This window comes from Crocodylus siamensis, chromosome 2 (assembly GCF_052110815.1).
Source record: "Crocodylus siamensis isolate JL-2025a chromosome 2, ASM5211081v1, whole genome shotgun sequence".
Classification (NCBI taxonomy): domain Eukaryota; kingdom Metazoa; phylum Chordata; order Crocodylia; family Crocodylidae; genus Crocodylus; species Crocodylus siamensis.
The window spans coordinates 295,013,666-295,085,754 of record NC_143396.1 but is presented as its reverse complement, the minus strand read 5'-3'; the positions used below and the strand labels follow the sequence as shown (position 1 = coordinate 295,085,754).

Below are 72,089 nucleotides of genomic sequence, written 5' to 3'. Positions count from 1 at the left end.
TCGGGGGGAAGAGATCGTGTGGGCTGGATACAGAGGCTGCCTTGGCAGGGACTGTCTCTCAGTCAGGCTTCAGGGCCTATTGATCTCCTCCCTTGCCCGGCGTTCTGTGTTGCGTATTGCCAACGTACTGCGGTTTTGTATTCCGGTTCTCGACTTACCTTTGCTCTGATTTTTGGCTACGATTTTGGATCATCCTTCTGGACTCTTTGTAACTCGGTTTCAGATCATCGACCTCAGATTTCTTCATCGGTTACGACTTGGCTCACATCCACTGACCTGACGTCTCCGTTGCATCACCTCCTGGCTTTCGACCTCGGCTTTCTCCCCTGACCACTCGATTGTCCATCACCTTGGACTGGCGTCACGGCGTTCTGTTACAGTTTTGTTCATTTGTGTTTCCCATTTGATGAGCTGTTGACCAACGCTGGGACCTATCCGACAGGCTTGTCTTGTCGGTGAACCTCGTGAGCCAACAGACTGCTTTGTTATTTGTTGTTGTAATCATCACTGTAACTGAAGAATATCTCACCTGCGCTCTACTAAGCGTAAGTTCAATAAAAAACTCCCCTTGTTTATACCCGCTGCGAGTCTCCTCCTCTGAACTCCACGCCAATAATCCCACCTGTCCATATCTGATTGCCACCCCAGCCCACTGTGACCTTGGGGCCCAATTCATTCTGTTCGGTTTACCCCGACAGAAGGGACCTCTGTAGGTCACACGTATGTCAACTGCCTGCTCAAGGCAGGAGCATCCCTTCCCAAACCATCCCATACAAACACTGGTTTAGCCTATTCCTAAACCTGCACAATGCACTACGCTACTGTCGGGAACACCAAAACTGAAAGAATCGGGCCCCAAGGTCACGGTGGGCCGGGGTGGCGATTGGATCACGGAACAGGTGGGATTAGCGGCGGCAGAGTCTGAGCGGCACTGGAAGCGTATTGGTTAGAATTCAGATAGGTTTATTTACTCACACTTTGAAGTGGAGGCACAGTTCTTTCTTCAGTTGCAGTTAACGAATGCGAACACCAAACAACGGAGGGGTCTGTTGGCCCACGGGGTTCTCAAGTGAGCCCTTGCTTTCTAGCCGGAGCTCGGTGCGGCTGCCCAGCTTGGTAGTCGCAGGGCTGGTCAACACCTCATTTCAGTGGAGTAAACGAACAAACAAAACTGTAACACGACGGGTAGAACGGGGTCTTGACACCACTCCAGTAAGGACAACGAAGAGAAGTGGTGGTATCTGAAGCCGAGGTCAGAAGCCGAGAAGTAGTCAAAGCCAGCGGGGATGATCCGGGTCGTGGTCGATGGTCAATGCCAAGATAGGTCAGAAGCCAGGAAATCAAAACCGCAATACACCAGCAACAAGAGACACGAACCGCCGAGCGAGGGAGGAGATCAATAGGCCCCAAAGCCTGGCTGAGAGACACTCCCTGGAGCACCAGCCTCTCTCTCCAGCTAGCGCTCTCCCCCCGAGGGAGCGGCTCACTGAACTTTATCTGAATTTGGCGGCCAATCAGAACGCTCTCCGCAGAGAAATTTCTAGTCTGATTACCTCATGTCGGGTTCTGACTGAGCATGCTCCCAGTCAGGAGCTGGCACAGCCCGAGCGTGCGCCTGTGGGGAAAGTGGGTCAGCAATGACTGACAGCCCGCAGGCCCCCGGGGCACGGGCTGCGTGAGCCTGGGAGCTCCCCACTCACAGAGTCGAACCGCGCGTGTCGGTCCAGCTCTTCTGTGCTGGCAGCATACATTTAAGATTTTTCCATGACAGCTACGAGGCACATGGTCGAAAAACATCCTGAACACCCTCACCTGCTGCAGGTGAAATAGGGGCACAAAGCACTGTGCATGTTCTGCTACTGCAAGGCCGTTAAATACACCGAGAGATCCAAGTAAGAAGAAGAAAGTCAATACCCCCCACCTCCTCCTCTCCCACCTCCCCAGTCTGCACCAGTCTGACTGTGGGATGAGTCCTTCCTGACCCCCCAGTATGGCATCTGGTCTGACTCTGAGCAGAGGGGCAAGACCAAGGGCGGATCCAGGATTTCCCAGAGGCGGGTGTGGGAGCAGAAACCCGCACTGCAGGGGTGGCTCATCCCCCCCTCACTGGTGCAGGGAACCGTTTCCTAAAGCAGGTGAACCCCCCCCCTCCATCCCTTCCCCTTCATGTTCAGAGGCATGTCCTCTCTGACTCAGACTCGCAGCCTGCTCCAATCCAAGAAGTGGGGTGCAGCCATGCCACTGCACCCCGTCTGGATCCGGTCTGAGCAAGACCCTCTAGCCACGAACCGCTGCGTTTGAGTCCAAGCACTGGCATGGCCCAGCCTGGGTTGCAGCCAACACCTAATGCCTCTGAGGAAGGTGAAAAAAAGAGCTGTGAGACCTGTAACAACAACAGGGGAAAAATTGTCCTCCTCTTCTGAGGTGACACCCAGCAAAGCCCAGAAAACTCTGGGGAACATCAAACACCCTCCGTCATGCTCTGCACCCTGGGGACAGCAAGAAGGACCCACACATCAGACCTTCTGCCTAGAGAGATAGTACTGCCCTGCCAGTAACCCCCTCCACAATTTATTCCAGCTGCTTTAATCATGTCTATGGGGAGGCTCCCAATGGTTTCTCTTTACAGAGCTCTCCAGACATCGCTGCTCCTAGTTCACCCCTGGCCAGGGGCTGCCCAAATTCATCTTGAACCCCTCCAGCGAAGGACAGACCACAGCTTTGCTAGCCAGTCTGTCCCACTGCTGCTCTTGTAGCAGTGAAAAGCTTTTCCTGTTATCCAATTTGAACCCATTTTCCTGCAACTTCAAACCCTTGCTGCTCTCGACAGAGACAGACAAAAAAAGGTATCCTCCATCTTCATGGCAGGCGTCCAGGTATTGGAAGACTACTATTGTGTCCCCTCTTAAATGACGTCTAGCCAACTGAACAAGCCTGGCTCCTTCAGCCCCTCCTCATATGACTTACCTTCCTCTCTACACTCTTCATCACCTTTGTCATTTGCCTCTGGACCCTGTCCAACTTCTCCATGCCCCTTTTAAGATGTAGAGAGCAGAACTGCACATAATATCCAGACGGGGCCTAACCAGTGCTGGGCAAAGTGGCACTATTACCCCCACATATCTTGCACCTAATCATAGTCATAGACAATGAGGGTTGGAAGGGAGCTCAGGAGGTCACATCCAGCCTAACGCCCTGCTCGAAGCAGGACCAGCCCCAGCTATATCATCTCAGCCAGGGCTTTGTCTACCCGAGTCCTAAGTACCTACAAGAATGGAGTCTCCACCACCTCTCTGGGCAACCTGTTTCAGTGCTTCACCACCCTCCTTGTGAGAAAGTTTTTCCTAATATCAAGCCTCAACTTCCCTTGCTGCAGCTTCAGCCCATTGCTCCTTGTCCTGCCATCTGCCCCCACTAAGATCAGTCCAGCACCATCCTCTTTGCAGACTCAGTGAGCCCATTTCCTTCATCCTCCCTTCCCCGGTCCTGTCCCCAGCCCCACGACCATTTTCATTGCCATCTCTCCAATATGTCCACATCCTTTCTGTAGGGGGGGCCCACAGCTGGACACAGGACTCCAGATGTGGCCTCCCCAGTGCTAAATAGAGGGGAACAATCACTGCCCTCCATCTGCTGATAACACTCCTCTCAATGCAGCCCAGGATGCCGGCTGCCTTCTTGGCACCAAGGGTGCACTGCTGGCTCATATTCAGCTTATTGCCCACTGTCACCCCCAGGTCCTTTTCTGCAGTCAGCCCCCAGCCTGTACCGGTGCATGGGGTTGTTCCAACCAAAGTGCAGGACTTTGCACTTATACTTATTGAACCTCATAAATCTTTTTGCTGCCATCCTCCAATTTGCCGAGGTCTCTCTGAATCCTAGCCCTACTCTAATGCTCCTATTGATGCAGCCCAAAACTGCATAGGCCTTTTGTGCAGAGCCACATCATACTGCAGACTCACATCGAGTCCGTGATATGCCAAGGAGGGAAGGAACGCTCTACCAGCTCAGTCCACTTTGTGTCTGAGCAATGCACCCCTGATTTTTTCCTGGAGGCTGAACATCAGTTCTGTATACCTAGGACTAGCCGAGGGAGGTAGGGCCCTTCTGGGCAGAAGAGAGAGGCAGGAACGCCACTTGACTCTTCCAGGCTTGCACGGTGGCCTCATCTGTTTAGAAATTACACCTTGGCAATAACAAATGGGCTGTGTACACCGCCTGCCCTTTCCACAGGCCAGGGCACAGCTTCACAACGACCAGGCGGAAAATATGGCATTCACCTTGTTGGATTTGGAGACAAGGGGCTTGGACAGCAAGGTCCAAGATGGGGAGTGCTGATCCCCACGTGTTCACCATTAGCATCTCTCACGTCCAGTAGAGAACTGGACCAGGGTCGGATGGTACGATGATGGGTCTGCCACAGAGGCAACAGTTTGATGGCTGTTCCAGCAAGTATGCCAACTCGTGCAACAAGTGCGGCACCAGGTAGGTCAGCATCAGTGTGCTCTTCGGAGCAAATATTAGCACAGGGTAATGGACATAAGGGCCAATACAATATTCAAAGTCAGTTCGAGCAGAAACTCAGCAATAGAAGTGTCCCCAGTGTGGCTTTTGAGAGTGAGAGTGGGTCTTAAGGAAGGTTATGGTTACTAACCACAGTGAAAAGATTACCTAAACCAAATCATCTGCTTACGGAGCTGAATAAAGAAGCAGGGAAATAAATAATATGTCAGGCACAGAGGTTTGTTCACGGATTGGCAAACATGCACCTAGCTTGACTGCAATTAGCAATAAAGCACATGCTCTTCCCCGATCAGTGGAGTATAAAATGTGTGCTTAGGAATTATTTGAATGGCCAGTGATTGATTTTTGGTTTTCTGCACCGCTGGGTAGTGAGTGATCTAAATCTTACCTTTTATTAACCTGTCTCTCCAGCACCCGCTTAATGAAGCAGGGGGATTGAAGTGAGCAACGAAAACAGAAGACTCAGTCACTCGCGGTGCGGCAGCTACAGGATCTTATAGAAAGGTCAGCTTATTTCAAGCTACACTAGTTGACGAAGCTCAGTGCGATTAGAAGGAAAAATGAGGAAGCATTCTGCTGTATAGATTGGATGCTGAAGCTCATTATGGCACGGAAGGTTAATGGCAGGCCACTTGACAAGAGAGGATTTAGATGCAATTATTAAATGATATTTAAATTGTTCTAGGCGCATAACAATTACTATTTGTTTTGAGGGTTATGACAGCTAGAGAGTGATCTTCCTACAACTGAACTCTTTATTCTCCTTGCAGTTACTTGTGGGAACCAATAGAAAAGAAAAGCTATTGAAACAAGGCAAGTGATTTGTATTTCATTAGAAACAAGGAAGTTCGACGATAAATGAGATTAAGGGGCTTCAGTGAGTTTTACTAGCCACATATATAAACTCATAATTAGTCTAACTCCATCACTCTTCCATGTCATCATAATTCCATGTACTGGAAAGTGCTTCGTAATTATCTAATAGGGAAAATATTACAGGATAAAACAAATAGGTGGCTTGATTTAAATAAAAAAATGATAAGGGAAGGCTCTAATATGGAAGACAGATAAAATAGGTAATTAACATTTGGCTACTTCATTGTTTTACACATGCATGGTAAATGCCCATGGTGAAATTGTGTTTATGAGTTATTAGTCATACTGCTATCTTGGGACCCATAACATAAAGAGATCTAAATTTATGATGCCAAAACAATGCGCCCTGTTCTTCAGCGCAGCCACTGATCTGCCTATCATAAGACACCTAGTTCTTAGAGACATCTATTTTAACTGCTTCTTTTAATCTAGATTATTTCCTCCATTTCTTTGACAAAGATGCTCTTTCCAAACAATTTAAAAGAGCTTTCAGAGAGGATAGAAAAACTCCTGTAGATTTGCTTAACAAACAGTCATTTAAATAGTTTTTGGTCATTTCTATGCAAAGTGGAACAGCAATCAAAGCTAAACGACTATCACTACCTGACAATCTCAGGGTTTTTTTTCCCCTGAAGTGCCCCAAAAGACCATTTTTTCTTACACCCCTGGAAATCACAAGGTGTTCTGGGAATTGTAGTTATAGACCAGCCATGGACTTCACTGCTGCTGGGGAAAGAAATGAGCCAGTCATGACACGGGGTCCTGCAGGGTGGCCATCATCTCCCCAAGGCCCCCTTCCCATGCCAAGTTGGCCCAAAGGGCACCCTCGATTCTCACCCACCATATATTTGATGAAAAATATATATTAAGGAGGTAGCCTTTACCTCTTCTTCTTTACCTCAATATCCCCTGCTGCAACTTGCTTCTTGTTTTGCCATTCTTGGTTTGATCAAGTCGTGTCTAACCCCTTGATAATGTAGGCCAGTGATTGTGGGTTTCCCTGAACACATGCTGTGCCTCCTATCTCCCGAAGATCATCGCCCAACTCCAAGAACAGCCTGATTACAGGGCAAGTTCAATTAGGCCCCTTCCTCTGGCCCGGAACCGAGTGCCAAAAAATTTGGCTTAACCCTGTCTCCCTGAAATACCACCGAAATTTGGGCCATCGGCTTGTATGGCAAGGAGCGGATCTGGCCCACTGCTGCGCTCGCACCTCCGCTGAGTACCACCGCCCCTTGGCTCGCCAGGCACAAACACAGACCCCGCTGAGCCCGTGTGCTGTCGCATTAACCTTGGCAGCTCGTCAAATAATCACCATCCTCATTAAAACACTCAGTCCTGAGATGGCAGGTGACAGGGAAAGGCAACTGCTGCTTTGCAGAAGCCTCCGCACTCCCTCCAGAGCCTTATTTTATTACTGGTGACGCCAAGAGGCAGATGATGGTCCCTCACTCTTCCTCGAAAACAAGCAGGAGAAAAAGGCTTGTCGGGCCACCAGTTTGCTCCCTTCCCTCTGAAACTCTCCCAGGCCGCTTCACATAAATCATGAAACCAGGTGCTCAAGAGCTTTGTGCATTATCCAAAGCCCACCAAAGTTATATTAGTGTTTCTACGGGCTGTGGATCAGATGCTAACACCACGGCCTCGTTATGCATGACACCCATGTCTCTTCTCTCCTTTTCGTTTGAGTGAGCGCTGTCACTTTAGCCTTCATTTCTTCCTCCCTGTGGCACTCATTGCATCATGTGGTCTCACCATATTACATCAATGGGATCACAGAATAAAATGGAGCAAAGTATCCAAGCTCGTGTTTGCTCGGCAGCTCTAAAGGGCTCTGCTAATTTCAAGGTCCTGAGAGAATCAGCTCTGCCGCGCTGTAATTACTTTTCCTTTTATCTGTACCTATCAAGTTTGTTATGCTTTTACTGACTAGCAAAATTTGGACTTTCCAATTACAAAGTGTTTCAATGCTTTTTAAAGAGAAGAAAAACATAAATCTCAGGGGTTGCAGTGGTGAATAAGTCCTGCGTGCGCGTGCTGGCCTGCAAAACTAATCTGTGCGGAGCTGCAGTCGAACATCTCGACCAAATTTCCAACACTGCACATGCTTGATTCATAAACAGGGAAATGGGGAAAGTGAGCCAAACAATCACTGGCCTGGTAGCGTGACCCAAGGAATATGCAAGGCTTTGGTACAAATTTGGAAGAAAACAATAATTAAGACTTGGAAGCAAATAGAAAAACAGGATAAAATATAAGATGGCTTTATCAAAGATAAGATTCTGGTGGGCTAACCCTGTATCTTTCTTTGATAATTTAACTGATTTTTGAGAGAAAGGGAACACAGTAGATCTAATCAACCTGGACTTCAGTAAACCATTTGATACCATTTAAATGATATACACTATATATAACATAAAAGTGTTTGCGAGAGTAGCGCACCTCTCCAGACACCTCCTGTCTCTTCCCTTATACTTGGATTTTAGGCTCTTTTGGGTCCAGACTTTACTTTCATCCTGCCTGGGTGAGGCCCAGCACACTAGGACTGGGCCCTGGGTTGGGATTTCCATGGGCTAGCACAGCAAAAATAATTATGAATAATGACTGAGATATCACCACATCTGTTTCCAAAGAACTGCTGTTTTGCTCATCTCCCAAAGCCAAAATCCAGGCAGCTGCTCAGAGGCAGATTTTTTTTTTGTCCTGAGCACCTAGATCTAAGTCCTTTCCCCCAGATATTTTAGGGAAAAGAAGTACCACATTTTTAGATATAAAATACTCATAGAAAGAGAGGGCTGGCAGGGACCTCAGGACAGCACATCTAGTCTGACCCCTCTTGCTCAGGGCAGGATCACCCCTCACTAAACCTTCCCAATCAAATGCTTGTCTAACCTGCTCTTACAAACATCCTATGACGGAGAGTCCACGTATTTAGCTACCAAGCTGCAGTCCATTTCCCTTCAACGGGGATGCAGCTATTTAGTTCGTGAGCGGCAGTCCTCTGTGCAATTTCCTCAGGTATCATTTCCACAGGTTCACATCACCCAGGGCATCAAGGAGCAATGCTATTAGCAATGGGCTAGCCCTCTCCACATGCCATCCATACCCACAGGGGTTTGCATGCACACTGCTAAAAAACAAGAGGCTACTCAGAATCGATTCCTCCCCCGTTTTTTAAGAAATGCCCCCTTCTTTTTTTTGCGTGCTTCAATGCATCAGGAAACAGTCAACCTTTGAGTGGTCTTCAACACGCAGAGGACATCACGGTCTACCTACCCTTCACTCGATGTGACCGTGTGACTACCGACGTGGCCCAGTGCATGGGCAGGATCAGACTGTGGAGGAACAGCTAACTGAGGCTGCAGCACAGGAACAGAGAGGGGATGCTGCCAGGAAGACGAATGCCCTTCTGGAGAGTTAGCAGCCACTTTGCCATCTCCTGTCATTGCAGCTCACACATATACTACGTCAACTCAGCCAGGAGCTCAGAGGCTCCGAGATGCCCCATTCAAACTGCTTTTAGGCTAGCAACAGCAATGCAGCAGACGTAGGCAGAAAGCCTCTCCATGCTTAGAAAACCCCAGCTCCAGCTGCTGCAGAGCATGGCAGCAAACCTTTGCAGCAATACAGGCTATTTCATGCACATCAATCCGGTCCTCCCCTCTCCACACAGGCTCCTGTGGATCTCCAAATCAGGTTCAAGATGCCAGGGGCGCCTGAAATGTCTGCAGTTAAGGTCATGGTCAATGCCTGTGCTCCAGATGTCTCAGCAGGGCTTGCTGCAGCGAGGGTAGATACTGCAGCAAGGGTAAAACCCGCAGGACTCCCAGGAACTGATGAGCATCGCAGCCCGCGACGCTTCAGCAAGTCACGTTGTCTAATGCATATACACCGTGCTACATGTCTAGGACACCGCAGCATCCCCCAAACCAGGCACTCAGCGCCACAGGTTTCTCCCCTGGGGAGAGGAGAGAACAAACAGGTGATAGATGTTCAGCATATTGCTTCATGCATTGCAGAAGGTGCTCAGTTACTATGGTGATGTGCAGGATAAGCACCGATTTAGACTCCAGTAAATGACATTTCAGAGCAAAGTTGTTCAGAAAGTTACAGTCTGTTCCCCCCCACCCCCATCACTTCCATCCTTTCTCTCCCCTTCTGTTTGGCAGAAAAAAAGGCAAAATGAAAAAAACAGAAACGGGGGTGCCCCAAATCTAAAAGCACATTGTACCGGCTTCCAGAAACCAAAGCACAGCTTGAGACCAATAGAAACTGTTCTGTTTCGTTCAGTATGCTGACATGAAACTAACTTTCTGTGTTACGTCTTGAAGTTACTGCCGAATAAAAGGAGTCTCAAGCTCTGGGGGTCATGCTGCCAGCTCTGACACTGGATTTCCTACCTGAAGCAGGGCAAGAGTTGGAGAGGAGCTGCAAGCAGAGGCAGTGAGCAGCGAGGACGGAGAAATCAGCTGGATGTGGTTTTGGGACTGCAGCGAGCATCGCAGATCTAGCACAGGTTTGGACCCCACCAGCCACCTGCCCACCTGCATCCGCTGGGCCCGGTGGATGCAAAAGCAACTTCCACTGGACTCAGTGAATGGGGATAGCAGAGTTCAGGGAAGGGAGGAGCCGTGATGCACCAACACCCACCTCTCCAGGAAGGACGGTGTGTCCAAGTGAAGTTGCACGTTTCCACTTCGGTCCTTTCTGATGCTGCCATCCCACCAGGTAGCCAGCAGACTCCTCTCCCGCTGCAGCGCAGGAGAGCACAGTTTGCCCTCGCCAGTCTTCGCCTCTTCCTCCCAGCGCTACCAATACTGTGATGGTAGCAGCACCATCAGCCTTGGGAAGGAGAGAGGACCTTGCTATATGAATAGTGAGGCCTCTCAGCAGTCAGATTCAGCCCAGACAAGCTCAGCCCCGTAGCCACCAAAGGGAAAGCAGGGGGTGAAAAAAAGCTGGGACTAAAATAAACTATAAACCCTGGGATGGCACACTGCCCCAGGAGCAAAACTACACGCTCTCATTATGCATTCCAGATGAGGAGAGCAAAAGGAAAATTAAGTGTCTGAAAATTAGGTTGTTTTTTTGACTTATTGCTCCTGCAGCTTGCCAAAGGCTTATACTTAGTGAAGCATCCTGCTATCAGAGGAGAGAAATATGAATTATAACATCACCGATAGATGCACGTTACTTTTGTAGCAGAGATAAAGGTGAAAGAATGAAATGAGGTTATTAGCCTGTATCTGCACGGACACCAAGGGCCAGACACTGTGGTTTTCAGAAGGCAGATTTGGCTGGGCTACAAAATTCAAAATACCTCAGAGAAATGGGACGGGGGGACATGGAAACCAACAGCGCTGTCTGGTCACATCTTGATACAAAAGACATCGCTATGCAACCCCGCCGAACACTTCTAGTAGGAAACCTGCTGATCACAGCTTGCACATGGGGATGGAGGATGAGACCCTGAATTTGGGGCATGAGAGAGAGAGGCTGCATTTCATTGGAGAAGGATTTGGCAAACCTATGGTTTTTATACTACTATAGACCTGGCAAAAGAAGTTGCTGTCTCCTGCCTGGCTTCAATTATCACTCAGACTTTCTCAACCCCATTACGACCGCTGTGCACATTTTTACTGCCATAGGTGGAGGCCAAGCCCTTGGGAGCAGCTCTGTGCCCAGGCCCAGGGGCATTCAGGAGAAGGATGCATTGAAGGATGAGAATCAAGATGTTGGCCAAAAACAGCCAGCCCAAAGGAAACATCACTTGCTTTTCACTTTGACTGGTTATTCTCATTCACCGCAAAGACCTTGCACATCTTTGAAGCAGACATGGATGGATGAACTGTCCGAATTATGGGGTCACCTTCCATTTGCACTTTAATTTTCCTACATCCCCTTTCAATTGCCAATGCACTTCTCTAAATGCAATCAATGTTCCTTCAAAGACAGAGAGAAATGGGAAAATATGTGCTTCTGGGCTTTTTTAAAATTATGACTTTTCTGTATCTACCTATCCCTCTGTGTCCTATAGTGTGTAGTCTACAGGAAGCAGAAAAGGAAAATGAACATTGAGCGCTTCATTGACTAAGCCATCCCAGTAAAGAGTCCTTTTCCAGTCAGGTCTGCAATGACCCCTGCTAATGCTACCAAGACAGCTAAGAAAGAATCTGTCCCTATGATGTAAATACATAGGTTTGGGGTTTTTTTAAAGTGACTTAAAAGAAGGATACAGGACATTTAATGTGTCAGGAGTCTTTGCATAGCAGAAGTCTGAGAGGAGGAAGCCTTTATCTAAATCCCTCTGCACTGAACTTGTTAAGTGCGGTGCTGCACCTCCTTCTGACTGCAACGCAACACTTTCCAACATGAAAATTAATCCAAAAAAATAATAAATAATACCCCCCCCAACAGTCTTGTGAGATCACTCCAAGCTCTGCTGCGAGCAGGACCCCTGAGGACTGGGCTAGCAGAGGTGTACCGAGATTTCAGATTCATAAGCCTCTGCTCCGAGGCCGAGGCAATCTGCTCTGTGCCTGCATGAATCCATCGCTCTTAGCATAAGCTACTTTGCCATTCCCGGGTTACAAAAACTTAATTTTGCAAAACTTAATTTTGGTCTCAAGAGAAAGAGACTTGTGGCAGGAAACATGATTCCTCTTTCTGGCGGTGAGAAAGGCCTGGGTATAAATCAGAGCGGGGCCCCTTTTGAGGGAATCAAGTGAAACACTCACCATGGTGGGCTGCAGCCAGCAATGCCTCTCCTTGGGGTTAGCCTGCGTGCCCCCGGGGCGGGCACAGCCCCCATGGTCTGTGTTTGCACAGACTCGTACAGCAAGACCCCGATCAATGACACAGTCCCTGCACTGTGTGCATTGCTGCATGCACTGATGCTGCGTGCATTGATGCTGCGTGCATCAGTGACACAGTCCCTCCACTGTGTGCATTGCTGTGTGCATTGCTCGCTGCTGGACCAAGGCTGGGTCTCTTAGGACAACTAATGGGCTATCATATAATTCCCCCTTACCTTCTGCTTTAACCATTATAACCCAAATGCACATGCAGAGTTGCTGTCGTGACTGATAGATGGCTAAACAGGGCCCTCTCCTGGTCTCCCATGCCTCACCCACACGTGCACACACTTCTGCAAGGCTACCCAGCTCAAAGCATCTTGTTTGTCTTCCAGGTATACATGCATGCCTATTTGCTACCAGCACCTGGGCTATGGCTGGCCAGGCAGGTTATTCATTTTCCATCCAACAAAAAGGAGCAACCCACAGCACTGAAATCCTGTTGTATTATACAATACATCTGCTATAAAGGTAATAAATCAGCCCTACAGAAGAATGGCAGTTAGCTAATAAGGCTTACAGGCCCAGTTTTATACCCTCTGTTTCCAGGTGAGTCAAACTCTTCTTCAGTCCAAAGTATCACAGAAATTACCTTAACAAGGGCTCAAAGATAAGCCAAATTGGCCTTTAGGCAATAAGGTACTACTCTTAGTTTCATAGTTGGTAGGGTTGGAAGGGACCTGAGTAGATCAAGTCCGACCCCCTGCCATGGCAGCAAAGAGTACTGGGGTCAAATGGCCCCAGCAAGGTGATTGTCTAGCCTTGTCTTCAAGCCCCCCGGGGTAGGGGCCAGCACCACTTCTCTTGGAAGTTGGTCCCAGACCCTAGCCGCCCTGACCGTGAAGTCGCCTCCTGATATCTAACCTAAACCTGCCCTCTGCCAGCTTGTGACCGTTCTTCCTGGTCACTCCTGGCCATGCTCGGGGGGACAGGGACTCCCCCAGTGCCTGCTGGTCCCCCCTGACTAGTTTGTAACAGGTCACGAGATCCCCCTCAGCCTTCTCTTGTGGAGGCTGAACAGGTTCAGGTCCCATCGCCTCTCCTCATAGGGCCTGCCCTGCTGCCCCCCGACCATGTGAGTGGCCTCCTCTGGACCCTCTCCATGCTGTCCACATCCCTCCTGAAGTGCAGCCCCCAGACCTGGACGCACTCCTCCAGCTGCGACCTGACCAGTGCCGCATAGAGGGGGAGGATCACCTCCCTGGACCTGCTCAAGATGCATTTGTGGATGCAGGACAAGGTGCGGGTGGCCTCCCTGACAAGGTGCGGGTGGCCTCCCTGACGCATCCCCACACTGCCGGCCCATGGTCATCTTGGAGTCAATGATGACTCCAAGATCCTTTTCCGCCTCCGTGCTGACAAGAGGGGAGTTCCCCAGCCTGTAGGTATGGTGCCGGTTGTTCCTCCCCAGGTGCAGCACCTTGCACTTGTCTGTGTTGAATCCCATCCTATTCTCTTCCGCCCACCCCTGTAACCTGTCTAGGTCTGATTGTAGCCTGTTGCATCCTTCCAGTGTGCCCACGTCCCCCCACATCTTAGTGTCATCAGCAAATTTGAACAGGTGCTTTTTACCCCCTCGTCCAAATCACTGATGAAGATGTTGAACAGTGCGGGCCCGAGGACCGAGCCCTGGGGGACCCCACTGCCCACGTCCCTCCGGGTCGAACATGCCCCGTCCACCACCGCTCTCTGGGTGCGGCCCTCCCGCCAGTCGGCGACACGTCTGACTGTGTGGGTGTCTACACCACAGCCCCCAGTTTCTTAATGAGAACGGGGTGAGAGACAGTGTCAAAAGCCTCCTGAAAGTCCAGGAAGATGATGTCCACTGCTACCCTGCATCTAATGATCTGGTGATCTGATCGTAAAAGGCCACCAGGTTGGTCTGACAGGACCTGCCACTGATGAACCCATGTTGGTTGACCCTAAGCATGATCTCCCTCCATGGTCCCCCGTTGACATGTGCCAGGATAATTCTCTCAAAAAGCTTGCCCAGGATCGAGGTAAGACTGACTGACCTATAGTTCCCCAGGTCCTCCTTCCTTCCTTTTTTGAAGATGGGAACCATGTTGGCCTCTTCCAGCCCTCTGGCCCCACAGCAGAGCACCACGAGTGCTCGTACAGCCATGCCGGGGTCCCGCAACGACTGCAGCCAATTCCCTCAGCGCTCGGGGGTGGAGATCGTCCGGACCCGCTGATTTGAACATGTCCAGTCCCTCCAGACGTTCCCTGACTAGGTCCTCATTGACCCTTGGCCTGGGTGCACCTCCCCTGGGGCCTGAGGGGGGCCCAGTGGGGGGCTGATCCAGTCCCTGCTCAGGAAAATGGAGGCAAAGAAGTTGTTAAATAGGTTTTTGTGTTTTTTTTAAAAAGGAAACAAGGAAGGAAGGAAACAAGGGAGGAATGATATAAAAATAAATTATGTTGATATATATTCAGACTTCTTTCAAAAGAAAAAAGAAAGAGTCAGCATCATATTAACTGTTGTACATAATTCCCTCCTGCCAGACATCACACAAGCCACAAAACGTACTGTCCATCAAGGAGGAATAGCACTTTGGAAGAGGAGTGGTCCTTACCGTAAGGCTTTTGTATGACTTTTTCCCCCACCAAGAAGGGCTTTTAAGGCTGTGACCATGCCACATGTTCATACATTTATGAATTGGCCAGTATGAGGGGCCGAGACCCCGGAGAGGCTTTCCAGGCAGCACGTGCTCCCCTGCAGTATAGCCGGTCGACTCGAGCATGATGAGGCCGGGTAATCATTCCAGTCAAAGTCATCCAGCTGATCAAAATGCGCTCTGAGCTCTCAGGAAAATGAGACAGAGCCACCTGAAATGCAGGCAGGAGCAGCAGGGGGGCCATGCATCTGCAGCCCAGAGTTTGGAGTTGTCTCCAAGAGTGCTGAATTTTGAAGGATCAAACACATTGGCAGTGATTAACAAAGTGGCTGAGCATCAGGCTGCAAGCAAGCTGCTTTTTCTTAAAAGGCAAAGCGAGAGGAGATCGAAACAGCCCGGCGTCGTTCTCTATGTTAAGATGCTCCTGCTTGCTATGTTGATGGCTTTGATGTGTGGGAAAAAACACTACAGCAGTCATTTAAGTGCTTATTTCCCGCTCCCTCTGCAAGGGCTTGGTGCACTTGCAAGAGATGGGAACAAACAGCCGAGCTGGGTGTGCAATGAATGCCTCCACCCTGCAAATGCCATGGCTATTCTCTTGCCTCTCCTGGAAGGCAGCTCCTGGCCTTGCAAAGCAGCGCACACATGTCTGACGGCCCCAGGAGCCGGGTTGTGTCGAGGATGGATGTGGAGGATGCGGCGCCATCCTCAGAGAGCCATGGACCATGCTCTGCCTGCCTCCAAGGTCTGCTCTTCAGGTCTCAGTCTCCTGCTGTGACTTAGCTACACTTCAAGAGGCAAGTCTTGTGGAGCTGTTAGACACGCGCAGATACAGACAGGCCTGGCGCCGAGCTCCTGAACGCGTTATTTCTCCTTATTTAAAAGACTGAGTGCAGAAGAAGGCAGTTCTTCAAAATGTGCTTGCTAGACAGCATGCTGCTAAGAGTACAAAACCCACTATGATTATCTCTAGATGCATGCTTCAAGTTAATACTTTATGGTGCTCAATAAAACGAAGGTATTAAAAAACACCAACTGGGCTCTCGTTGGGAAAAAATAAAATAATGAAACAACAACAGGGCTCTCGTTTGGAAAGCTAAATAAATAACTGGGCTCTCGATTGAAAACTGAAGCATACTTTGAGGCAATATAAATCCTGCTGTTTGCTCCCTCTCCACTTGGGAGGAGAACCAGATACCCCCTGGGTCCTAGGGCAACAAAGAGGGACACTGAGGCCCTGGCCGTGGTGCCTCTCGCTAGCTCAGCCTTCACATGGCTTACAGGCACAGAGTCATTACCTGCCATTCAAAACATAGCGACAGCTCTTAAAAACATCTCCCAGTCATCTAGGACAGGAAGTCAATGCCAGAGCCAGGGACATCACAGCAGAGACTGGGAAGGCAAAATATTTAGTTAGCTAAATATACTATACCGAAGACCCATGAGAGGTCTGTCTTGCATGACACCATGGGCTCTGCCATGGTAAAAGTCACAGGATACAGGTCTCAGCCAAGAGATCATGCACGGACGTGGGGAGCCTGGTGCTTCGGCTCTTTGGGGTAATATTTCTCTTTGTCGACCCTGATATGAGGAGGGAGCCTGTGATATTTTTCTCTCTCTCACCTGAATACATGCAATTGAGACCTCCTGTCTCATGCATGCTCTTGTCCTCTCTCTGCTAGCATCCCTTAATGAATATAGAGAGAAAGGTACAAAATGCTAGCAGAAGACTGACAGGAAATCTGCCTGGCACATCAAATACGGTCTTCCTTAGCAAGTGTGCTATTAGGAATGCTCTGTGTGTGTTATTTATGAGTCTACCCCTCTCTGCTCTCTCTCTCTGTGTATGTGTGTGTGTGTATACATATATATATATACACACACACAATATAAAATCTGTACATTTTAAAAATGCAAAACTCTAAAATGCAGGCAGAGGAGTCTGTCACTTCCAATGTGCGGTGTGCTCTGAAAAGGCAATTATCTGTCTGATTTCCAACGATCACCTCACTCGGCGAATGCTTTGTGCTTAGTTGCATTGTCCCTGCGGGTTATTCTCTGTGGTCTGTCTGGTTAAGAAACAGAAGAAAACTTTGGGCACAAGGAGAAGGCTGGACAAACCTCTACGTGTGCTGGAAGCTGTATGAGCCGAGTTTCCAAGTGCCCCAGGACTCTGGAAATGCTCTGTCCTCTCAGCTTGTGAGGATCCTGACCTGGGCCCAGCTCAGGGAGCGATGTTTGCCGAGGAGCCCCTTCCCGGTGCCCTTTTCTGGACTCTGGAGCAGGAGCTTCAGGCGCGATGCATGATGCCGAATACTGCAAACAAAACTTCTCCTCTATGCACCGTGCTGCCTAGGGAGCCTCAGCTCTGCATGAAGCACTTTGCTTCTCCTACGGTGCTGGCACCTCAGACTGGGATCCAGCAAACTCAGCGTGCTGAGCAGGGATCGTCTCTGCTCCCCGGCTGGAAACGCCGTGGAGCTGAGATGTCAGGGCTTCGCCGAACCCCAGAGAGTTTGAAACCAGCTGGAGCTGCCTCTTGCACTTGGGGTCCACCGCCATGCACTCCCCCCTGGAGTGGGACACCTAAGCCAGCCCTGTCCACTGCCAACCCTGATACTCTTACCCAGCACGTAGAGCAGGGTGTAGGTGTCCAAAACCAAAGCCCATCCCAGCATCTCCATGTGGCTACAGGCCACGGCACATAGTCAAGTGGTAGATCAGTCATGTCATTTTATAGAGGAATATAACAGCCTGCGGATGGGAGTTTCAGAGAGCTGCAGGCTACATTTCCAAATGCTACTGAAGTTTGATGGGAGATGATGTCTAGCACCTTTGGAAACATCAGCCTAAAAGTTTAAGAAAATCTGAGCATGTAGGAAGCCGTGCTGCTCCATAGACATCCACTCTATGTCCATTTTCCCAACATCATCTCAGTCATCAGAGGTTGTGAGTGAGCTTCCAGCTGGATGTCCTGCAGATTTCTCTTCAGAGCTACTGGGGGCATAGGAGGTACAGCTCATCCTCCTGGGGTGAGGGAAAGTTTTCAAATCCTTTCTCTGTCCACCAGAAACATCCCCAGGAGCTCCCTTGGAAAGGCCATGCATGATGCTTTCCTCAAACTGTACAGACGGTGCAGCAGCCCAGCTAACACTGATCCCTGGAGCTGCTCCTTTTCTCCCCTGCAAACCCTGTCAGAGGAATCGCAGAGGTGCGGCATTTCCAGTCTTTGGGCAGATACAAGAAATAAATGTACAAATGTGCAAGTGCAGCCTTTGGACTCCTGAAGAAAGGGGTGTTTGAAGATTGCAACATCAGATCTGAGACCAAACTCGTGGTTTATCCAGCATTTGTGACCTTCACCTTGCTGTATGGAGCTGAGACATGGATCATGTACAGCAGACATCTACAGTTGTTGGAGAAGTACCATCAACACCGTCTGTCAAAGATCCTCCGAATCTAGTGGGAGGACAGATGCACCAACGTAAGCATCCTGCAAGCAAACACCACAAGCATTAAGGCAATGATCATCCAGCATCAACTTCATTGGGCCAGCCATGTCATCTGGATGTCCAACTCCAGACTCCCAAAGCGAGTTTTATTCTCCCAGCTCAACCAAGGGGAGGGCAGAGAAAGCACTTCAGGAACATCCTCAAGGACAACTTTAAAATATGCAACATCAATGTCAACTCATGGGAAACTATTGCCTGGGACTGCCCCAAATGGAGGACGAGTCTGCTGCAGGGATCTCGGTACTTTGAAACCTCATGACAACAACAGGAAACGGAAAAGCAGGAGTGGCAGAAACAGCATGTCGCGGACTGAATCGAGACTCCAGCACCACCCACCCTGCGTGGAAAGACATATCCAAGCTGCAATAGAGTGCGTCAATCCCAGACAGGCTTCATCAGCCACCTTTGAATGCACGGATAAAGCAATCATGGAAAACAATCATCCTCAACTGCAAGGGATCGTGGAAGAGAAAATAAATGATGAAGAGAAGACAGGAAATTAAGCAGTATCTCGTCCTCGGGTGGACTGGACTTATGCCATCGAATAATGAACTGCACAGGTCTCCTCTACAATACGCCCTGCATTATGAACCTCATGGTGCTAGGTTGGTTGGTCACCGGTTTAGATTCAGTCCCAGTTTACAGATGCTATCAGTCTCATCCCTTCCTTACTCAGGTGGCATCTACATACTACACACCCTTTCTCTACTTAGACAGCAGCTCTCAAGCTTTTTAGACTCAAGTCCCCTGTCCTCGGAAAATGCCAGTTCACAATCCTCACTCCTTTTTGTTTTTGCAACACAATTATTTCATTGCAAAGAATTCAGAAAGACCACAACTGCTCTGAAAGTTTTTAATATTATGAATTCCTACGTGAATTCTCTGTATTTACCTTGTGCATCTCATTTGCATGCCTAACAGTGTGTTGCACCCAGTGGCCTTGAAGGGATCTCAAGGCACCACAGCCCACCCTGGTTGAGAATCGCTCACCTAGATTCCCATATGTTGCGGTTTTATCTCAATGCTCTCACCAGACCTGAAAGATTGGGGGATCTCCAGGGCCCGGAAGTTGTATGTCAAGAAATACCCAGAACTTGCAATGATTTTATCCAAACCTCTCGAGCCTGCAAAATTTAGCTGGAGATTTGTTGAGAACGGCCTTGCTCTTGATTGACACAGCCCTTCCGATCTGGAGAAGTTGGTGTGAATCACACTGTTTAATTGCAAACGCAGATAAAACCCAGCATCACTTCCAAAGCCAAATGCACGGCGCTTCCTGATACCAGCTGAGGATCTGCTCCACAAATTTTAAACCCTCAGGATGCAGCAGATTGGGGGTAGGGGTGGGAGGGTGTCTAAACAGGTAGTGGGAGGGTTTGCAAACTGCTTCTTTAAAGCTCTGTCAGGGGGGTGCCATGTAGGAGCATTACAGGGAGAAGCCCTGCTCTGGAGGAGTGAGCGTCAGGGATGATGATCCTTGTCGTGTCCCGATGGACTTCCCTAACAACTGCAAGACAAAGTACAACTCCGTGGGGTTTTATGTCCGATAACGGGGACATAGTGCAAACCTGCCCCCTTGGGCACATGGGATATGTTTATTCCACCTAGGAAGGGGTTGTCACGTGCTAGCGCTGCAGCTGACAAGGGGAGCATGTTGGGACAGAGCATTAGATACTCCACGCAGCGGAGAAGCTCTCCCCCTGCAATGCCAAATATGATGCTTTCCAGGCCTTGCCATCAGCACTGGGGGCATAAACGACAGCTTTTCTCTGCTTTGCTTTGCCTTGTTCCATCCATCTCGCTTGGCTCACAAACGCACTTATGGCTTTCAAACCCGAAATGAAGCACTTGCTTTTCATCATATGGATCAGCCTTCCTACGGCTTCTTTTTTCTTTTTTAATCCAGCCTCACATCACTTCATGCTCCTGGTTCACCTTGAACATCAGAGGACAAGCAGACAATGTGCTTCGCAAGCATGTCTAACCCTTGGCCCCCTCTTCTGCATAAATTCATCCGCCTGCCCCTTCGGACACAGCTGTGCTTCTGCGCCGCACCTGGACACGCACCGTGGGGGAGGCACAGTGCTACCTAGGCCATTTTCTTTCTGGGCAAGATTGAGCTTTGCTGGAGTCTGGGAGATGCTGCAAGATTTTGGAGACCAGGTCTCTTCTGAGGGAATGTCACTGGGATTTTAGCTCCAGGAAATTTTCCCATTAAATATGTTCAGAAAAGTCATGCCAAAGATGCCTCATATCAAGCAGTAACGATTCATCACTCTTTTCTATATCACTAAATGCTCTAGATTATTTTTAGTGAAAGAAAGCTCATTACACCAGGATATATACAAACATATTATTCAACAACAAATTAATTCACTATACTCATCATTCAATTATACTCAGAATTAAAGACTCAAAAGGAAATCTTCAAACATCAGCCTCTTTAGTCTAATGCAGGAAGCGCATTTCCTTCCTGCTGAACATAACAGCTCTTCTCCTTTTACAAAGCCGCATACATATACCAGGTACAGGCTCCTTATATTGACCGCGAAGAGGAGACTGGATGGGAAAGTGCATCTCGTTTCCTGTTTGAGATGATTGAAGAGATGCGTGGGGATTAGAAAGTGGGACTGCCACCTATGGCAACCTATGCTGTAGCAATGGGCCTGGGTGACTGAGGAAGGGGTTTAGTAGTTGAAGCGACAAGAGCCTGTCGTGCCACATCCAGCCTTCATAAACTCACCTTGTTCTTGGTCATCTTCCTTTCTTGCCTTCCAGGAACATAAGGCTGCATCAGCTTTCTCCGAAAAGGCAGAACATTGTCTCCGCCCTGGAAATGAGAAGCCCCAGGAAACATCCTCAGCTATTAGGGAAGTAATTACATTTTTCTTAATATAGATAACACTGTAAGGAATCATAATTAAAGTAAACCCTCCAACTCCTGGGTGTCAGGAGACTCGGCTTCCTGAGACCATGTGCTAATGAAACAGCACTGAGACTTGGAGGGGAGAAGAGCCTCCGAGCTGGAGCTGCCGAGGAGTTAAACAACAAGGCACATAAAATAAGCCACTCCAGTATTATTCCACATTGCACGTGTCCTTTTCCTATTGACTGTCAAGCCGTGTGACTTTTGTCTATTAGAGATGCTTTGGGATTGAAATGAAGACATGCATTATCCGAAGAAGTCAAGTTTAATTGCCTTTGATCCTAAACCTTGCATTTAGGACAGCCGTGATTTTACCGGCGATGCCAGATACAGCGGTGGAAGTGCCAATCGGTCTCTTTAGGATGAGCAAGGGTTTGGGGGAGAAGGAGAGAGAAGGACACGGGAGATAAAAGGAGCATGTTCCTTCGTTATAATCTATGGGTGATGATAAAAATATAAAATAAAATCCCTCTTGCATTCCCTGCGATCACAGGCCCCAAGTCCACAAGACACATGAAGAGGCTGTTTCTCTATGCCACAGTCATTGCCAAATAAATATTTTAGTTAGGCATTCATAATCTGTGGGGGTTTTGCCTTCCCCTGGAGCAGGGGGAAGGGTATGGTCCTCTTCCTCGCTTCTCTCGAGTATATTTAACAACTACATCTTGTCCACGCAGAGGCAGGATACTGCCAGCGCCCCCGTCCCCTCGTCCCTCTGCCTTACCCGCAGCCAGGTAAGCTGTGTCAGGCACTGTGCCTGGGAGCTGGGCACGAGGGCTTGTTCCCAAAGAGTTTCTGAACAGGTTAGACAGGCTCTTGTCTAGGAGGATTTAGATAAGGATGAGCCTGCCTTGAGCAGGGAGTTGGACTTGATGCGGCCTCCTGAGGTCTACGCCAGCCCTGCCTTTCTAACACATTATTGCAGATCCCCACACCATTTTGACAAAATCAGTCTGAGCTACATCCTCAACAGCATGGGCAGATCCCATCCTCTTGATCCCCTTCCTGCAGCTCTTCTGAGACAGTTTATCCTTGAGAAGATTCGTAACCTCACTTTGGATCGAACGATCCCCTGCGAGAGCCCTGCCAGATCTCCCCACTGCTTGTGAAGCCCTGAATGCAGGGAGGGGAGCAATTACTGATCGCTAGATCAGGAGTGTGAGCCCGTTGGTAAAGAAAGAGTTATGCAAGCGAGGCTGGCACAAAAACAAATGGGAATGAACTAGTCACAAAAGGATTTAGGCTGGAAATGGGAAGGTTTCTACCCATCCAAGCAGCGGGGTTCTGGAGTAGGTGTGGGTTTGATCAGTCTATTAATGGAGTTACAGCTGGGACCGGGATGAATGATTCAAGATGCTTTTTGGAGACTGATCTCCCTATATACTTGTACGTGTTTTGGGGCAGGGACCACCTTGCTGTTCTGTCCTTGTTCAGCAGCTAGCACTGAACCTGGTTAACAACAATTCGTTCAATACCCAAGCACACTAATTGCTGTTTTATTGGGAGGAAGAATTGTTTCATTAAAACCTTCCCACTGTGATTCTTGTTAGCATGACGTTACAGTACTGTTGCATTCACCAGTTAGTCACAGATTTATATCTGCCTCTAGCAATGGGTTGTGCAAAGTTTCAAGAGCGTGCACAACACTTTGCATCCAGGCACCTGCCTATAGTTAGCGCCTCTGAAATGGTTTAAACGGCGGGTGGGAAAACACAGTAATGCTTTCAAGTTGAGGAAAAGAGATTTCACTGTGAATTTGTTTCGTTCACACTTTCATTACCACGCGGTTAGTGATTTTCCACATTAGGGAACAAAATCGACTCATCTTAATCACCCGTGCTTTTTCAGCTAAGCTACTTGTGTGCATAAGATGAGCAAGATGTGGCCATGTCTTTTCCATCTCGTCTTACGGTGCTGTGAAAATAACTCTGAGAAAGCCATTGCTTTGAGCTCGTGTGAATGGACTGCCCTTGTGATGCCTCCGTCCAGCTGTGATTACAGCCCGCCTCTGGACGATGGCTCTGTTTCTTCGTGCTTCTGTTTTACCACCTGCACAAAAGAATATTTATCCACATCACAGGCAGCTTGAGATTAGATGAGTACATGCTCACATGCCTTTTGAGATCGTCCAGTGGGAAAAATGGTAAGAGGTCAACGAACAGAAATATGGACACCTTGCGGGGTGGGAGTAGAACCGGCTGGGCATTTTCTATTTATATATGTATCCTCCAGTAATTCCAGCTTGCGAAACCCATGGGGAGGTGCTGATTTTGCCAGGTTTGGGGGGGAGATGGGGTGTTTGTTTGTTTTCTAATTTTCTGTTAGAAAAAATCAAATCAAAACATTTCCATTTTTCAAACTGATACCAAATGGAAACAGGATCTCCTGACTTTCTCCTTTCCCACTGGCATTCATTTCATTTCAGCAAGGACACATTTCATTATATTGGCATGCCCTTCTTTATCTCTTATATAGTCATATCTAGTAGTTTAGTGTGCTATAGCAATGTTTCTGCAGTTTCAATTGAAGCAGTGTTTCCATCAGTCCTTTTTAAATAAGGTTTTTCAGAATTTGTTCCATGAAACATTTGGAAATGTAGATTTTTTTTTGTCCCAGTTCAGGATAAAGCCAAATTAGGAACCTCAGAGTTCCTCTTCAGACCAGAAGGCCATTTTCAGCCAAATGCCCATTGATATTTTATTTTTGTGGTGCCTCTTTCACTCATCTTCTTCTCAAAGTTAGCAATCTCAGTTGTTTCACCCTCTCCTTCTTAGAGCTATTTCAGGTCTAGACTATTGCTATGAATATGACAGCCTCTGCTGCCTGCACTCCCTTAGGAAGGCCCACTTTCAGACTCTCAAGAAAACCAAACTTTGAGGTTGAGGTATCCCCTCTGGGAACCATGGCTGGCAATACAGACAAGGGTTTTAATATATCTGCTGTGCCCAGTTGTAATGGACAATCCTGACATGTTGTAGATTTGTAAAGGTAAAGAACCCTAAAATACCTTAATTATGAAATACTGATGGGCATTAACCATTACATTTTACCCCTCTGCCAATAGCTTATGCTCGCCAAAAGCATGCATTCAGACAGCAGGCAGTCAGGCCCTTGGTGGTGCAAGTGGAGAATATCTAGATGGGTCCAGGTGAGGAAAGGTAGTGCAAGAGTGATGTTGTAGAAAATGGTCCAGAAATTATGCAAAAATCAAGGATTTCTTAGGGTGATGTATTTTATTGGGCCAACGGTGTAGTTGGGAGAGAGTTAGAGAAGGTTTTAAATGAAGATTTTCTTCTTCTGGTTGGACCAGAACAAGCCAAAGCAGCATAGTAAGACAAAGGGAGGTCAGCTGTTCTGGAAATGTATGTGTCTGCCTATTAATATTGGCAGGGCTTTCATCAGTTGGGTGGCTTTAAGCTAATGCCACAAGAGAGATTCAGCCACACCAGGAAGGTCCAGTCTCTGCCATTGTGAGAGACAAGATGCTGAGCTGGGGGGACCCATGGTCTGACCCATGTTCTTATTCCAGGATAGGAAGGAGAGACGTATGATAGATCAAAACCAAGGTTATTAATAGCCTTTGGTTGGGAACCTTACACCCACCCCTAAGAATTATTACTTCACTAAAGGTACTGCAGAGAAAGACCTGGGGGCTCTGGGGTGTCGAGAAGGGGCCGGGCAGCTGGCTGAGCCAAGCTCACGGTCTCCTCGGTCACGATGGGTTGGCCAGGTGGGGGCAAATTGGATGCGAACAGGTTGGGATTAGCGGCGGTTGAGTTGGGGTGGCACAAAAGCTTGATGGTTGTAAATAAGCAGATTTATTGACTTACGCTTTGGTGGCGCAGGTACAGATGCTTCTTCTTGTTACAGTTATACAACAAACAGGGGGGTCTGTCCACTCACGAGGTTCGGCAACCAAGCCCTTGCTTTCTACCCCTGGGACTTGCCCAGGGATAGATGTGACTGCCTGACGCCTAGTCCCAGAGTTGGGAAACAGCTCATGAAAAGAGATAACGAACAAGCAAAACTGTAACTAAACACGGAGAAAGGTTGTGGTCCAGTGGGTAGCCGAAGTCAGTAGCTGGTTGAGAGATAGCGGGAGTCCGATGAGGTAATCCAAAGTCGTAACCAGGTCGAGCGGGCCGGAGGTCGAATGCCAATAGGTCGAAATGGAGAAACGGTATCGATGCGAAGCGAGAGGCAAGTGAGGAGGAGACCGGTAGGCCTAAGGGCCTAGCTAAGAGACAGCACTGTGACGAGCAGGCACCATCTCTAGCCACGCGGGCTGTCTCTGAGACAGTCTCTGGCAAGCCGGTCTCTGTCACAGAGTTCCCCGGTCTCCCCCCCAGGGAGGGGCTCAACAACTTTTAAAGCAGTCCTGTGGCCAATCAGGCTGCTTGACTGAGTGAATTTTCCAGAAAGGTGACCTCATGCCAGTTAGTCTCTGAGCATGCCCAGCTGCAAGCTCTGTGAGGCAACTGAGTCTGCGCCAGAGAAAAACTAGGTCAGGCCTGAGTGACAGGCCGACAGGTCGTGAAAAGGGCACTTGCAAGGCCCGTCGCCATGGCGCATGCCTGGCACCTTCTGTCTTGGCAGCACACACAGAGCAAATTTCTCTGACATGGGGGTTATGGTGGACCATATGCTGAATAGGAACAAAGAATTGCCAAAAAAAGCCAAGAACACCCTGGTTGCATTAACAGGAGCGTCACTTCCAAATCAAGGGAAATGATGCTTCACCTCTCTTCAGCTCTGGTGAGACCTCACCTGGAGTCCTGCGTCCAGTTTTGTGCCCTGCATTCAAAAAGGAGGTGGACAGTTTAGAAAAAGTCCAGCGCAGGGACACAAAAATGATCAGGGGCCTGGGATACAAAATTTATGAGGGAAAGGTGAAAGAGTGAGGGTTAGTTAGACTAGAGGAGAATGACTGAGGGCAGGGAGTGGGATTTGATAACAGTCTTCAAATACTTGAAGGACAATCACAGAGAGGATGGAGATAGGCTTTTCTCTGTGGCTGTAGGGGACAGGGCTAGGAATGAGGGTCTCAAGCTGTAGTGTGGCAGAAAGCCACCTTGGTTTCTCCCCAAAATCTCTGCCCTGTCACAGTGTGACAAAATCTCTGTGCTGTGACCATTTGAGTCGGGTGGGCTCAGCAGAGGGGACCGCACCCTTGCCCTGTCTCTTTAGGGAACTTGAGCTGGCTGCAGTCCTGAGGGGGGGGGAACCTGCTCCCTCTGCCTACGGGACTGGTACCCGGGTGAGGGGCATCAACCTGGTGGGCTGGGATCTGCCCGGTAACAGGTGATGTATTTCAAATTGGTTGGCTGACAGCCAACCGGGGGTGGCCTCCACCAGACCAGGTGAATGAGGTCACGGGGGCTATATAAGTTAGGACGGGCGAGGAGGCGGCCTCTTCGGCCATGAGGTGAGGCTGGAGCCATGGGGGGGGACTCAGAAGAGCATAAACATCTGAAAGGGCCCTCTCCCCCAAAAACTCATGACCCAGGAACAGCCGGATGCTACAAAGGATCTCACCAGCCCCCGGATGAAGTGTGTGAGTACGCTACTCGAGATCTGATAGATCTCTAGCTGGCAGTAACCCAGATGCGGGATCAAAAGGCTACCTCAGCCACACTGTTTGCTCTTTAGGATTTCTAGGATATTGCTCAATCTTGTACCCTATTTTCACCCTCCCCCTGTAACCAATAAAGCCTTCCTTTGTGACTGGTGAGGGAGACTTAATGAGGGGTGGGTCTAAATTATGCCTAAGAGACCCCTTAGGTCTGCGGACTAAGGGAGACTGTACTTTTTGCCCCCAGACTTGGGGAAGTGCCCCAAGTGCCTGTACTGGGTCGAGTACCTGTAGGACATTAGGCCTGTGTTTCCCTGAGGACACAGGGCCGGGAGTGAGTCCATTCTTGGGGTGGTGGCAGTGACGTTAGCCCCAGGCTAGCGTATGTGCTCGAGGAAGGGGTCAGGCCGGACATAAGGTGCCCCTAGGGAGGCATTCGGAGCCTGGCACGTGGTTGGGCACAGGGAGGTGGGCGGCTCAACACAGGAGCGCTCCCTACTGGCCCACCACAGTAGCAGGGGAAATTTAGGTTGGAGATTAGGAGGAAATTTCTGACTCTGGGGGTGGTCAAGCATTGGAATAGGCACCTAGAGAAGTGGGGGAATCCAACTTTCAGTTTCGCTGTTGGCTTGGTGATTGGCCGCTGGGGGACTTCACCCCCAGTCAGCAACTGGCCATCGGTGATCAGGTCCCCCCCCAAACTCAGAAGGCACCAGTCACCCATGCCTCACAAGGTCCCTTTCAGCCCCATTTTAACCCTATAATACTAAAATATGATACTGCTGGTTGAGCTCTGCATGGCATTCAGGGGAGAAGAAAGCCCCCTGTGCTCTGGCACTGGGAGGGGCTCCTGGCCATAGTACCGGTAATAAAAGGGTGGCTCAGTAACACCAGAAATAGTTACAGAAATAAACTTCCCCTAGTCTATCATTCCATTCTGAACAGATGCACCTTCTCCATTAAATATAAGATAATATATGGACAAAGAGTAATTGCAAAACGGTAATTTAATCAGAAGAATGTTCTAACATCGTAAACTGGAAGAATGATGGCCCTTTCTACAATATAATTCATTGTTTCTGCTGCTTTAGATCATATGCATATCTGCTTAGTGGTTTTGTGGGATTCAATTTATACTATCAAATGAAACAACTGAGCACTCTGGTGAAATATGCCTTTACATAATAGGCAGCATTTGAAAGCACATTCCTCTGCGTCGCTGATCTTTCATAAACCATCAGTCACTTTTTTTTTTGCAAATCACTGCCAAATGTCTCCTCTCCACTGGTTCTCTTCCATGTGCTGTTAAGAGCCTCCCTCTCACCAAGATGCTTACTTTGGTGCTATTATGCATCACCTCCCTCCATTCCAGTTTCATTGAACCTGCACTACCCTATAGCACCTAAAGTACAATTTTGATGGTTTCCCCTGCCATAGCTACCTAGCTGCCAATGCCAGCTGTCTCTAAAACAAAACTTCTCCAAGACTTTCAGGCTGATACCAAGTCCATGTGTGGCTTTCCATGATTGCCCTTTTTCAGATTTTAAACACCAGGGCTAGGTCCAGACAGCTGAATCTAAGTTCTGCAGTTTTCTAGAAGTGACATAATTTAAATCCCTGCAAGTTTCATCCAAATCAGCCCAAAACAACAAAGTTATAGATATTTCATTGAGTCCCATTATATCCTATGGATAAATTTCTGAATCACCGAATCTTTTCCGAAACTTTTCCAAATCGATTCGGAAGCTCCGAATCAATTCAGAAAGCCTAACGCTTCTAGCAATTTGATTTGGATTCAGATTCAGCCTCTGAATCTCCCAGATCATCTCTGAATCTGAATCATGATCCAAAGCTTTGCACAGCCCTAGTGTAGACTGGTTTTGCATGCCAAATGTCTGGTTCTGTTACAGGTATAGACCAACTTCTGATCACTTCTACCAGTAAAAGTGTAATGTCTGTACCTGGCCCAGGTGGGCATGAATACTTTCCCTAATGGGGAAACCCAAAGCTACCCTGAGCCAGAGATGTCTAGGGTTCATTGAGAAGTCCATGAGACAATATGGCCTTTGAACCCTACCATTCAAGGTTCTCTCTGTGGCAATGCACACTCGAGTTTTCACTTTTAAACATGCAGGGCATTGCTGACCCTATAGAAACCAAGGGCTTAGTGGTATCAGGTATGTCATTCTTTAGTAAGTTATTTTCCCTCTATATTCACTCCCCAAATGTTTACTTTTCATTTTGTCTTTTTTGATACCCAGTTGTTGCTCTTCTTTTTTTTTTTTTTTTTGCCCAATAAAGTTAAGTACCACATACTGTGCTGGATAGGAGCAGCAGTCCATCATGTCCATTAGCTTGGATGACAACAAAAAGCAATATGTGCTTTAGAGGAAGGTACCCTGACTGCAGGGAGCTCTCATCCTAGCATTAATATCTTGACATGGCATTGTATCCTAAACAGGAGAGTGTATAAGTCTCCCATAGATCTTGTTCATACATAATTTTTTACTATTGATATTCTTGTTTGTCCATTCAGCTTCTCTACATCACCTTCTGTCATTTTTGTATACTTAGTCATTACATAATGAATGGGCATCTCAGTTAAAAAAAAGAATGTTATTGCTATTGAATCACCCAATTATCTGAATTAAATATCAATTACTGCATTAATTAGTGCTGTTACTTCACAGCTTCTCACAAAGTTAAAGCAGAAGGCTACATAAGCATTTAACAAATCACTCTCATTGAGTGAAATGGTCAGTTAAGGCAAGTCACCGCTGGTCCCCTGACTCCAGCAGAAGCACACCAGGTCAGATGAGCTGAGGGTCTCACCCAGCATGAGCACTGGAGTTCCTGGTGCACAAAGCAGTGCTTTTCACAAGTAAGAAGTGCAGACGGGGGGCAGAGGAAGAGTTGGCCACAGAACCACAGAAGCCACAATCAGCTTCGGCTGCAATGACAGCAGGTGGAAGAAGACACTGATAAACAGGGACAAACCAAATGCCGGCAGCCTAGCCCAGGCAGCCCTTCACAAGTGGGGCAAGGAAAGGACCAGCTTTCCCTTGGAAGGCAGATAGCTGGCTGAGAGAATGGATGATGTCTCTTGAGGTTTCATGGCAACTTTGTGTCAGGCTGGTGGAGGAGAGGGTGCCCAAGTCCTATCTCTTCTAGGCTAGGGAGAAGGCCTACAGCTTGCTCTTACCTCTTGGTGGGCTGTGGGGAATGAGGAAGGGGTGTATTATTTTCTATGCCCTGAGTTCATATTTCCTACTAACTCCTGATACAGTCAAGCAAAGGAGGCTGGAAGGAACAGGGGCAGATTAAGATTCACTTGGGCCCTGGGTCCAGGCTCCCCCCACCTCCCCTTACCCCCCATGGCCCGGGCTCCCCCGACCCACACCCTGCCCCACAGTTGGAGCCAGGGACGTGGAGCCACTGCCCACCAGACACATGTGGTGTGGACCAAGCTCTGGGGATGGCCCATTGCCCTACCACAGGTCAGTTCAGCTGCAGCAGCACCCAGCAAATGGTGCCCAGCAGCCACGGTCAACCATATTATGCACACCCAGCCCAACCGCCGGTTTTGTCCATGCCAAGGTGGGGCCCCTGGACCCAGGACCATGCATTAATCTGCCTATGGAAAGGAAGCACACAGGAAATGAAACTATGTCAAGGATCAAGGACTGTCCCTGTGAACACCCACAGTCCTTAATGGGTGTGGGGGGATGCAAACTGGCTAGTGCCAAATATGCCTAAGCTGACTGAGTCTTCTCACCCCACTAAGGTAGTGTGGCATAGGGTAAGAAGGGAGTTGGTTGCCCGTAGGAAGCCAAGAGAGTCCCATTAGTGCTGAGAGATGTAAGGAGATGCAAGAAGAGCATGCAGGTACTGTGATTCCTCCAAAGATGGAGGTTGCTGGACTGAGGTCAAACATGCATCTTGCCTTTTGGTCCAGGGTTGCCAACCCTCCAGGATTGCCCTGGAGTCTCCAGGAATTAGATATAAATCTCCAGGAGACTGTTGAGAATCACCTGGGAGATAAATGCTAGCATATTCATTAAAATAAATATTAAATGTTGAATCCAATTTATACAGTAGTACGCTGGGTTTTTAAAAAGTAATAGTAATGTGCATTTGCCTTCCTGACAAAATCTACGCACTGTAATCCATAACCAATACATGCAAGTATGTAGGCATGTTTGTGTTACATCACAGGCACATTGGCATTTTGGAAACCTCCCAGAATAAATTCAAAATGTTGACCTGCTGAGGTCAAAAGTGCATCTTGCCTTTTGGCCATGGGACAGCATCCTATGATGAGGTAAGACCAGCATGCCCCAAACTTAAAGGCAGTTGCAATCTGAGTCCAGGACAGGTTTGCAAACTGTCTCTCTTAGATCTCCTTTTGGGCTGCATTTGAGGTCCAGAGCAAAAAAAAATAACAAATTCCTGTAAGAATTCATTAGGTCATGAATGATTTCATCTGCAAGTGCCAGTGCATTGAAAACAAAACTATTTAGTGGAAAAGGGTAAGCTTTTATGATTAAGCATTAAAAAAAAATTGGGGTGTCAAGGTATCAATTTTGACATCTTAGAAACTTGAAAAAAAACCAGTTTTCTGTTCAGAAAGCCTTTTGAAATGTAATTGTCACAATCAAAAAACAATCTTTTTAACAATTTTTTTTCAATTGACTCCAGCTGAAATAGTTCAGATTTTTCTTACACAAAACTTCTAGAGTCTTATTTTTTTTTAACAAAATATAGGACAAGACTTTTTTTCAGAACTTCAACGTTTTCCTAGAACGGAAAATAATTTCCAACCCAACTCTAGTGCTCACAGGATTTTGCCTTGTAGTGACAGAACTTGCTGAGACATCTCTCCTGCGATGTCCACTCTTCTGGATGGCAACTCCACCCTCATCCATCCACTCCACCAGTATGAGCTTCTTAGCCCAGTCCCAGTCTCACCTTGGCCCATTTCTACTTTCAGTCAGGGTCTGCAATATTCAAATGACATCTCAGTTCTATGAGGTTACCATTCGTTATAAATGACATGCAACTATCCCTTCTGTGACTCCTCTGTGCAATGTTATGAGCTGACTGAAAATGGGAATTTCCAACTCCCTCCTCCACAAAAAGAATTAAAAATAAAATAAAAAATAAAATAAAAAACCTGGCATTGAAGCATTAATTTTTATCATTATTCTTACACACACACACAAAAAGCTAGATAGACTTTATCAACCATGACATTCAAAAAAATGTTATTGAGAAATGTCACAATATTTAGTTTCTGGCTGGCTCAACATTAAAAGATATTTGCTTCAAACTCTGTAGTGACTCACTTTGCAGTTTTAGTTTGCAGATCCTGCCAGACCCTAGGCCAACTACATTTCCCATGATACAATGTGGTTTCCATTCTGGTTGAGCCAGGGCAGGGCATCTCTGTAAAAAAATACACACACACATTGGTCTGGGCTGTGAGGCAGTTGGACACTGGCGGCTCCTCCAGAGGCATGTGCCAGGGAGCTGGGGGGGGCACGTGGCCCCGCCCAGTCTGCTTGGGACAAGGGCGGGCTGCAGCTGCAGGCTGTGATCAGCCTCTGTTCCCTGCCTTGCTGCCACTGCTTTGACAGTGGTGTGGCACCATGTGCCTCATGGCCCAGCCTGCCCAGAGGCAGGACTCACATGGTGTTGTGCTGCACTGCTGTCCAAGCAATGGCAACAAATCAGAGAGCAGAGACTGATCTCAGCCTGCAACAGCAGCCCGCTCTTGCCCCTGGGCACAGAACAGGGAGCCACGTGCCCCCCCGCTTGGCTCCCCGATGCCTCACCTCTGGAGGAGTTGCCGAGCTCCAATTGTCCCATGAATGGGAAACCAGCCCAGCCGGGCCAGATCATGGGGCAATCAGAACCCAGAGGGTCATCCAGGAGCATGAAACAGGGAAGCCATGTCAGGGGAAATGTGCTTCCTCTCCCTCAGGTCCCCTGTGGTGCACACAGCATTGGGAGCCACCCACCCACACCCCTAGAGGAGCCACCAGGATTCAATTGCCCCACAACCCAGCCCAGCCTGAACAAAGCCCATTCCCCCCCACCCCCCTGCCAGGAACAGCCTGGTGTAGCTCCAGCTCCACTACCCCGCTTCATGCTCCTTCCCCCAGTGGCAGTGGTGGGTCACTGCCACCCGCTCTCCCCTTCCTGCTGGTTCATGTTGGGGCAGGGGGTGCAGGAGGGCATGGCATGGTACAGCAGCTCCCTCGCCCCAACCACCTCCGCCCCCAGCCCTGAACCCTGGTGCAAAGTTGTGCCTGCGCCTGCCAGGGCCAGCCAATCACCACCCGCCCTCTTGGTGGCACATGCACTGTTGGCCTCAGAGCATTACGGACAGACAGATAGATGGACTTAGGCTTTTATTATATTAGATATATACAGAGAGATTGAGTGCAAGGATAGTCAATTCTACCCACCGCTCCTTTTGGGAGGCTTTATAGTTTCATAGTTTCTAGGGTCGGAAGGGACCTGAGTAGATTTCATAGATTTCATAGACATCAGGGCTGGAAGGGACCTCCGGAGATCATCGAGTCCAGCCCCCTGCCCAAAGGGCAGGAAGTCAGCTGGGCTCATAGGATCCCAGCAAGATAAGCATCCAATCTACTCTTGAAGGTGTTCAATGTAGGTGCTTGAACCACCTCCGCTGGCAGACTGTTCCAGACCTTGGGGGCTCGAACAGGAAAGAAATTCTTCCTTATGTCCAGCCTGAAACGGTCTTGCAGGAGTTTGTGACCGTTCGACCTCGTCATCCCTTGGGGCGCTCTGATGAACAGACGTTCCCCCAGATCCTGGTGGTCACCCCTGAGAAACTTATAAGTGGCCATCAGATCACCCCTGAGCCTGCGCTTTTCCAGGCTAAAGAGTCCCGTGGCTCTCAGCCTATCATTGTAAGATCTGTTTTCCTGACCTCTGATCATGCGCGTGGCTCTCCTCTGGACTCTCTCAAGCTTCTCCACATCCTTTTTGAATTGTGGAGCCCAAAACTGGACGCAGTACTCCAGCTGCGGCCTCACCGAGGCCGAGTACAAGGGGAGAATGACGTCCGGGATTTGCTCGAGAAGCATCTATGGATGCACGCCAGCGTTTTGGTCGCTTTACTAGCCGCAGCATCGCATTGCAGGCTCATGTTCATCTTGTGGTCAATGATGACCCCCAAGTCTTTCTTCTGTAGTGCTAGCCAATGTAGCACTGCCGAGCCTATAAGGATGCTGCAGGTTTTTCCTCCCAAGGTGGAGAACCTTGCATTTTTCGGTGTTAAACACCATGAGGTTCTCGTCTGCCCGTTTGCTGAGCTTGTCCAGGTCAGCCTGGATCACCCGCCTATCTTCTGGCGTGGATGCTTTGCCCCAAAGTTTGGTGTCATCGGTGAACTTGGCCAGTCCACACCTGACTCCAATGTCCACATCGTTAATGAAGATGTTGAACAGGATGGGTCCCAGGACAGAGCCTTGAGGGACCCCACTGGTCACAGGGCACCACGATGAGTGACTGCCATCAATCACAACCCTCTGGGTCCGACCACGGAGCCAGTTTCCCAGCCAGCGGATCGTGGTGGAGCCAAGGCCACAACTGGGCAGTTTGGCCAAGAGGTGATCATGGGATACCAGATCAAAAGCTTTTTTGAAGTCAAGATATATGACATGAATCTCTTCTCCCTTGTCCAGGTGATAGGTCACCTGGTCATAGAAGGAAATGAGATTGGTCAAACAAGACCTACCCGCCACAAACCCGTGCTGGCTATCCCTCAGGATGTTAGCCTGGGCCAGTTAGGCTCCATTTCCTGAGACCTCAAGATCCATTATGACACCATAGGGCCCTCGGGGCCCTAATGTTGGAAGATATCTTCACCACGCAGGACCAGAGAGGGGGACCCAGGTGCCATCTCTCCTTGCTTCAGCATATATTTAACATGGCTTGGAATATGCAGTTTATTTTCCCACTCTTACCCCTTTTCTTGAATCTCTTCTTCCTTCCTCACATTATTTATTGTCTTCCTTTTCTGAGTTATAAAAAGTGCCTGAATTATCCGAACAATACTGCTGTGAGCCCTTGACAGAAAGGGCCACTAAAAGCAATGTCTTAAAACATCCCAATGCTGGCTTAAGTTTTCCAGGTATTGCTGTGGCTGATAGAAAGACAGGAAAAGCACTTGTTCTTTCCCGTTATTTCCTCTCTTTTTGTACACTTTACCTTGCCTTGTGTTCAGGATCACACCTCAGCAAACAGTCCCAGCCCATCTCCACTTGTCCTTTGCACGAAAAGGACAATTAACAGCTTAGATCAAAGAGTACATTTCCCCTCCATACTAAAGGAATAAGAAGTACTGTTACAATTCAAATCTTCATTTCATTCATTTTTGATGTCTTTAGAACAAGGTTTAATGGTGATGTTGACATGGAATTTAATAGGCCAAAGTCCCTGTAATTCCTCTAGTCCCTTTTCAGATGTTTAGGATTGCATGGTGACAGTGTTCCTGGACCATATTTTATTTACTATTTTCTATTAAAAAAGGGGAAACAAAATTATTTACAAAAAAAGCTAAGGGTTTCTGGGTTAGATTTTGGAGAAGCCACATTTTCTGCCACAGGGGTGGGAACTTCCTGACCCATTATAGCACCTGCCATTTCACTTAAATTAAACATCCCTGCAGCCACTGGATCAGATTTTCCAACAGTCTTTACTTCATACTCTCTTTCTCATATACCACATCCCTCCTGTTGTGTCCTGCCACAAGAGCCCCCAGTAGTAGGCCACTGCACAGGAAGGAATAGCTGAGATAGCCATAAAATTGTCCTTATCAGCTGCCTCAGCCTCAGCACTACATGTTTCCCATACGGGGCAAATTTGTGACCTTAACTGTGTGTCTGTGCTGGTGCTCCTGCTGCTGCCAGCTGAAATGATCAAAAGGGAGCTGCCTCACACAATTTCAGCCTAAGCAGAAGCAGAGCATGCAAGTGCCAAGAAACTGAGCTAATTGGTCAAAATCCCTTTAAAACACCCTAACCAAAGAGAATCACCAGGAGATGAAAGCAGCTATTCTGTAGCACTGTCTTCTTGGAGATCCATCCAGAAAAGGAAAGACAAAGAAGGAAAATGTGTTAGCCTTACCTGGACAGCATAATTATTCATTACAGGGAGAGTGCAATGCTTTGTGCTGTAGCCATAGCGCACAGCTTGTTAGGGCAGGAGCTGAAAAGAAGAAATCCATATGAAGAAGAGCACTGGTCTTCAAAGGTCTGCCCTCTTCATCACCATCTCTGGGATTCCCATACTTGCTCAGCTGCCTTCCAGTTTCCTCCTACAATAATGGGGAGGGAGGCTGGGAGGAGGGGATGGGAAGGGCAGGGAGATTTGTTCTCTGCATTTCTCCACTGTAGGACTACATGCTGAATGTAAGCTTTTAATAAAATGCATTTTTAATGAAAAAAGCAATATCAGTGACTTTCCCCAAAGAACGTAATAACCACAAATATTAAAAATCTAGCGCTATAAATTACATCTTAACTAGACAAAACACTTAAATAGTGCAGCAAAATGTACTGAAACCCCCGCGGGGAAAGCGGTATTTCATAGCAACGGAAAAGCGGTGATGCCATCTTTTGATGATCTCTCACTGCTGTCATGCACACTTCTCTCATGGGGATGTGCAAACAGTCTCGGACTGATCCTCTGCCAAAAATGAACCTCAAAGCTGAGGTTTTTCAATCTTCTAGGGAAGGTTTAGAGAAGTTCCTCCACTCCAGCTGTGCGTCAAACTCGGGGAGTCAGCTTTGGAGTACAGGCCCCCGGCTGTATTTCAGTGGGACCACATGCATGATGCTCACCCTTCCAGTCAAGGGCAGCAAATCCCTGGCTGTATCCCCTCGCTCCTCAGGAGGAAGAGATTAGCCTGCTGGCCTTGTTGGCATCAAGAAGAGCTAATGGTCCCGGGAATACAAGGACTGCTTGATCACGCATGGTTCATCCCCATAAACTACTGGGCAGGGCTGGGCATAGTCTAGCTGTTGCATTTTTCCCTTGTTGGCCAACTGGAATCACCTACTGTTCTTGCTAAGACATGTGAGTGTATCAGGTTGAATCAGGGATGGCAATGTATTACCAAGCCGACTGGGAGCCTTTCCCCCTACACTAATTCTCATACGACTAGTCAATCTTGTGAGCTCATGGTTAGATGCACACCATATGCACGCAACCAAAGCTCATGGTTAGACACACACCAAACTGAGCCCTGGTAATGCTGGGTCTACCTCTGGTTTTGCAGCTGCCTCCAAATGCCAGGGGCTTTCACCACGTCAGCCAAAGCGCCAGTAGGAAAGTGACGGTGCATGCAATAAAGCACAGCAGAGGAGAGGCCTCATCCCCAAACTCACCAGAGCCAGAAGGATCCAGCTCTGGATTCACCTTTTGGGTGCCTTTGCACTCACTCGATTGGTGCTCAGAGAGTGGCTCAGCAGGATGCTACACACCGTTCAATGCCCCCAGTACCAGCCCAAAGAGGAGCCCTGTTTTCCTCTCCCAAGCCCTAAACTCTGGCACCCGGTTACAATCCCATCAGGTTAGCTCTCATGAATGCAGGGACTGTAGCAACTGGTATTTGGCTTTGGTTGAAAAAGAAGATGTTTTCTTTAATAACCTGGAAATATTTTTTTTTCCCCATGCCAACAGGAAGACCCAAAATGGGGGAGCAGGGAGATGCATTTCTCCATCTCCCATTAGAAGCTAGCTTCTTCTGGAAACACAGTTTCATCACCTACCAAGCCCCTCTTCATGCTAACAAGTTTTGATTCACACACTGGGACTCTACATAATTTGCATTAGTTCAAATGAAAGAGCTGCATTTAGCACCACATTCTCAATCCAACCTCATGAAAGTCAGAGATGCTGATGAGAGTGAAGGAGAAATTAACTGTAGAAAAGGAGCTATTTAACTTAGAGAGGTGAAGTACAAAGCAGGGGAAGGGCACCCGAAGAATGGAAGTGTTGTCTCTGTTCCTTGAAAGTCCTCAGCATGGCAAATTCTAAAAATAGCACGCTAGCAAAAAGGAGAGAGATTAATGGTTATTGTTTCATATGAATGGGTAATCAGGAAGGAAGTAGCTCAAGCCCACTATCTAAATTTAATTTAAGTATATACAAATCTATGCCTAATGATTCACTGGCACATATATTGCATGATTAAATAAGAGACTGGATGTCAAGAAAGAAATATTTACTGAATTTCACCATAACACCACGGGCAACAGGAGTGACTAACACCCCACTAGTAACAAAGGACGATTATTCTCCTGCATTATTGCCAAGTGCATTACTGCTATGTACAACAATAAATCCCCAGCACAAATGTTTTGCAGTCACAGGTTGGTGCGTTGCACATGGATCCGCACAGCAGACTTGTGGCTGTATCCGCTGGGATTCACAGGGACCCAACTGCAAGAGCAAGGGCTACTCTTGACACGTACAGGAGGAGTAATATGGCACATATCAATCCCTCTTTGTGTCCCTCCTTCACACCCTTTGCCAATGCCACTTAACTCCTGCCTGCGTAATTTGGCTCCTGGTAGATGCTGTCCGCAGCCAAAAGTGCAGCTTCAGCTCTCCAAGGATTCCTCTTAACATGAGCACACACATCAGCTCAGGCTAACCCTACCCCTGATGCTCTAAAACCAATGAAAAATGCACTGAACTCCATGAGACACCCTGAATTAGGCCATGCTTCCCTCTTGCAAGCAACAAGACCATGCTTAAAACAGGGGAACTGTATTAGTGTGAATGCAAAAAAGGACCATGGCTTTACTTGGGGGCACACCACAGCAATAAAGCAATATATCTATGTGTTTTGGGTACACACTATGCAAGAGTGGGACCTTTCTGGGGGGCCATGGCCTCTTCCTTGGTCTCTAGATAATATTTTAACCACCTCTGCAGCAGCAGGACGTTGGCTGTGGTGGTCCCCCTGCTTGACCTGTGGCAAGTTTGGGTTTGATGTCTTGTGATGCGTCAGGGTTCTCTGTGTGGTTTTGCTACGAGGTTGGACAATGGTTTTGTCGGTCTGGGTTGGTTTGGACAGAGCTGATCCAGCCTCAGGCAGGGGCTGGACCATATATGATCTCTGGAGGTCCCTTCCAGCCCCACGGCTCTAGGATTTTGTGTGTAGTGAATGAAACCACTCTCAGCATCTCTGAAGCAGAATTGTTTGGCAAGCACTATTATTGGGCCAACTTTATAGTTGCAGAAATGCCTTTCCTCACTGGTCTAAGAAAGGATGTTTTGTGCCTGGAAGATCACCTAACAGCTCTCCCAGCTATACAACTAGTCCAATAAAACATACTACTGAACAAACTATTGTTACAACAGCAGTACAGCACTATGGCAAGATACTGACCTGGGACTTACAGCCATGCAGAAGACAAATCATATGGATCTTCAGGAAAAGTAGCCCATAGACAGCATGTCTATCCTGGAGAAGACAGTCCAATCTTGATCCATCATGGATACACCAGCACTATTCGGTATCTTTGGCAGTGGTCTTCCCCAGTTCCCCACTGCCGGTGTGAATGCCAAGCAAATGCATCCCCTCGCCCCTGTCCTCTTGTGCCCACCTCACCTCATTCAGTTCATTGTGATCAGTAGTTGGTAAGATCCCAGATACCTGAAATGCAGCACACAGGTCCATCTCCATCTCCTTGAGCATCCTGAATTGCTGCACAATTTTGACCACGTCTCCACAGCCTCTCATCTGCCCCCCTGAGGCAGGAAGGAGAGGAGAGGAGAGGAGTGAGCATATGCCCCAAAGAGAGGATGCACAAGTACGCACATCCAGTCGCACTCTGAGGCTGGATCCAGACACGCAGGTACGTGTGGTTTCTGGTGTTGCAAACCTCTTTGTAGCACCACAAACCGCATGAGTTGTACATTAATCAGTGTGCGGTGCTGCTAATTTGCAGCACTGGGGCAAAATTTCCCAGTAGCAAAAAAAATCATAATAAAAATGGTGCAAACCACATCAAAGTGGTGAGCGCTGGGACAAATGCACAGATGGAGTAGACAACCCTGAGCACCATCTCTGTATGCTGTGGACCCCACATGCTGAAGCACCCTGTACCCTGGCTGGCTGGGGTTCAGGGTGCCTCAAGAAGGGGGAGCAGGCATCCCTGGGCTGGCTGCCACCGTGTTTCCATGTGCCCCAGTGCAGGGGCTCCAATGCAGAGCCCCCAACACTGAGGCACCCTGCACCCAGCTAGCTGCTCCCTGCCTGGCTGGGGTGCAGGGTGCCTCGAGATGGGGGCGCAGGCTTCCTTATCTCAAGGCATACTGTGCCCCAGCCCGCTGCTCCATGGCTGGTTGGGGTGAAGTGTGCATCAGCTGCAGCAGCTTCATATGCCTCAACACGGGGGCTCTGCAATGCACCCCCAGTACTGAGGCATACAGCGACAGGGGAGCAGTCAGCTCTGGGCTGCCTTCTCCCCCATCTCCATGTGCCACTCCCCAGCTGGCCAGGGCACAAGGGATGGCTAGCCTCTGCTGAGACACCCTGTGCCCCATCCAGCCCCCCCCAGCCTGTGGAGCAGCGGGACAATGTGTCTTGCTGCAAAGCACTCAGGCAGAGGCATGCACTGAGACACAAAGTAGTGGCACAAATTTGTGCTGCTACTATTTGAGCTGCTGTAAAGCATGCCCCTGCTTGTGCTGGTGCATGGGCTACTCGACCCCATTCGAGCAGAGTAGATTAGCACTGGACTCCACGTGGGCTAATGCAGCAGTTCTGCTTCAGGGCCTGAATCCAGTTCATTCGGAGCTAGCTCAGGTATATTTACACATGCTGCATCGTGCTATGAAGGCAAACCTAGAGAAACCAGAACATGGGCAGTTCTGGTTACCATAACACTGTAAATAGCTTCTAAAGTGTCTGTGCTTTCTGAGTCCCAAAATACTCACAGAATCACAGACAATGAGGGTTGGAGGGCATCTCAGGAGGTCACATCTAGCCCAACCACCTGCTCCAAGCAGGACCCAGCCCCAACTACATCAACCCAGCCAAGGCTTCGTCTACTTGGATCTTAAAAAGCTCCAAGGATGAAGACTCCACCACCTCTCTGGGGAGCCTGCTCCAGTGCTTCACCAGCCCCCTCGTGTGAAAGTTTTTCATAATATAAAACTTAAATTTCCCTTGCTGCAACATCAGCCCATTGCTCCTTGTCCTATCATCTGCCCCACACTGAGACCAGTCCAGCTCCATCCTCTTTGCAGGCCCCGGCAGGGTGGTGAAGGCTGCTATTCAATCCCCTTTCAATCTGCTCTTCTTCAGACTCAATAATCAGGCATAATCAGGTTTTTCTGATATGGAAATTAAGAAAGTTAAAACATTTTACATTTTCAAAAGATGGGAGAAAATGGGCAGTATTGATGTGACATTCCCTCCTTGCCCACTTTTACAACCATTTGTACAGATGATGGGAGAGCTACCAAAATTTGGAAGACCTGGGGACACATTTTCCAAAATTGCTTCGCGAGGAGTTGTCTGTTTGCCCCCTGCGCTTCCCCAAATGCCCATCTGTGTCCACAAGGCTCACTATCACGTCAAAATCGGCCAGTTTTATTGCCCAGCAAATGAATTCCTTGGGCCCAACCTTGTGCTATATTCTTTGCCCAGAATTACGCAAAGAAGAGAATTTGGGATGTTGAAATATTTCCAGTTACAGGCCCCATGTCAGGTTTTATTTTATTTCATGGTTTATAAGGCCCTCACCTGCCTCTCTTTAGCTCAGTTCCTCAGGGTTTCTCATACCAGAAGAAAAATTGCTTTGTGTTTGTGATGAGTGAGGATGGGCAGGAAGACACTTGCAATGCCCATGCCGGTATCTGGATGCCTGTGTCGCATTGGCTTTCGTACCCAGTGGGCTGTCAAGGTCTCCATCCCTACCAGGGATTTCATTCTAGCTTTGCCTAGTCTGCCTTTGTGCATTGTACTTCTTTAACAAGCACGAACTTCAGCGTGGCACACAGGACCCATCGGGATTTTGGATGGGAATCAAGATGTTCTGATTGCTTGCAAATACGGGAGATGGGGATCAATGGCCTGGAAGGCCCCTTCCAGTTGTACGCCCCTACAAGAGATGGAGAATAATTTCCAAAGCTGCATGAGCAGCCCACCCCCTGCCAGTGCTTCTCCTACTCAGGTGATGTTATTAGTATTTCAGCAACGGGAGCACTTAACACATTGACAGATGAGGAGATTATTTTTTGCTGCCTCCTGAGTGACTTGAGAGAGGGCGCAAGGATTATGAATATCCCTAGTGTATATAGGAAATGCACTAAAATATACCCGGGCTAAGACAGGTGTCTGAAGAAAGAAGCAGACGGTGGTCTTGTCATTCCAATTCAACATCTGCATAAAAAGCAAACAAGCCCTTTTTGACAGCTGTTCTTCCTTGTAACGTGGATCTCTGATTATTACCTTCATGTGTAATACCCGATCTCGTCCCAGAGCCCAGGCTGTCATCCCGCTCCCTGCTTTGATCCTCCCCTTTATATGCTTGTATGCATCTTCCGATGTCCAAGGTCTTCAGACTGGCAGACGGATCACTTGGAGGGTGGAAGTCTTGTGGCTGTTCGGTTTTGTCTAGTTTTCGCATTTTCCTGAGCTTAAATTCTGCAATTTTTAATTCTTTTTTATCAGTAAAAATACTTTCCTAAGACACCTCTTGGCATCATGGAGTTGGTTCCCCTGACACTTTCTTTAGATAGTTCATGATTATGTAGACAGGATTCATGGAGCAGCACTGCGTGCGGATGTAAATTGTCCCGTCTTTCTGTTTTGCTCCAGCCTTTTGTCTCATCTGGCTCAGAAAGCTTTGGAGCATGGAGCGTGCGGGGCTCTGACTCTAACAGCCATATGGAGGAGCTTATGCTAATGTGACAAGCGCTGTGTGCAGCTCTTTCTTGTCAATACTTCACTGCTATAATATAATTTGTGAGCGCAGCCTTTGTGGAGCTACCGGAGTGTGGGCACAAGGTTACGCAGAGGACTTGAGACCTGGATTACTTGGAGGAGAAAACCTAGCCGTAACGAGCTCTCCCTAGAGTCGCACATTGTGTAAAATAAATGCATTGTCTGCTCTGACTATTTGCATAGCACAAGTCATAGACACTACCCCACTGGGTCCACGGCAGGGTTTTGTCTGCAGCAGCCAGGTCTTGACTGACCAACTCTCCTCTCTCTGCCGGTACCGAGTGGTGAATCAAGGGTGTGCTGGCACTGCCAAGTCCAGGATTTATCAGGGGTGGGAGGTATGTATGGAAAGGTAGCCACTCTCACTTCCCCTGCCCCACAGAGTAGTTGTGACGTGGAAGAGGTGCCAATATGGGAGCTTGCTACAGGCGAAAACTGACCATGCTTGGCTTTGACAGGTCTTCCCAGCAACATCCAACATAACCAAATAGTTGGTCTAGTGTAACAGCAAGTCTGCAAAAGCTTTAGTCAAAAGGCTCACGGCATTCACTGGATGTGCTTCAAAGCCGCAATGTGAATCGCATGAATGAGATGTGAATGGGATGCGTTTCGGAAGCCACACGGATAAAATCCAAATCATGAATCATTCATATTAGCAAGTCTTGGTCTAAGACTTCTGTGCACTGACCAGCCTGTCTTCAAAAGTTCATATTAACTGAGTCTAAATTGTGCATTTTCCTTCCAAAAGCTTGTCAGCTCAGACGATAAGGAAGCAATCTCTTGTTCTGCCATCGCGTGCTCTCCCCAAACCAATTCTAGGCAATCTAAAACAGGGATGGTGGAGGAAAGAGAGGCAGGAAAGACGTCTGTCCATCTGGTATGTTGATATGTGCTACACGACAGACACTTGGGAGAAGTTTGCTTTCCGCAGCGACCGGCTGCCATTTACTCATCCCTGTCCCTTACTTCCCTTGTCATTTGAGTAGCAAGCACCCATTTTGAAACCATTTTCAGACCCTTCTGTTCTCCAACTTTATAGGACTGAAGCCACTTGCTGTTTAAGGAAGAAATATTATTCCTACTGCTTTTGGTGCTGTATGCAGGTAGTATGTGCCAAGTCTCTTCTGGTCCCAGTTACTACATCAATGATCAAGCACTCCTTCATGCACCATTGCAGAAAATGCTATGCAATCTAAACCATGCTTTTTACAGGAGAAAACTGCACAAATCTCTCCTGAGAAAAAGGCAGTAGCTCCCAGATATTCTTGACAAGGCTGAAGGGAAGCACCTGCAGCTCGTGGATCCTATCACAGATGTCAGTAAGTGGTGGGACCAGGGAGGTGTGGACTAATGGGGATGGGTAACCTGGACCATCGGTAGGCATCCGTCACCTGGGCTGGGCATCTCCACTACACGGTGGGTCCTTGCAGCTTCACCGAGGCAGAGCAAGGGTCTCTCTGTGTTGAGCAGCTGACGGGCTGAGTACTAATCATGGGAACTAGAACTAGGAAAAGTGGGAATAAACATCCAGAGGACAGATGGGATCTGGCTACCTAAAGGTGGGGTAAGTATCCACTCTTGGAAGGGAGGTGGCTGAGAAACCGGTTACCATCAAAACGAGGGCCGGGTGAGTAAAAACCACCACCACTCTCTTGCATCGCGTCCAGTGAGGCACAGAAACAGAACAAAAACGACACTAGAGAAAGGTAAATGATGAGAAACAAGGCTCATAAAAACATGCAAAAAAGCACCTTTTCCTACAGTGAGTAACATACACAGAGAATTACGTCCCAGATGGGTCAGCTGTACCCTAGCGGTATCCTCTCCCTCCCTCCCGCCGCCCCGGGAATTTTCAGCCAAAAACCCCTTCTTCTCCCAGACTGCAGTCCTTAAAAAGAAGGATGGAGACCAAAAACAATTGTTCCATTAGGGAAATCTGATATCTTTTATTAGACCAACACAAATAAAAGGTGTTAACTCTAATAAAAGATATCAGATTCCCCAAAGAACCTTGTCTGCCTGTGTCCTTAGACCGACACGGCTACAACCGACACCCCTGTATTGGTTCGTTATGAACTTTCACTCATTTGCATTCATTCTCTAGACGCCGCGTGTCTGAAGCAATGAACCTCAGTGCTCTTGACCCAAGTCTCTTCTGAAGTCACCTGTCCCCAGGTGTTGGTGCAGTAGAAGGCAGCATTAATACTCACTGCCTGACTCTTCACCATGTACTAAACTTCAAAAAAACTACTTTTGCAAAGTAGTTTTACCTTTGCAAAGGCCAGTCCCTCCACTGAAGTTTATCTGTTGGCTTCTCAAAAAAAAAAACCCACCCGCACAACCAGATGGCAAGGGTATTACGATGCTCAGAAAAACCAAAGGAGACCAGTTGGAGTCTGTCCGGCTTGTCAGGACAGTAAGGCGCTGGTTAGAAGCCCCTCTTCCATGCAACGACGGTGGGTGAGTTTCCTTGCATCTGCAATGGTCAATGATCAGATGGCTCCCACACGGGTGTTTCCTCTAGTTTTCATTTAAATGATTTGTGAAGGCTGCTCTATGCTTAGGTTACTCCAGGTTTCCTAGCCAAGCTGTGTGCACGTGGGCACCAGACCTCTTAAAGTCAGCATCCTCCTCCATGCACACACACTGCTCCTGTCCTTCTAATGGGAAAAGACTCCTTCCCGGATCAGCAGGCACCGCTCCACCTTCCTTCCTGCTGGACTCCCAGATGTCCCAGCCTTGCTGGAGTCTGCCCGTTGTACAGCAGATGTTAAAAGCCCGTGTCTGAAGCTGTACTGTACATTTACTGTTCCTCCAGCCATTACTCGTTGGCATTTCTTTTAAGAGCTTGTCTTCAGGTCCCACTTGAAGTAAGGCCGCCTGCATTGCGGTCTTCCAACCTGTGCAGTGTAATGAAGCCCTGACTTCTCCATTTGTAACCACTGCGTGGGGAGACTCCTTTCCTCCAGTCAACCAGCCCCAGAGCCCTTTGCTGTAAAGAGGAGATTTAGGGTTGAAAATATTCCTGTGCTCTATCTTCAGGTACCATTTGGGCCTTACTTGTACTCCTAATGTCGTGTATGAGATTAAAGCCACAAGAAAAAGCATCCTTTCAGCTGTTCCATCTGAATAGTGATAGTCCATGGAGCCCTCTCCATCACATCCTCACGAGGCCCAATTTAAGCGCATTTCTACAGGTACAAGAAAGCTCCAAGTCCTTTCCCCTCATGCTGGGAAAGCATCCTTTTTCTGAACATCAAATGAATTTCAAATGACTGCCACATTTTAGTACGCACAGGAACATTCATAACAGGTTGGATTTCTCCTGCATTTTAAGACTAAAGGGCCCTGATCAATTGGTATTCATATTTCTAGCAAAGCATTTCCTCTGTAAGACAGCAAACAGCGATATGTACCTGTCACTCTGCAAACTACATGGGGAATTGCATGCTGAAGCACCAGCAAGCCTGTGAACCCAAGACATTTGCCTTTATACAGAACATGGCACTCACTACCTGACCTGAATTGAAAAAACATTTCATTATTGATTTGTTAAGCATTGACAGTGTCTTCAAAGCTTTGCAAAGCTCAGATGAATGCATGGCCTCTATTTCATGAAACTCACAATCTAAATAAATGACCTGGAAGCTTACAACTAACAACAGGTATCACATGGCTACCAGACACCCGGCAAAGCTGCTGCTGCATTGTATTACAGCAAGGAAAAAAACTACTATGCCAGCAATTGAAGAGCCTCATATTCTGAGCACGTACGGATGTACCTGGAGCCAGCACACGAAGCCTGTTTGGTTGACAAAGGCGCCTGGCAGGATGTAGGAAGGAGGGATCATCATTATGTTGTGCTTCCATATGATAAAACATTTCTGATTAAACTCCAAAACGTGGACCAAATGGGTCAGTGGCTTCTGATGGAAAAGCTCCCTTGCAGTTGACACAACACACAATACTCCAGTGCACCTGCATGCTCCTTCCCCTACCAGCATACAGCTTTTTAGCGTGCCATCGCACATATGTTTATGGGAAGGCAGACTGTTTGCACCCTGGACTTAAAGCCTCTGCGTCAGCACTGTATCAAATCCATGCGGGCTAGGGAGCTATTCGTTATTTGTATGTGTCCAATGTACGCCATCTCCACAATACCAGTGCCAGAAAAAGAAGACAACATCTATAGGGGTGCTCAAAGACTAAAGCATGCTCCCAGCATACTTGGGAGTGTCTTCAGAAGGAAACTTGACTTTCCGGGAACGTGTAAAGAAAACAGCAGTATAGGTCAGATCCTGAAACAACTTGGGGAGCTGCAGACCTCAGCTCTTGCCCCGGTAGCAGAGTACTGTGCATCTGTCTGGCAAAGATCGTCACATGCACATCTTGCTGACACTCAGCTGCACGCAACCGTGCATATCATAACTCTGCTCAAGTCCCCTCCCCGGCTTCCCACCCTTGCGCATCTCACTCCCCCGCGCATCCGGCAACTGATGATGACCCGAAAGTTGGTCAAAACCGTTCGTGCTGCACCTTACCTACCACACCACAGTGACCAATGTAATCCACCCAAGGGCCTTCCTTCGTGACGCCCCTTATGGAGCAACCTCCCTGACCAGGGTCTATTTGCAGATGCCGGCCGGATCAAGGAATGGGAATCACGGGGAGTCACAAACGAGTGCTTTGTGACAAACCCCACTTGTTAACATGCTGGCTTTGAACTATCATGGTGGGAGCGGTCCCTGCTAAACAGGTTTAGGACAAGCCAAAGCCCATCTCTATTTCTGGGGCCTCAGTGCTCACCCATCGTGCACTTGTGGAGAGATACAAACAATGCTGTGCATCACATCACAAAATTAAGAGGCGGATTAACAACTTTGATCTCACCTAACGATGAGGCTATTCCTTGGCTTTGTGGATTTGCATTCGCTAAATAAAATTAAAAAAACAAGGGAAGCACTCCCACTGTAATGCTTCGTAACATGGCGGCAGTACCACCACCTTCTCCTCTTCCTCGTCTTGGCTGCAACACTTCACCCTCAGAAAGAGTTCATGGCTGTGAATCCTGGTGCAAAGACCTCCCCGCTACAGCCTGTTTTTACGGGCTTCATGCTCTGAAAGGGCTATGTTTGAAGCCAAATGCTTCTCCTCACCATTTCCTGCAGTGTCTTTGATGGCACAAGGCCACGTGGGTCCCATTCCTGGACACCCACTCTCCCTGTGCTGCGTATGAGCCTGGGTGCCCAATTTGAAGGATGCAACAAGACACCTAGGAGCTGGGTGCAGCCACTCCAAGATGAGGAGTCTAAACCTAAGCCTCTCTTCTAATTACGCCCTTTATCACAAGGAGGAATTACCTGGCTACGTCACTCTGCTTGGTGCCCCTTCCCAATCCCTTGTTATTATCCTCTGACCTCCCTTCTTTCCCTATTTAATTTTTTGTTTGTCCCAAGGAATCTGTTGATGTGCCCGTAGTGGCCTCCCTTGTGAAGAGAGGTTTATAGTTTCTTAGTGGGTATTGGCCGACATCCTCCTTTTGGGTGTGGGTCCAGTTAGGCCTGTACATTGGAGGAGATGCACGAGATGCAAAAGGAAGCAGACCCCAATCGAAGCGGCGAGGCTGCTGAGCTCCCGTGAGTGGCTCCCGGTGTGGCTCTTTGGTATAGCTCCCACCTTGGCCTGGCAGAGGGCTTTTTACCACGTCTCTGGGCAGCCACCGTCTCTTGTCAGGTTTGGCACTGTGCTCCCTGTCCCCCTCGCTAACCCTTGGTCCTGCTCTGCGCAGGCTCTCATCCTCCTCAACAATAATTACAAAAGCAATGGAAACCAGGCAAGAATTTCTATCTGCTTCTTAGCTCTGCTGCGTCTGCTTCTCTCCCAGAGGCCTGTGGAAGGATATTGTCATACCCAGACTCTTGCCTATGTCTATCCCAACCCTGCAGTTGGTCCAATAATAGAAATCACCCACAAACTCACCTGCCTCTAGCATACTGCTTACATATTCAGCAACTATAAAAACTACTATATTCACCACTATAAAAACCAGGGCCATCCTGGAAGACCTAGAGGGAATCCACACCAACCCTCAGCGCCTGCTCCAGTCATCCCCCCGCCCGGCCCGGTCGTGTCAGTAGCAAGGAGAGCGTCCTTGCCAGTGAGTCCCACTTCTGGCCACTATCCAGCTTTGCACAGAAGCAAATAAATCCCTGCCCTCTCCTCACATCAACCCAACAGAGCCCCGCAGGCTCTTACCTCCCCTCTTCTGACCTGGCTCCTGGTAGGTGGGATGGCATGCATCCAGACCCCGTGGCTGGACAAGCACCGAGTCGCTCGCCGCTAGGCATCGCTGAGACGCTGCCAGCACGTTCCGCCTTGGCGGAAGGCAATGCACAGATAGTTTGGCTTCAGCCCTGGAGAAGGCGGCATCTCCTTCAAGATGATAAGGATCTGGAGAGGGTCACCTGGTGCCAGTGGTGGAAGGAATTTAAGGAACACCTGCAGAGCCCCCCGGGCAATTTGGGATGCGGGCCGCCTCTCAAGCAGGCCCCTATTCCACATGGACCGAACCTGGGAAGGAGGCAGGGACACCACACCGAGGGAGCCCCTCTCCCCCAGGAGACACAGACGGAGAGCTCAAGTACAGCCAGGGGATGAGGGGACGGCCTTGGTGGGGAGTTTTCCGCCCCCCACCAGGGTCTGGGGGGTGCCCAGGAGGGGTGCAGACGTGCAGAAGGCACCCAACACTACCACTGGATGTGGGGGCAGGGGACTGTTAGGTAAGAGCAGGGAGTGTCCCTGCCACTGTCTGTGGTAGCAGGGAGACACTTACCAGACTGCGGGCCGGTCCCTGGTGCCCACACTTGAGGAGAGTAAGGGACCATGCTAGACCTACCATGCTTTCCCACAGTGATGAGCCAAGATGCACGGGCATTGCAAGTCCATCATGAAGCCATCATAACCCCCCACATCTGGCGGCATCTATCAGGTCTGTACTCCGTAACGTATACAGAAACTGGGACCCAGGTCTCCCCCCACCCCGAGCTGAATGCCTCAGTCATGGGCTATGGGGCCATGCTCCCTCCTTGGGCTCAAAGACCCTTTAGAGATCCCAGAACAGCTTCGAAAGGATGGGTTAGCGAGGGGGACAGGGAGCACAGTGCCAAACCTGACAAGAGATGGTGGCTTCCCAGAGACGTGGTAAAAAGCCCTTTGTCAGGCCAAGGTGGGAGCTATACCAAAGAGCCACACCGGGAGCCACTCACGGGAGCTCAGCAGCCTCGCCGCTTCGATTGGGGTCTGCTTCCTTTTGCATCTCGTGCATCTCCTCCAATGTACAGGCCTAACTGGACCCACACCCATCCCCAAAATAGCCCACACCCGTGGGTCTTCGGTATGAGGAATCAATGCTCTACATTAAGCTGGAGGCACTGGGCCTGCTTTACTCCCATTTGAATTTGCCCTGGAAATTAGTATTAGAGCCAGGGTGTGTCTGAGAGCACTTCTCTAATTCCCTTACACTAATGCTACCTGATACACTAGTAACATAACAAGTGAGAAATCAGATTTGTATACAGGTCCACATCACGCACCTCCAACACCCTGCTCCCCCCTTCCTCAAGGTGCACCGAGAGCACCCATGCTCCAAGTTCGACCCATGCCCTAGTAAATCAGAGCTATGGTGAACTCTCCCCATCCTCCACAATCACTCTGCATCCAGAGCAAACAGCCAAACAAAAGACATCCTCATGATATGATCCTGCAAATCAGCACACTAATGCTCTCATCAGGCCAGCAGGAAAGCAAGCCCCAGAGCTGGGTGGGGTGCTCCACTGAGATCTGATTTAAAAGATGCTAACATTAATTTTATAATTGGGGAGGGAGGGAAAGAAAGAGAATATCTCTCCTCGTCTTCACGGAGCAGGAGTAGCAATCTGCAGAGGACTTTGCTCTTAAGGGAGTACTGCTGAGGCTGGGAGACCTAAAATTAGACCTACCGCTGCATTTTGATTTCTAGGTGAGTGCTTGCATATCACAGTTGCCTTTTGATTTTGCCTGCCAGCTCTGTCCTAGTTATCCACCAGGATCACAGACTCAGAGAAAATGAGGGCTGAAGGGACCTCAGGGGGTCACATCTAGTCCAAACTCCTGCTCAAAGCAGGGCCAGCCCCAACTACATCATCCCAGCCAAGGCTTTGTTGAGCCAGGCCTTAAAAATTTCCAAGGACAGAGACTCCACCACCTCTCTAGGTAACCTGCTCCGGTGCTTTACTACCCTTCTAGTGAGAAACGGTATCAGTGCAGGTGAGGTTTCTCTCCCCAGCATGCAGGATGAGTGCCCTGCAATGCCCTGCCTCGGCAGAGACTTCTCCATGCAAGCTGAACAAACACCTTTCCGTCCATTTAGGGACAAGGCCCAGCACGGATGGCTCTGCAGCCAGAGAAGCTAAACCAGCTCTGAACAAGCTGCTCAGACACACCCGTGTCAGCCGGGCACTCTGATCAGCAACGAGACTTGCTGAGAAGCAGGCTTTATTACCATGATGCCATGCAGCTATCCCTTTTGAAGCACAATGCCTTCGAGGGGGTGCAAGAAGGGCAGCTGCCACCGCTGCAGTCAGCCTGACCCCTGCCGGCCCCGATGCTTCCACTGCTGCCCAGGGCACAGGCCCCGGTAGTTGCACCTGGTCCCCGACCTCGCCGTGCGCTGCATGCTCTCAAACTCAGAGCAAAGTGGAAGGAAAGCATGGCACATGAATGGACACAGCCACAGCTAAAGATCCAGAGAGAGGATCACAAGAAAGCAGGGCTGGGAGCAACCTCACAACATCAGCTAATCCAGCTCCCTGTTCCAGGCAGGATCTTCCCTGACTAAACCATCCCAGCCAAGTGTCTCTTTGACCTGTTCTTGAAAATTTGCAAGGATGGAGATGTCACAGCTTCTCTAGGCAGCCTGTCTCAATACCTGACCACCCTCAGAGTCAGGGGGGTTTCTCTTAATCTCCAAACTAAACTAAATTTTCTCTATTGCAACTCAAAGTCCTGTCCCCTGTGGCCATAGAGAAGAGCCCATCTACACCCTTTCTCTGGTTGCCCTCCAGGTATTTAAAACAGTGAAAACAACAGAAAAGAAACCTCTCAGTCTTCTCCTCTCTGGACTAACTAACCCTAGCTCTTTCAGCCTTTCCTCTTAAGTCACTCTTCCCAGATCTCTAATCAGTTTTATTGCTTTCCACGGGACTCTTTCCAGTCTGCCCAGACCCTTCCTCAACTGCAAGGCCCAAAACTGGACACAGGACTCTCGGGGAGGCTTCATGAGTGCTGGATAAAGTAGAAGAATCACTTCTCTTGCTTTGCAACCCAGGATACTTCTGCCTTTTTTTGCAACGAGGGCACGCTGGTGGCTCATGTTCAGCCATGGTCCACTCTGACCCCCAGGTCCTTCTCTGCAACCCCACAGCCCAGCCAGTTGTTCCCCAATCCGTGTTTGCACCTTCATTTATTCCAGGATTTTACACTTGCCCTTATTGAATCTCAGCGGACATAGGGCAAAGAAAAAAAAATTATCTTGTCTAACCTCCTGGCCAACAAAGGCACAAGGCTTCATTTGCTAATTTCTACAGTCAGCCTATCATTTCTGGCTGACTTCAAATATCCCTTTGAGAAAGAAATCAGTCTTCATTGAAAAGCTTCATGCAACAGAGAAGCCATCCCTTCCTAGGAGAGCTGCCCCCATGGCTAATTGGCTGCTAAATATTTCTTCTAGACTGAACTTGCCCAGCTTCGGCTTCCCACCATGAGATCTTGTTCTTTCTTTGCTAGATGAAATAATCACCTATGACCAGAAATCCTCTCCCCATATGGATCCATAAGGACTCTAATTATGTCACCCCATCATCTTCTGTTGGACCAAGTCTATAGATAGCACCATAACAACATTGTGATTGCTGCATTGCCCAGCAGAGAAGTGGGACACCGATAATCCTCGTTGTGGAGATTTCCTGGCTAGGGAGGATGTCATGAATCCATGATTAATTCTAACTTGCATTTTGGGTTTGCCAATTTTCCATTTAAAAGCAGCAATAAAATGATAGGAAAATGTCCTTTTTAGAGCAAACTAAAACCAAAAAAAACCCTCCAAAACAAATGAAACAAAAAACCAGAAAGGCCATTTGTACTCAAAATAGAATGTGTTTTCCACTCATCACGTTTCAGTAAGGAGATCAAATATTTAATAAAATTCAATAGTTAGGGTTCCTGGACCTTTTAACTAGATACTTTCATTTTTCTGAGCTGCTAATACAACAATACTTTTGAAAGTTGTTTTTCTCCTGTGATTCCCGAGATGCCCCGTGTTGCCTACATTGCCAGCCCAGACACTGCAAGTGGGTTGCAATTGGTTGAAACTTCATTTGAAAGGAAAATGCCTTTATGACTCAATGAATATTTTCCTGAGAAAACGGCAATTTTTCTCACGGTTTTTATTTTCTGAGGATTTTTTTTTTCCCCTAGGTTTCAACAATAAACACAAAAGCACAGATTTTTTTTTTTTTTTTAAAGAAACTTGAAAAATACATTAAAAATGTTGATAGAAAACAAAACAAAAGTAAATGAAAATCTTTGAAAAGTACTGCAGAAATGGGAATGCTTTCCCCAATCCCCGCTAAACTGGCGGTTCCCGGGAAGCCCCTGCCACGTGTGGACGGTCCCACTGGACTTGAGCGGAGCCCCAGACAGGTCTAACTGAGGATCGTGAATCAGAAAAGTATAACCATCCCCTAAAGGGCCGGCCCAGACCCAAAGACTGAGCTCACGTTGAGCTGGGGTCTGTCTTCTGCAGGCCGGATCCCATCACAGTAGCTCACTGCACCCTCTTGCTCCTGTCTTTTCTTGCTTTATCTTAGCACAGATTTAGCTGGATCAAATATCTTTCTTCCTCGTTCATACAGAACAAGATAAAGCCCCTGTCTAAAATAACACCATCCTCTTCAAATAGTTCAGACAGCTGGAACAGCTGGGAAGTTGGTAATGAGAACAAAGCAGCAAGCAATCGATAGGGTTTTACTCGTGCTGCTGGTGTTCGCTCTGGTTTTGTATCAGCACCGATCCACCCAACTAACCCGACGAGGGGAGCCTTTTCTATCGAAGGTGTCCCTAATCTGTGCCGAAATCCTCATGAACAAGACAGCTGCTGGCACCATTTATTTCTGCCGCTCTTTCTACGCTTGCAGACAGCGTGTCAACCCTTCCGAGAAGCGTGTTTTCCCCGGGAGCCCTCGCTACGACACAGAAGGGGACCCCGCGCAAGGGCGGGATGAGGCTCTTCTGCCCTCCATGCCTCATTGCACTTCAGAAGATCCCCCGTAGAAGGACCTGAGTATGGTCGTGGACCACGGTGGGTGTCAAATGCATTGCAAAGGAAGCATGAATGCAGCACAGGGCTACGTGCTTCAAACGAGCCTTGGCTATCTGCTGCAACCTGGCCTCTGGGACTGGGGGTATATGTGCGCCACAGCATCTGTATGTCCTAGCTGGGATGACCCCAAGCAGGCTCCACTCACCTGGTCCTGCCAGCCCTGGAAATACCCCAGCGAAGACACCATCGGGCGGTTGCTCTCGAGCACACTAAGGAATGAGGTCTCAGGAGCTGCTGCAGAGGATTGACCCCAAAGTATCTCCAAGTTCAGGGTGTGTTTCAGGACAGGGTGGCTGGCCAGTGCTCAGGGGCATCCCTGCCAGGGAACGCCACTGTCATGTGCCCAGTGCTCAAGGAATAGGTGTAGGGCACCAGACTGACTGGCATGGCTTCCTGCCTGTCCCAAAAGAAGAAATCTCCTGCAAACAATTATATGGTCTTCCTGAGCCAGGGGTAAACACAGAGAGGGACCACAGTCAAGATGTGAACCCTGTTGCCCGTCTCTGCACAAGCACAACTGTTGCTCAGGTCTCTCTCCATCTGGGACTTTGTTAGGCTTCATCCGGTACTCAGTAAAGGGGGTTGGGATTTTGTACAGAAAAGGGCCATGGATGGAAGTGAGCCTAGAGAACTGAGTATTCGACCTAGGCATAAAGACTTTGACAGAGCACTTGCTCATCTGAAAACGCAACCTTGTCAAAACAGAAACGTTGCAAAGCAATGTGCCCATCCTGACTGAACGTCTCAAGGGGGAAAAAAAGTGAAAATGAGTCATTTCAGCCTGCTTGTTTCATGCCAATACACTCAAAATTCAATTTCAATTATTTTCAATGTCTACATTCAAACTTAGAAGTTAACTACCAAGTAATTTCATGGCCCTGAACTGAAAAGGATCACAATTTTCATTCCCAGGAATAGCCTTCCCCGTGGAACAGAAATCCCATTTTCCTGGCTGGTCTCCCGAGTATGATCAGACTGCAAATAATTGAGATGTTTAGCTGAGTACTGGGAGGCACAGCATGCATCTCATTTCTTTCCTGACCCTTTGAAATGATTCTGCGATGCTGCATGTGAACGGTGCTACTTTAATTTATTAGCAGAAAAGCCTCAAAGGAGAACCTGCCGCAGTTGGCACAAAAATAACCTGCGTTTGAGACGCTGGCATCTGTTCTGCATCTAGTATCACACTTTGGAAGCGTATTTCCTTCCTCCTTTGTGAATTCTCAGACACCTATAGAGAACAAAGGAATGGAAACCCCTAAAGTTTGCAGACAACAGATCACCATAAGAAAAAAAAAGTGTTTCCTTTTCCAGAGTTATTCATGAGAGGAAAGCCAAACCAAAAGCAACAAACCACTTCCAAGCAGGGTAGCAGGGTCTGTATCCCAGGCAGAGGACAGGGTGCTGGATTTGAAACATGCTGGGCAGAAGTTAGAAGCATGCAGGTATTTTCACTCTGCATGTGTTCAAGAGACCCGAAATCAGCAATTCTAGCGCTCTGCCGTTCCCCTCTGTGCCACCTACCCCCAGATCCTCGAGAGCTGGCAAAATAAACTGAGTCCGTGACCTCTGCTGTAAAAGCACACAGCGTGGCCTCGATTGCACAGCACCCCCCGTGTTTGCTGTGTACTTAGCAGAGGCTTTTCATTTCATCCATCATTTACAAGTCGCTGCACTGACTTTATTGTCAGGCCGACGGTCCAGGTTCTCTTTGCCTAAAGAAAGGAGTAGAAATGTATTTCTTATTGCTGTTGCTTTAAAAATTAGGCACGTTGGCCATGGCTTTCATTGGCAGAACAGCACAAGGATCAGTGATTTCAGATGCACGTTTTAAAAGCATGTGCATGAGCGTGTGGGTGTGTGGACACATGTATAAGTCTGCATGTATATTCCCTTTGAAGTCTGTGCTGACGCAGGGTTATACTGGCTCTATTCGAATGAGGTAAGTCAGCTTCCAGGGGGAAGTTAGACGTCTCAGCACACTTGTCACTTCCATTTTTCGTCCCCTTTCCATTGCACGCGTGCACTTCACTGCAAAGGCATCTCATCTCCCGCGCTGCCTGGCTGCAGAGAGACCGTCAGCATTTTACTTTGCTGTCTCAGGAAAAGGAACAGCAAGTACTGGTCTTCCAGAAGGGACAGGGGGCAGGTAATGAAAGGCAAGTGATGCCACAAGAAGCCCTGTGACAAGGCATCTTGCCAAACCCCCAAGAGCCACCTCCCCCGTTTCCGCTATTAGCCCGCTCTCCGCCAAAGGCTTGGGAAATATCTGCTCTGCTTGCCAGCGGACCCAAACGGCTTCCCAAATATCTGAGAAAGCATGAGAGAAGCTTGACTGTGTAGTGTCCTGATATCCATAGGCACACGGATATTCGGAAATACCATGTTTGGACAATAGCACTGCCTTTTCCCTCGGTTCAGGGGTCTCAAAACCCTGTGGGTATGAACACATTAGCTTTAGCACTCAAGCTAATCTTAGCTGTCCTGGACTTGTTTGGCTATTCCAAAAGAGACTTCAGTTAACACTCTCGCATCTTTATATAGCTAAACTGGGTTTTTTTCCTCTCTAACTTGAGGTTTGGGGTTTTTTTAAGTATGTGAAAAGTTTTAGATCCAAATGCTTTCCCTGCATAGGCCTGTAAATGAAATCTGAAACATTTACAAGACACCATATAACTGGGCATAGTATTATAGTCCTACTTTCTTGGAATGGTATAGTTGTATCAATAGCCCCCGCACTGTCAGCATGTCAAAAAGAAGCCAAAAATAGTAAAAAGGAACTGAAATTGGTGCTGTGATCCATGTGCTTTGTCAAGCATGTCACTTCATGGAGGTTTAATTGTATCATTTTAATTAAGGAGGAACATATACATTCCTTGACAAATTCAACCTTTCCTATCTACATAAATGGGTTATGATTTTTCTGCTGTCCTTGGACTTACGACACAATTGGCTCCTGAAAGTCTCGTCTTAAGTTGAAACGTTGTAACTTGGAACTGATTTTCCCATAGGAACTATGTTATCAGATCGAGTGTCGGAAAGTCAAAACCAACTTTGGAAAGTCGAAACAAGGTGTCAATTTATAAACGTTGTAAGTGCCGTTCATTGCAACTTGAACATCATAAAGTTGAGGACAGCCTGTATACTTTATTTTGAGAGGTTGTTTTTGCACTACTGATACATTTGTGAAGCATTTTCTTTGTGTCCATGGGCTTAGCATTAGGGCCTGGATTTGTGCTGTTCAAATGTCGTTGGCTGTGCAGTCCACAGGGCACTGCTGAGTGGAAGAGACATCATACCTTTCATGCTCAGAAAGGATTGAAGATGACACTAGATCAGTGAAGCAGTTTTGGGGGAAGGGATTGTAGAGTTAGATTGCCCCAATTTCTACGACATCCATTCCTTTCTAGAGGCACACTTTCTAGAGCAGGGACTGCAGAAGAAAGAAACAAGTAGGCCATACTAAGAGCACAGACACGTAACATGTTTACACTAGTATAGTCTGTTAAAAGTGGAGCAGACAAAACATTTATAATCTACACTGGTGCTAAATGAAAAAGTCCCCTGGATGATAGGTCCAGGGCAGCCTCCACTCCTCCATACTCTTACCTAGGCATATGCACTGAAGGTCTTGGCGTGATGGTCACATTGACGGTGGCCAAGTCCAAAGTCTAGTGTTCAATCTGTTCTCCCCTTGAATAGACTCAAACACTGTCTAAATCACTCCTCTACCTTACTGTGGTAACTAAACAGAATAAGCTATTTACATATGTCACTATAAGACACATTTTTTCCAGTCTTCAAGTTATTGTCATGGCTTTTTCCTGGGCTCTCTCGTTTTCTTTCGATGTGGTGGGCCCCAGAACTATAGTCAACACTCCGTTATCAGTCTCACCAGAGCTATGTAGAGAAGTAAAATTGCCTCCTACCTCTACGCACTACTCCCCCGTTTTTACCTTCGGTGATCACATTAAGACCTTCTGCCAAAGCATCACATAGGGAGCCCAGGCTGAGTCGTTTGCCCATTATGACCCCTCAATCCTTCTCACAATTACTGCTTTCCAGGATCCATTCCCCTGTTTAAGGCAAGGCCTGCATTCTGCATTCATAGGTGCATATACTTGAATTCAGCTGTATTACAGTGCATTTCTCTTGAATGCACCCATCTTGAACAAGGACTGGGATATTCCACCTACCAGAGGTAGGGACAATCTTGGGGATAGCTCTGTCAGGCCTTCAGTCAGAGCAGATGTAGTTAGGGATCTTCTGGAAGGGCTGGACATTTTTAAATCTGCAGGTCCAGATGCCCTCCACCCAAGGGTGTTGAGGGAGCTGGCACGGGTCATCGTGGAGCCCTTGGCCCGGCTGTATGAGCATTCGTGTTCATCTGGCCAGGTGCCGGGGGGTTGGAAACTGGCTAATGTGGTTCCAATTTTCAAGAAAGGGAGGAAGGAGGACCCAAGTAACTATACGCCTGTAAGCCTCACCTTGGTCCTTGGGAAGATCTTGGAGGGAATCATCAAGGAGCACATCTGTGTGGGGCCTGCAGGGGAGATCATGCTTAGGGGCAATCAGCATGGGTTCATCAAAGGCAGGTCCTGCCTGACCAACCTGGTTGCCTTTAATGACCAAGTACCTAAATCCTTGAATGATGGTGTCGCCGTGGACGTAGTCTTTCTGGACTTTAAGAAGGCCTTTGACACTGTCTCTCACCCCATTCTCATCAATAAATTAAGCAACTGTGGCATTGATGCCTGCACAGTTGTGATGCATAAAGCGGTTCGTTTCTCTGGAGGCCACAAAAATCACAGACACACACTCATTAGATGGCACAAAAGGTGTATTTGCAAATAGGGTCAGAGCAGAGTCAAAAACTCAGATTACTCTGAACCCACCAAGGAATTTTGCAGGCTGTATTTATCTTTTTCCTCCTGGGCACGTGTGCAGAAACAGGAACTCTTACAGCTCACTTCCGTTTCATACAAGCATACATGTGGTTACATCACTACATGCATCGCATGTATAGTATAATTAACTACTTAAGTATGCAGGGCGGAGAGGTAAATATGCATCAGCTAATTAAGCATGCTCAGAGACTACTATAGGTCACCAAGAGTTCAACACCCCCCCCCCCTTTCAAGGACACAGTCAGTTGAATTCCAGCTTCTGTAATCTGCATGAGAAAGGCTAGGGAGAAGCTGGGGGAGAGTCTGCGATTTAGCATAAGAAAAGCTGTGGCAAGGCTGGGCAAGGAAAAAAGTCCTTGGCAGTGTTTCTTTCTTATCGGGTGCAAGATGCAAGCTGTGCATTTCTAACAATACTCCATTTCTAACAATATTCCATTTCTAACAGTTGAATGGGTTAAAAATTGGCTGATGGAGCGCACCCAGAGAGCAGTGTTAGACAGGTTGTACTCAACCTGGAGAGATGTGAGCAGTGGGGTCCACCAGGGCTCAGTCCTCAGGCCTGCACTGTTTAACATCTTCATCAGTGACTCAGATGAGGGGGTGGAAAGCATGCTGTCCAAGTTTGCTGATGACACCAAGATGTGGGGCGAGGTGGATACACTTGTAGGGGGAGAGAGGCTGCAACTAGATTTAGACAGACAAAAACGTGGGCAGATGAGAATAGGATGGGGTTCAACATAGACAAATGCAGGGTGCTGCAGCTGGGGAGCAGGAATCCACAGCACACAGACTGGCTGGGGGGTTCCCTCTTGAAAGCACAGAGGTAGAAAGGGATCTTGGAGTCATTATTGACTCCACGATGAACATGAGCTGCCAGTGCCAGACCGCAGCCAACAAGGCCAGCCAGACCTTGTCATGCATCCAAAGGTGCATCTCAAGCTGGTTCAGAGAGGTGATCCTCCCCCTCTACACAACTTTGGTCAGGCCACAATTGGGTCCAGTACTGGGCGCCGCACTTCAGGAGGGATGTGGACAGCCTGGAGAGGGGTCAGAGGAGGCTGCCTGCTTGGTGCGAGGGCAGCAGGACAGGCCCTACGAGGAGAGGCTGCAGGACCTGAACCTGTTCAAACCTCAGAAGAGGAGGCCGAGGGGGGACCTGGTGTCTGCCTACAAACTCATCAGGGGAGGTCAGCAGCAAATAGGAAGAGCCCTTTTCTCCCCAGCACCACCCGGGGTGACAAGGAGCAATGGTAATAAGCTGACAGAGAATAGGTTTAGGTTAGAGATCAGAGGAAATATTGTACAGTTAGGGTGGCCAAAATCTGGAACCAACTTCCCAGGGAAGCAGTCCTCGCCCCTACCTTGGGCAAATTCAAGAGGAGGTCAGATGATCCCCTGTCTGGGGTCTCATGAACCCAGCATTCATTCCTGCCTGTGGCAGGGGGTCAGGCTAGATGACCTGTTCAGGCCCCTCCTGCCCCTCACTACTATGAAACTATCTTATCACACAATCTAGACCACTCTCTCTGGCCGCCGTGTCCTCACTGTCACTGACCCCTCCACCAAACTACATCACTGGCAAACCACATGAAAAGCTGGAACAAGGACACCTGCCTAAAGATGAGTGTAAGGGACTAACACACAAGTACAAAAGGACAATGGAAACAAACTGCTATGGTACAAAGTACAACTAGGAAGGGGCATAAAAATGAACAGCAAACATATTTATTAGTACTTGATAAACGAGAGAGATGAAAGTAAGCAGAGATCCATTATTTAATGTGGAAGGAGATCAAATAAGGGATGACAGAAAAGGCTGAATTATTAAAGGTGTTTTTTGCTTCAGACTTCACAATTAAACACAATTAATTTTAACAGGACCATAGGCCAAAATTGGGGAAAGACTGGTTAAAGGCTCTTTAGGTAAGTTTAGATAAATGATATGCATTCAAGTTGGCAGGGCCTGATGAAATTTACCCTAGAATATTTAAGGAAATGAGCAAAGCAAACTTTGAAGCATTAGCAATTATCTTTGAGGGCTGCCAGAAAATGAGTGAGGAGCGCAGCTAGTTGAAAACCACAGTCAGACAGCAGTTAGCAGTAGTTTGCCATCAGACTGGGAGAGAATATCCAGTGGGGTCTTGCAGAGGTCTAGCCAAGCCGTGGCTCCATTAATTATCATTATTAATGACTTCCATATTGGCATGGAGCATAAAAAAAGCAGCAAATGATATCAAGCTGGAGGGGTTACAAGCACATTGGAGCACAGGGTTGGAATTCAAAATGATTTTGATAAATTGGAGGAATGATCTGAAAGCAAGAAGCTGAGATTTAATAAAGACAAAAGGTGAAGTGCATCTCTTAGGAAGGAGAAATCACAGGCACAAATGAAAACTGGGAGTTACTTTCCAGGCATCAGTTCTGAAGGAAAGAACCGAGGAGCTCAACCAGACTTAGAATAAAATAAGAGTTAACAGGTTGAAGCTGTTGCACAAAACAGAAGCTCACTCTGAGATGCATGAACAGGATGGTTGTATGGAAAACACAAAAGGAACTTATCCCTAGGGTGACCATAATCATTTTAGGGAAATGGGATAGGGAAGTCTGGAACAGGGGATGCTAGGGGGCACCTGCAAGTGGCATACCCTGGGCTGTGCCAGCCTGTGATGCAACAGGCACTTGGCACCTCTCCCCACTGCCAGCACTAGGGTGGGGTACAGTCCCAGGGCAAAGCCCAAAGCCTCCCCCCTCAACAGGGGTCCCCAGCAAGTGGAAGGGGGGAGGGACCCCTCCAGGCAGGGGTCTGAGCCACTCCCAATATCCCCGTCAGAGAAGCCCCATCCTCACCTGAGCTCCAGGTGGTGGCAGCTGCTCCCTGGTCCCAAGTCCGCTGGTCTGTGAGCCGGGAGTCACTTGCCCAGCGGAGTTGTCAGGAGCCAGGGATATGCAAGTTCATGCCAAGCCAGGACTTCTGCTCCAATTTTCTCCGGGGAGCCCAGCCAATGACTCCTGTGAGTGGATTTGCTTGCTCAGGAGAGTCAGACAGGAGGTGAGCACATGTTGGCAGGTTCCCACCAATCCGGGATTTCGCTTCAATTCTCTCCAATGGCCTGGATGCTGAGATAGCCTCCAAAATTTGGGACTTTCCCAGCCAGTCTGGGAAGTTTATGGTCACCCTAGTTATGCCAGTCTTGTCAGTGCTGCTGAGGCCTCAGCTGGCAAGGCCTCAGCCATCCCAATGGCCCAGAAGATATCTTGAGGTCCTTTGCAGTCCTAACTTTCTTTGACATTTTACCAGCCACAAGATTATATTTACCATATTTGCTCAATAGAAGACAACACTGAGAATAAGACAATCCACCAATAATTAAATTCTATGTATTAAATTCTATATATGGAAAATGTATAAATGTGTTATAATTCTCCAGGTAGATAATCTAATTATTAGAAGTTTGTCTTGAATTAGTCCCCTTCCCACTGCTACAGCAGGGAAAATAAATCTGTGGGTGGGGGAGAGGGGAGTAGGTGGTCCTTTTCTGTTTCCCCCAATTTTCTCCCCTGGCAGCCCCTTCTCCCCACCCTTTACTGTCAGATCCTACACTCCCTGAGCACATAGAAGCAAGGAGGAAATTTGAAAACAATAAGCCTGAAATGAAACATGGCTGAAGTAATTTTGCATATAGTACCCATTCACTTAGCTTATTCAGAATGGATGTACATTTTCCTTTTTTTTTAAAACTGCTACAAGTTTTAGCATAGATACTCAATAAACACAGTTTCAAGCTGTGCTTTGGCATGTACTTATATGTGATACAAACTATGCATGATATTAGTCTGAAGCCAAAGATTTGTGATTTACCACATATTTCATTGTGCTGGGCCTCACTAGAGTCTAAATCATTTCAAGTCATAAGGACCCCAGAGCTCAACACTGCTCAGTGTGTGGGCTTCAGATAACCACTACGAAGGACTCGTGTGCCAATTAGGGCCCCCCCACCCATGGTGTTCAAAAAAAATTGTATGAAGGTGAGGCACAGGGCAACCTGGTCCAGCTTCATCTCATGGGGGGTGGGGGGAGCAGGGCCATGCTAATCATATGCACCGCTCCCTAAAAGGCTAAAAGGATGGGTGACACAGGGATTCCCCCACGTCTATATGCCGTGCTGTGGCTCACTATGACTTGGAAAAGATTCTGCACTGAGGGGTACTGCACTTAATGGGCACCACCATTTGTCTTATTCAGATGGTGGGATGGGCTTCATCTCTCTCCTAAAGGCAAGTGTTTCTTCTCTTCCACGTTGGCTGATCTCATACAGCAAGCTTTAAACTAGCCTTGCTGGGGGAGAGGGCCACAGGAAGACAAGGAGACGCCATCTGAGCAAGACAGGTGACAAAGGCAAGGAGAGCTAAGGTAAGGAATGGGGGCCCAGACAGTCTCCCTAATCGAGGGGTGGCACACACAGTCTTGCAAGGCCTTAAAAGCCTATATACCAATGCTCTCAGTATGGGGAATAAACAGGAGGAACTCACCCTCAGAATAGCTAGTTCAAACCCAGACATCATAGGGCTAACAGAAACGTGGTGGGATTCATCCCACAACTGGGCAGTTAGCATTAGGGGCTATAGGTTTTACAGGCAGGAGAGAAAAGGAAGGAAAGGTGGGGGTGGCACTCCATGTCAAGGAACACTACACATCCTCTGCCAGCAGAACGGGGCAGAGGAGGGGCAGGCTGAAGTGCTCTGGGTCAAGATTCAAGGGGGCTGTGGGGAGAGTGATTTGACGGTGGGGGTCTACTACAGACCCCCCAACCAAGGGGAGGAACTGGACCGAGAATTTTTGGGCCAGCTTCCAGAGCCAATTAAGGCAAGGGATGTAGGTGTCATGGGTGATTTTAATTACCCAGACATCTGCTGGGAGGAACAGTAAGCCAAGATGGACCATTCCAGGAGGTTCCTGGCCGAGATACAGGACCTCCACTTAATCCAGGAGGTGCACAGTCCCACCAGAGGAAATGCCCTGTTGGACCTGGTCCTGACCACAGGTGATGATCTGGTCAGGGGCCTCCAGGTTCTTGACCACCTGGGAGATAGCGATCATCGCTTGCTGGATTTCACCATCCAGTGCAGGGTGTCAGGGGCCTGCAGCTCTAGACTTTAGGAGGGCCAACTTCAACAAGTTGAGGAGACTAGTGGGAGAAGCATGGGGTCCTTGAGGGCAGGGGAACTCAGTGTCCAGGACGAGTGGTCATTCCTTAAGGAACGATACTCAGGGCCCAAGGGGAGTCCATCCCGACAAGAAGCAAGGGGACAAGAGTGCCTGAAAGCCCCCTTGGCTCACCAAGGGCGTCCAGGAATGCCTGATTGCCTAAAAGGTGGTGTACACCTGGTGGAAGGGGAATGCTATCTCCAAAGAGGAGTATACCTCCTCTGCTCAGGCCTGTAAGGAGACTGTCAGGAAAGCTAAGGCGGACATAGAGCTAGAACTAGCGTCCAAGATCAAGGATAATAAAAAGTCATTTTTCAAATACATAGGGAGGATGAAGAAGGCACCAGGTAATGTGGGGCCCCTGCAAAATACACTGAGCAATCTGGTGGTTGCGCCAGAGGAGAAAGCAGACCTCTTTAACCAATTCTTCACCTCCATTTTCTTGGGCAGGGACAGGGACTTCCCCGCTGGGATGCCAGACGGACTCAAGGGGAACGCCTCCAGACCTCAGACTGGGGAGGACTGGGTTAGAGAGCTTCTGGAGGGGCTGGATGTGTTCAAGTCAGCGGGTCCAGATGCTCTCCACCCCAGGGTGTTGAGGGAGCTAGCTGGGGCTATTGCAGGGCCCTTGGCACAGCTTTACAAGCACTCATGGTGCTCAGGCCAGGTGCCAGATGATTGGAAGATAGCTAACGTGGTCCCCATTTTCAAAAAAGGGAAAAGAGAGGACCCGGGCAACTATAGGCCTGTCAGTCTTACCTCAATCCTAGGGAAACTCTTTGAAAAGATCTTCCAGGAGCACATCTGTGATGGGCCGGCCTCAGGGATGATGCTCAAGGGCAACCATCATGGTTTCATTAGGGGCAGGTCATGTCAGACCAACCTGACTGCCTTTTATGATCAGGTCACAAAGGCAATGGATGCAGGTGTTGCTGTCGACGTAGTCTTTCTGGACTTCAGCAAGGCCTTTGACACCGTCTCCCACCCCATCCTCATTAAAAAACTAGGCGACTGAGGCACTGATGCCTACACAGTCAGATGGATTGCAGGTTGGCTGAAGGGTCGCACTCAGAGGGTGGTGGTGGACGGGTCATATTTGGCCTGGGGGGAAGTGGGCAGCAGAGTCCCCCAGGGCTCGGTCCTGGGGCCCGCACTGTTCAATTTCTTCACCAGCAATTTGGACGACGGGGTAAAAAGCAACCCGTTTAAATTCGCTGATGATACCAAAATTTGGGGTGAGGTGAGCACGCTAGTAGGGAGGGAAAGACTGCAGCAAGATCTGGATAGGTTACAGGGGTGGGCTAACAAAAACAGGATGCATTTCAATACTGGCAAGTGCAGGGTGCTGCACGTGGGCAGTAGTAACCAGCAGCACACTTATAAGACGGGAAACTCCCTTCTTGAGAGCACGGAGGCAGAAAGGGATCTGGGAGTCATTATTGACTACAAGATGAACATGGCCCGCAATGCGAGGTCACGGTTGGCAGGGCTAACCGCACCTTGTTGTGCATCCACAGATGCATCTCAAGTAGAGCCAGGGAGGTGATCCTCCCCCTCTACGCGATACTGGTCAGGCCGCAGCTGGAGGACTGCATCCAGTTCTGGGTACCGCACTTCAGGAGGGATGTGGACAGCATGGAGAGGGTCCAGAGAAGGCCACTTGCATGGTCCGAGGACAACAGGGCAGACCCTACAATGAGAGACTGCGGGACCTGAACCTGTTCAGCCTTCACAAGAGAAGGCTGAGGGGGGACCTGGTGACTGTCTATAAACTCACTAGGGGGGACCAGAAGCTTTTGGGAGATACACTGTTTCCCCTAGCGCCCCCCACATAACAAGGAATAACGGCCACAAGTTCTTGGAGAGGAGGTTTAGATTAGACATCTGCAAGAACTACTTCACGGTCAGGGCGGCTAGGGTCCGGAGCCAACTTCCAAGGGTGCTGGCTCCTACCCTGGGGATCTTTAAGAAGAGGCTTCATGACTACCTGGCTGGACTCATTTGAGTCCAGTTTTTCTCCTGCCCAGAAGGGGGCTCGGACTTGAAGATCTGCAAGGTCTTTCTGACCCCACGTCTATGGTTCTATGGTTCTATGATGGGCTACACTAGCCTATTCTTGTGGTGGGCTCCTATCAATATGTTTGCCCAATGTGGGACATGTGCTTTACAGCCATGCTCAGCGTTGGCTGCATTTAATCAACTTTAGAGTTGGTTTCCATTGCTGAGCACATGTTGCTTTTGGCAGAAGTTTGATGACAGACAATGCATTTAGTAAGATTTTATTGTATGGCATTATAAGATGAAGAGTTTTTTTCCCTATGCTAACTGGGGGTGGAAGGGACCTCATCTTCTACTAGAGTAAATGCAGTACTTCTGGATCACTGATGGAAACATTCAATCGTGTTATGATTAGGACTGATTCCTGCAAGAAATGCCTAGAAACAACCCTATTTCAGTGTTTTCTTCCATTGAAAACTACTTTTATGCATCTCTGTCACTTGGCCTGTTCTTAATCTATTTTTTATTATGTCCATCACTGATATTGCTTAGCATTCTTTCTTTCATCACAATGCCATGCCGAACTCAGCCAGATCAATGTGTTTTGTAATGCCCTCTGTGTTAAAATCAGATATTTGGTATGTTGTGCCTGTGCAAATCCTCTGGGAAATAAGCACTGTATTACCTCCTGTTCCATTTCATAGCAACAAAGGATATTGGCCAGTTCCCACAGATGGTTCATATCATTGCATTAGACAACAGTAGAAGACATGCATTTTTTCAAGATTTCCCTGCCTTGACAGTCTTCTAAACAACAGGCCATTTATAAAGCTGCCCTTCAAATGAATGTTACTACAGCCCCATATTTGCCTTTGTATTTATTAGCCCACTGAAGTGCATGTGCTCAGCACTCTGAGGATTTGAATGCTGATGCTTTAAAAACACAAGGCAAAGGAATTGGGTAAAACTGGGATAACGCTGCTGAAGTCAGTGCAGTAACAGGAACCATTAACCCAGTATATTCAAGGCTGTATATTATAACAAATTGTTTGTTGTCTTTGCAGAGATCATTTTGTTCCCCTCTTCCAAATCATTAAATGTTAAAAATCTTCTTGGGCATCCAAAAACATTCAAGGACTTTCTTCAAAACCTGCCTGAATTTTCCTAGCATTATAGTCCCGGCCTCCTTCTTTGGATAACATACCTCTACTCTGGGAGTAGATATGACTTTTTTAAAGCAACTCACCATTATAAAATGGAGTGCATCCCACTGGGTAGAAAAAAAATCCCTGAGATACAAGAAAAAAGGTATATTCTCAGCCCTGAAATTTAAATTAATCATATCTTATTAGAATTTCCATTAGGGATTAGATGTTGATCATTTCAAAGGAAAATCTGGATGTTCTCACACCTCTGAACAACAGTACATATTGATACCACCTGCATCCCAGTCACTACTGTGATGTGACAAGAGGTATGGACATCTGTTTGCTTGACCTTTGTGCCTATAGATATTGTTTTATGGTGGCACAAAGGTGACGAGGGATGACGTGCATTTCCACTCAAAGAAAACTCATAGCCTTCACAGAGATGGGCATTTCATTACAGGAATCAACAAAAATTGACACCAACCAAAAAAGAAAAGTCCAAAAAGCCAAGTTTAAAAAAATCATGAATCTCAGCCTTTTGCAACTGTATTTGAAGTCCTCTTCTTTCTGGTTTAAGGATCTCCCTCTCTCTTCCAATACCACTGTTGCTGATTCAGACATTTAGTGGGTGGTTGGTAACAAGGACATTGTGACATTCATGCTCTGATGCAATTCAGGGCACTGGAGAGGCAGAGAGCAATTAAAGAAAACTAAATGACAAACTACTGAACATGACAGAAAGTAAATAGCTATGCTGGGTGAGAAGAAGTCTCTGCTGGGAAAAGCCTGGTAAAGCAGAAAGATGTATTTCTAAGGGCATGTCTATATTGCCAGCACAGTGCTCATGAGAATGCTGTTGAGATGCCCTTGCCCAAACACTTCCCATCTGCTTGTGCCAAGCCCATAATGATGTGACTATCCATTGTCACCAGCAACAGCACCCCCTCGATACAATGATGACAATCTTCTAATATATAGGGAATTCATCAGTGAGTCTGGAGATGATTAAGGAGGCTGATCCATGATCCACATGTTCAACTGCAGATGTGGCAAATAGTTACGGGAGGAAAGGGCAGATCCCAGTGATATTGGGTCATAGCTGTTTTCCTTAGTCTCTTGTCTAGCAGCCTCCACAGTGAAGCATGTTTGCCTGAAATGATCAATGCCTTACAGCGCATCACGGCATCACTGGGGACAATTCAGTGCTTGAGTATCCCAGGTTTTGAGGTTAATATTACATTTCTTCATATTGGCTTTCAAGGTGTCCTTGAATCTCTTCTTTAACCCATTTCTAGAGTGGTGGCCATCAGTGAGTTGGCAGAATAGGACCTGTTTTGAGCGCCAGTTGTCAAGCATCCTTACGACATACCCTAACCAATGGAGCTGGTGCCATATAAACGTGGCTTTGATGCTCACGGTGCTTGCTTGAGTCAGACTGCTGGCATTTGTCCTTCAGTCCTTCCAATTGATATGGAGGATTTTCCAAAGACATCACTGATGGTAATAGTGCAAGGCTTTCAGGTGTTTCTGATATACTGTCCAAGTTTCACACCCATACAACTGGGTAAGAAGTACGGTTTAAGTCCTGATATCCTAAGACATAATTTCAGAGACATCCAAAAGCAGCACTGGCAGATTTTATTCAGCATTGAATATTATCATCTACGCTTACTTTTTGGATAGGTGGCTACTCAAATAGGTGAAATACTCAATAGTCTACAAGGATCATCCTCTAATTGTAGCATGTGGAAGAGCAGCCAGTTGCTCGATTAGTAAAGTCTCTTGTTTTTTGTGAAGCTGGCAGCGAATCCATGCATTTCTTACTCTTCACAGAAGTGATCAACAGTGACCAGGACTTCTTCAATTGAGTGGGTATACATGACAGAATTATTTGCATATTAAAGATCAGTAATAGAGATGTTAGCTATTCTGGATTTGGAACGTAACATACTGATGTTAAAGAGATTCCCGTCCATGCGACGCTGGATGCTGACTCCAGACAGAAGTCTATCAGCAAGGAGATGTGGAATAGCTGCAATACAGATAGAAAAGTGTGTTGATGCAGTCACACATCCTCACTTGGCTGCAGGTCTAGCAATGAAGCATCCATCATCCTGGCTTCTAAGATCTCCATTTCCAGTTTGTTAGAGAGTGTTTTCAGGAAGTATTTTAAAGGCCACTTCACCTTCTCCTTTCCAGGTTTGGTGTATGCCAAGTGGCAGCAAGTGGATAGGCTGTGCTTTTCAGTGGTGTTTACCAAAAAAGTGTCACGGAAGCCGTGTAGCCCAAAAGCTACATGCAATGAGTGCTGCGTCTGCAAATGCAACACGTCCTATCCTGCCAACTCACAGATGGCTCCAAGGACTGTACGCCCAAGGACTGTACACTCGGATGGCAAATTGCAAATAGCTTATAATATCATTTAACAATTCACGGGGCTGCCCCAACAGGATTGCCCCATGTGAGATTTCTACCATTGTTTTACCTACCCCAATCTGTAATACTATAGCAACAGGGATTCAAAAACTTCCTGTGGGAAGTATGTCACAGTCTGCGAGACGTTGCTCAGAGGACACTTCCACAGCAAGGGGGAAATGGTCTAGATTCAGGTGCTCCCCACAGCCCACCCCGGTCTAGGAGCACTGTCTCTCCTTTCCCAAAGACTCTTTGACTTCAGTGAATAAGCACGGATTGAGGTATGATTTGGTATGAGCTTGGGTCCTGGGGTCTGCCCTGTCGGTATCACGTTGCAGTTAGTTAGATTCACAGTCCATAAACCAAACTGGGATTATCTAGACCTCTCGTATAACAAAGCTATTGAGCTCCTCTGAGCTACTTTCTGTTTGAATGAGAATATGTCTTCTGGAAAAAATACAAACATCCATGCTTGATTTAAATACTTTGATGGATGGAGAACTGTTCTAATGGCTAATTGCACAGACTGCTAAAAATCTGCATTGTATTTTGAGTTTAAAATTGTCTAGCTCTAAGTTTCAGCCATGGGATCTATTTGGATGACAGTCATTTCCAAAAATAGCTCCTACTTTTCTTTTACTTGTGGGTTTATAAATTGCACATCTGCAGATCACCTTCTTTTTACCTTGAGTTTTTTACTGAATCTTACTCCTGACTTTTTTTACTACAGAAAACAGCAACTTTCCTTTGCTCTTCACTGAAAACAGTCTGAAAATCACAAAATTAGCCAGACACCGTATCTGACTTCACTAAAAGGCAAACTGACTTTTCCTCAACCACCCTAGTCGACAGCACGAAGTCAAAGGTTAATTATTCAAAGACTGGAAACAGTGAGCACACAAGGCATGCAGTAAAAACAATAAATATAACCAAGGGGAGTTATTATTAATCCTTTCAATGCTACTATGAGAATGAGTGTCAAAGTATTTTATATTCAGTATTCCTTTGAGTAGGGATGGGACCCCAGACATTCCTGTTGGTTGCACCTCTTTCTCTTGCTCTCTGTTCCCGTGCATACTTAATCATCCCGGGCAAAATGAAGCATCTTCATATGGAATCACCAAGAATGCTGGACTCAGAGGGTATGTCTACACATGCATTTACTGCACAGTAAGTTACTGCACAGTAAGCAGTTTTTAGACCGGCATCTACACATATAGGCATTACAGTGCAGTAACGCTGTGTGTGCACTGACTTGGGAGTAAAGTTACTCTCAAGTCAGTCCACATAAACAGGAATACTCCACAGTAAGGTGTCCATACATGCCTTTTTGTGCAGTTGCTACTTGGGAGTAAATTTCCTATCTGCATCTTGCAGGTAGCAACTTTACTCCCAAGCCAGTGTAAGTCACCACAATGACTATGCAGTACAAGCATGCATGTGTAGATGCATGCCCGTACTGCACAGTACTTTTTGGTTACTTTAGGTTACTGCGCAGTAACAGTGCACATGTAGACACGCCCAGTGAAGCCTACAGCCACTGGTTAGGACAATATCCTAGGAGGTGGAAGCTGCCCATTTGAGTCCTTTCTAGACCAGGGTGGCTAACCCATGGCATGCAAGGCACAAGTAATGCAGGGAGCTACTGGGTGTTGCACACACACACCTCACACACTCAGCAGAAGTGAGTGGTAGCATGGAAGAAGGGATCAAAAACTGGGCTTCAGAGCAGCACTCAGGGAGGGAGTGGGGCTTAACCTGTGGCGCCCCCATCAAAAAGGTTGGCCACCACAGTCTTAGATGTAAGCAGGCACCATCACTGCATCCTCTGCCAGCTACATCCTGTGGGCAGCCTACTGTGGCATGTTCTGGGGACACCTCCTGGACCAAACCCTGCGGAGGGTCTATAGGGGTGAGATGCTCGTTGCTACTGAGCCTAGCTCAGTGTCTAGCAATGCCAAGGATCCCATTTTTTGAACACTTTCAAACTTTACTGTGGACAGGTTTGGTGCCAAAAGTCTTCAGGTGCCTCCTGCATCTGGCAGCAGCCAAGCAGGGGATTTTACGAATTAAAACATTGCATTCGAGTGCCTGAAGTGGAAACCAGATGACTG

At 48.0% G+C, this 72,089-nt stretch overlaps 1 long non-coding RNA gene across 1 annotated transcript; it reads right to left on the bottom strand.

The window, feature by feature from the left end:
- Nucleotides 1-32,298: 32,298 nt before the first annotated feature.
- LOC149872436 (uncharacterized) lies at nt 32,299-36,153 on the bottom strand. Its single transcript, XR_016440625.1, has 3 exons — nt 36,045-36,153; nt 35,127-35,241; nt 32,299-32,327 (listed from the first exon to the last, which is right to left on the bottom strand). It is a non-coding gene; the product is annotated as an uncharacterized LOC149872436 (long non-coding RNA).
- Nucleotides 36,154-72,089: the final 35,936 nt, after the last annotated feature.